Source organism: Periplaneta americana, chromosome 15 (assembly GCF_040183065.1).
Source record: "Periplaneta americana isolate PAMFEO1 chromosome 15, P.americana_PAMFEO1_priV1, whole genome shotgun sequence".
NCBI classification, from domain to species: Eukaryota; Metazoa; Arthropoda; class Insecta; order Blattodea; family Blattidae; genus Periplaneta; species Periplaneta americana.
The window spans coordinates 12,173,512-12,245,600 of NC_091131.1; the positions used below are offsets into that span (position 1 = coordinate 12,173,512).

Consider the following 72,089-nt stretch of genomic DNA (forward strand, 5'->3'; position numbering starts at 1 on the left):
CTGTTACAGTAGCCATAATTCATCGAGTACAGAGAGTTGATAAATGAAAGTTGCATTGACTACTATTGAATAATGATAATTATTATAAGTATGGTTATATTTTATAATGCTAAATATGAATTTCTGTTTAGAAAAATCTCAGCATTATGACCACCAGGTGACAATAATTACACGAATGTGTGTGTAGTCAACTGTACACAAAACCCCGAGGAGAATTCCGTATCATATAAAATTCCCTAATTCAGGTCCATGCATAAATTATATGTAATTTCGTCCTAAAGAAGCAATTGCTGCTGAAACATTTTATTATTGACTCACTGCGTATTTTGAAGTACTATTGACATCGGCTATAGTTGAAGAGCCAGTAACATAGAATCTAGAATTAATAGTAGCTGGTGAATTGGAACAAGTGGCCTATTTCTGTTTGTAGGATATTCAAATCTGACTTCAATTTCTTGCCACGTTGAGATCGCACAATTCCTCAATATTAAATGGATAATAGCTCACATCGAAATAAGCGTCAGTATGATAATCAGTTGACTTATAAAGATTATCTTCCCTATATTAATATTCCAAAATATCTTTTAAATTAAATATTACCAGTCTTATGGCCGGTTTCACAAAGCTTCATTAAGGTTTTAATGATTCATTAATTTATTTATTGGTTCATTAAATCATTTTTATATCTCACCAAGCATCTTTAGCCTAACGAACCAGTAAAACTATCATTAAATTTAGTGATAGAAATTTCCGTCTTTAAATTTTTAATTACTCATTAGTTGCAATATAAAATGGCGGAACGTTTCGACGCAGAATTGTTATATCTGGAACTGCTCGAAAATTAAGAGTCAAATGGAGATAATGTTAACCATTTAAAAACCGATCATTTTGAAAATTTGAATGAAACAAAAATTCACAAAAGATACCGCGTCACGAAGATCGTGGTACCGGTACTCAAAATTTTAGAAGAAACTGATCATAGGTTAGAATATCATAAAAACGGCTGAGACAAAGCTGAAACTAGTCAACTACGTAATATAGAACTGAGTTTTACTTGAAGACATAAAAGTGATTATTATAACTACATACCGGTACCTAAGAAATATTAGTAAATTAATTCATAATGTGCATTCAAACATAACAAAACTTAATTGGTATATTAACTTTCATTTATCAGAATTATATTATAGCTAGAGATAAGATATGTTTGCACTGGCTTTAAAACAGAAGCGAAAGAGCTGGATTCTTGGAATTTATAATCGTTTTCTTTCCGATGGAAATTTAATTATCCAGCAGGATAATCACCCCGCGCACACCACCATAAACGTTCAAAGACTGTTCACGGAAAAGCATGAAAAAGAGGAGGATTGACAAATATCGAGACATCCCACCTCAAAATCCAGATCAGTTCTGGGATCAAGTTCTGGCTACTTGGAAAGATTTCGCTAAGGACCAGAACTATTTCCGCGATCTGGTGGACTCAATGCCCCGAAAATGCCAGGCAGTGATAGACGCCGGTGGCATGTGGATGAAGTATTAGATCCACATGTGTATTTATTTTATTTTTCTTTAATTTGTTTGTTTATCTTTGTTTTATTTCGGGAAGAAAATTGATCTCCCAAGAGTTTTTTTAAATTCTCCTAGTGGAGCCAGAGTTGCGAAATAATTCGTTCCACTACACAAAATTATAAAAACGAAGAAAGGTAACATGTATAAAAATTAGTTACGTTAATAAAAAAAAACTACCGCCGGGAATCGAACACGGGCCCCTGAGATTGCAAGCCAACTCGCTACTGACTGCTCCATCGAATAGCCATGCCGTAACTAGCGCTACGATGCATATATAGCTGCTCGGCTTGAACTCTACGGAGACAGCGCACATATAAACGTACTCGTGTAATTATTTTAATGTTCAGTACTAGTTAATGTTTCATTTGGACTGATTTACTGAAGCTTGGTGAAACCGACCCTTACTTTAAACATTCCTCAAAGAGAAACATAACATGTTATTTTCACAACTTTTGTCTGAACAGCTGTGGTGTTATCCGCCATGTTTAACTGTTTGTTAAATGAGTTAACGGCCTGAAATCCTACATTTAAAGTTAACAAACGGTTAAGAATCTGTTAAGCCAAGCTGGTGTTGAACAAATGGAAGAAAAGTATTTAACAAACTGTTGAAGTTTTGCAATTCATTTTGCGTAATTTTCAGAAAAGTCTGTGAATATGTTAGAAATTTAATTTTTCAGTCGTTGACTTTACTACATTATATATTTTGTTAGGTGTTAACCTTTACATAATAAATTGTGTGATGTATGAACGTTTTCGTTGACCATGTCAACATCATCAGATACACTCTGTCATTTTACAATATCAATACTCTCAATGTTATCTACACAATTCACATACAATACATGTTTACTGTCATATGAAGGTAAAACCTATTAAAAAATTATATGAATTAGTTTTATAATGTTGAATTGTGGATACCCCAACTGTCAACAATTAAAATATACTTATATTATCATGGGTATATTCTTTGCAAATCATCACATGTGAACGATAATATAAACGATGTAATGATATGAAGCTAAAAGTGAGATAAAATATAAAAATGATGAGCTAAGTCTATTTAATGCTTTACTATGCATGTGAGGATTTGCAAATTACAATATTTTGTTACAAGGTATTCACTTTTCCATATCATAGTATAAAATTCTGGCCTGTTATAACTGCCTATATTTTGTAGATCTTGGTGTTATTGTTTATGCCAATATGTTGGGTTTAAACTGTTTGTAATTAATCAGATGATGGGCGTATGTTCTGTTGTTGTTCATGTTACAGGATAATTATTCAATGTAGTAGTGATGTTGTAGAAGTTTATTTAACATGGTGTGAATCGAAAGTCTGAAATCGTAGTTGTGGAAGTGTTTTCTGTGGATATTGAAGGTTTAACAGTCGTTAAGTGTTCTAACAATACTTGGACAAACCGACCATAAGTTTTTTATATCGCCATACATAACAATTAAGCTTTCAAAGCTGTGGATATTCTGACATATAATTATTTTTTTCATGACAATTCTGTATCTCATTATAATAATAATAAGTCCATAAAATCCCTTCAGGGGTGGCTCACATGAGGAACCATTTCGTGAGAGTTTGAGTGATTTTCCTGATGCCTTAAGGCCTTGTTACCTAAGCACTTCCTGAGCTAATTTTCATGGAATCTAATACTATTTATAATAATAATCTTATACTATTTGTGTCTCTAGTTTTTAGTATTGGTGACTTCAGTTTTTGATGTGCGTGTTTGCCTGCTAATCTATATTTCCGTCACACTATCTTGCCAATTTGTGTCTGAAGCACTTCACCAGTGGCGGCCGGTGAGGCATTCTGGTAGTGGTGCCAAAAATGGAAAAAAAAAAAAAAAAATGATTGCACGCAAATCACCAAGTAAAAGATGATAATCACAGGTTACGTTTGCATTATGTTATATAAAACACATTAATTAAACCAGCTATTTTACCAGGTGTGCAGTTAATAATGCTTCTAGTAACAGTTACTATAACATTTACGAAACTAGTAACGAAATTTACAGATACAGATAATGCAAAACTTTCTCAGTATTGTTAAGTCAAATACAAATAACTTTTATAACTAGTAAAATTACTGGCAAAAACACACGAGATGACCAATGATATAGATAATAAACGAACACGTTTGCACTTTATTTAAACAGGCCGATGAATCCAAGGCATCAGCCTGAATAACACATGTTCTTGTCCTGCACAGATCTCATGTATTGTTAAGAAAAGCATCAATACTAGCAACAGTGTAGCGATATTTAGTTGCCGCGAAATAAAACAAATATTACACAAAATTAACAAATAGTGTTACACAATATGAAAAAAAAAAAAAAAAAAAAAAAACATTAATTGTGAAGCTTGGGCACGCCAAGATGGAGTATATTACTGGCCACCGAACGAATATTGCAGACTGTTCTGCTTCCTGGCAGTACGATCTACTTCCACTAGATGGCTCCCCGACACGAGTAGCTGGGTTGCCAATACATGCAAACGAAATGATACTAAACGTGAAGAATGTTGCTACAGGTGGAAGGTTAGGATAGGTTTTTATTAGGTGTGTAGTATTATTACTATGTTGGCGACACTGAAACCGACTATGAAATTAACGAAATATGGCTGCATTCTTCATTCACAGACGACGATTTTCGTATATAAGTAAAGTACCTATTTAGGGCGGGTTGGGTGGGCCCACAGCTTTCCAAGTGATCACATCTGTTTGTACCAATGAATACTTTCATTTTATAGTTTATTTCAGCGATTTTGAAAAAGGTAAAAAGTGGCGTCCCTGTAATTCACAATTACCAAAAAAACATCTTTCTAAAAAGAACCATGACTGACTATCTCTGCATTCAATATAATTAAATTGAAAATACTTTACACATTCAAATCCAAGTTGTGTGCATTAGTTTTGAATTGGCAACATTACATTAAGATTTGGCGCGGAACTTTAACTTGTGTTTTCGTGCAAGTCTGCGGTTGATGGTTCTCTGAAAACGTCTCCAACAACCCTGCCATCTAGCGAAATTTCTGCATTACTGTGCTCTAGCGGGCGGAATGTTAACTACTGAGTCAAATTGAATTCGGCTCAATGTCTGCCATAAGGAACGCATATAAACTAGAATCAGTAGCCTTTTGTACAGTGTTATATGGAGGCAGATAGTGCCACACCGAACTGGCTCCAAGGTTCAGAGAAACGCTGCAAGAGTGCGTCCCGATCTGTGCGCGCGCTCATTCAGATGAAATACGAATAAAATGTGTAGAAATAAACAACTACAACTCCTTTTTAGGATATTATTTTTTTGTTTCTTTCATTGGTGGTGCCATGTCACACTGGCACTGGTCCAAAAGCCGCCCCTGCACTTCACTACACTGCGATATACCTTGCTGTCTCCCTCCCTAGGGTTTCCACTGCATTCTGTCCCTGGCGATCCTTGTCCAGCTGCTGTCTGGAAGTCATCCGCCCATCTACATTTAGGACGGCCTCTTCTCCTCTTCCCAGTCCGGACGTCCCACATGTTATAGTGTAAGCCCATCTATCCTGTTGCAGTCTAGTAGCATGACCTCCCCATTTCCACTTCAGCTCTTTTGCCTGGTTCCCCACGTCTTTCATCTTGGATCTTGTTCTTAGTTCCCGATTGGGTATCTTGTCGGTTATTTTGACGTTCAAAACTCGTCTTTCAATTTTTCGCTGACATATTCTCTGTCATTCCATTTGTTTTTGCGTACAAGCAAGTCTGACATCCATGCAATAATAGTGGGCTGACACAGTTTTTCAACATTTCGAATTTTAGCTTTTCTGTCTTGAAGAATAAAATTCAGATTGTGGAATTTTGTCTATGCTTCTGCAATCCGTCTACGTATCTCTTTTCCTCCATTCACAACTTACGGCAAAAAGGGGCAAAGTTAAGGCTTACAAGCAAACATTCTGATGGGCGGGAGATAAAAGAGTTAATTTTTTTCTTCCACCATGTTAATAATGTCAAAACAAGTGCTTATACAAATTTTGGCCACTCGACCGCAATTACAAGGGCCATAAAAAATAAGTTCGCTAGGGGCCGTTAACAGAAAGAAAACACAATTTCATTGGAAAAGTTTATTGGAACAGACATAACAATTCTTGAGCTGTTTTTCAACATATTCCCCACCGGAATTGAGATATTTGTCGTTTCATGGGATCGACAGAGAGGCGTAGATAGCTATCAAACGCTGGTTCCGATCCCAGGCGGCTGACTTCTACAACAGAAGGATACAAAAATTGATCCCATGGTATGACAAATGTCTCAATTGCAGTGGGGGATATTTAGACAAATAGCGCAACAATCGCCTTGTCTGTTTCAATAAATTTTTCCATGCAATTTCGTTTTTTTTCTTTAAACGGGCCCAGGGAAAATCACGTTCTGGACGGCTTCGTAATTGCGGTCGAGTGGCCGAAATTTGTATAAGCACTTCTTTTGACATTATTAACATGGTGAAAAAAAATAACTCTTTTATCTGCCCCCATCAGAATGTTTGCTTGTAAGTGACCTGTCTTGAAGAATAAAATTCAGACTGTGGAATTTGCTCCATGCCTGTGCAATCCGTCTACGTATCTCTTTTTCTCCAACCAACTGCTGCCAACTGGTCCAGGTATGTATATTCCTCTACTTGTTCTATTGTTGTGCCTTCTATTGTTATTGGCCTTACATTATCAGCGGACTGACTTTAGACTGACTTCTTTGCTTTTAAGATTCAGCCCATTTAGCATAAGTATCAATTCTTCCGCAAACAAGACTATACCGTCCGCGAAGCGGACACAATGAGGTAATCATTCTTGCAATCCTATAAGGAAATATAATTACACCAGTACATAAGGAGAACCGTGAATAATGTCATTAATTTCTGGGTTTATTCTTTGAGATGTTTCAAACAAAATAGTTTAATAGAATTTTGCTCGTTTTTGCTTCCTTTTCGAGATAAAAATTGTTTATTTTTATTGAAAATATCTACAGAAATACGATAATTATCATTAATATTGGACACGACAAATACAGGAAGGATATTCCAATTAATCAAGGTGTAAGACAAGGCTGTAGTGTTGCACCAAGTTTGTTTTCAATATGTGGACGATATTCTTTGTTAATAATGGAACAATAGATCACCTAATGGTATTAAATTTAGTATAAAGACGATGCTATTTGCGAATGACCAAGTTTTAATGAATAAAAGTGAAGATGATCTACAGAAATCAATATATCACTTACAAAGATTAAGTCAGATGTATGATCTTAAAATTTCAGCACATAAAACAAAGACAATGGCTTTTAATGGAAAATACGGTGTCAGAAATGAAATTATTTTAAATGATACACCTATAGAACAAGTCACTAGTTTCAAATGCTTAGGATGTGAAGTTACTTACAAACATACAAGTGAAGGTAATAATAAATTCCCAATGTTTCAGCAGAACAATGAAGGGTAAATCAAGAAAAGACACTCGAAGTTTTATAAAGGTAACAGCAGTACCAGTTCTGTTATATGGATCAGAGACCTGGATTCTCACAAGCAATGACGGAAAGAAATTTCAACTATCTGAAATGAAGTTTCTAAGATCAGTCAAGAGTTGCACTAAGCTAGATAAAATTAAGAATGACGACATAAGAAGCGAATTATACGTGGTTTCACTGGAAGAAAAGATTCGTAATTTTAGAGAGCAATTGATTGAACATCTAGAGAGAATGGACAGCAAACGAATTCCAAGACGAATATTAACATATAGACCAAAAGGAAAAAGAAACCAAGGAAGACCAAGGAAACGTTGAAAGGAGTCACTGTCAAGCAGGAAAGCCTACTTCTTGAAGTGAAGAAGAAGAAGAAGAAGATGATGAAGATGATGATGGTGATGATGTTGATGTTGATGATGATGATGATGATGATGATGAAACATTTCATAGCGTCTTTTGGGAAATTTATTTATTTAATTAGTAATATGCTCAGTCAGTTTAAGAGAGCAGAGTATTATGATAATAAATGATTGAAAGAATTTTAGTTTTGTCTTTAAAATATGAAGACATTTGATCCAAATTAATGTGACTTTTTAAAATTTATTTTCAGAACGAAAAGTTGCATTTCTTTATTTCAAATTCTTGAATATATAAAGACCAAACTATGATCACACAATTAACTCAGTAGCTTCCCTAAAATTTCGCTTTTGAAATGTTTCGTATAAAATAATTTTTGTTCACTGAAAGGAAGCAAAAACGAGCAAAATTGTATTGTATGTTTTGTTTGAAATATCGCAAAGAATAATCATCACAAAATAATGACATTACTTAATGTTCACCCTGTGTATATCTCAGAATTCAGTAATCAAATAAAAAAAAGGAAATTGGTTAATAGATTTGAGATTTTTTTGCAGGAAATTACAGTATTCGGTAGCAAAATAAATTACCATATTGGAAAGGAATTGAACATTTTAAAATTAATATAAAATATTGTTTATAAAAGCAGGATATATTTTTGTCACAAATCTCTCATGAGTAGACTTCGTGGAATTGCCACGAGAATCGCAAGGTTTACTGCGCACGCGGTATAGACTGTATGAGAAACGGACGTGCAACGGATGGAGTATGCCTCTGATGTAAACACTGAAAACCTGTATCCTGCATTCAAGAAATATAATGGGTGATCATTGAAGTAAGAAATCTCTAAACATGTAAATACACTATTATTTTATAGTGAGATATATTAACACTTAAAATATAATATAAGATACATTATCCTTGAAAATGTGCATTGCAGTGAAGAGTTACGTACATTTTGAGCGACTGCAAAGTAATCTCCTCCGATGGTCACTTAAACAGTTTTTATATTGGGAAAATGTACGTTAAACATCACACGATGTAATACGTACATATTTGAAGAACGGAAAGTCACTACTTTTTAGTACACCAACTTCAGATGTCTTGTCGTGACCTGATGGTACATCATTTATAATACGAAGTTGTGAATAGGCAGAATTTTTAGCAATAATGTTTCTCAACTTACATTTCACTTTTTCTGAAATTAGTGAATTGTTATTTTGGATAACGGTTTGTGATACTTTATTTACTATATTAAGAGCTTCTGAGAGTTGTAGTTTAGACGACTCTAACAGGATGATGCTTTTGGACACGATTTTAAGTTCAGAATCAATGAACAGAATATCTTGTAATAGCTGTTCAGAAGGCAATGATATTATAGCTGCAACAGCGGAGCTGTGTGTGCTATCCAATGCATCAATTACGTCCATTATTTTTCCGTAATGTCCTGCATAATAATTAACAGAAATCAACCACGTTCCCCAACGGGTCAAGACTGGCTGCGGGGGTAAGGGTATTCCAGGGGCAATTGTTTAGAACAGCAACACTCTCATTGTAGTATGTTTCATTGAATTATTTCTGCACTGAACAACACAGTAATGCAAAAACAAGTGCTTACATAGATAAAACTGATCTATCTATTTGGACCGGTCATAACTCTTAACATGAACTGCTTATACTACGAGACCGGGCGGTCGCTCACCTCCTCTATACTACCGAACATCGGCAACCTGATAGCATGCTGCGTGTGGCAATTCAACGAAGTCTACTCATGAGTATTAAATGAATATGGATCACAGTTAAATCAATGACATAAAAGACAATTCGGCACGTTTAAAACAGGTACATGAATCGGCGCGTTAGTCCTCGAGGAAGATGTCCCTCTCCGGCACCTTGTGGAAGATGACGTTGCACAGTTTCTTGAACAAGCCGCCGAACGTGTCGTGCAGAGTAGGCCTCAGTTCTTCGAAGAATTCCTTCCAGTTCTCGTTCAGAACTCTGTTCGTGTTGTCACCTGAGGAGAAGCATCCAAGCAAGTTCAAAGTTATACGTCCATAGTTTGAAGTTGAAGATTTGCGACATAATCGCTTCTGTTTAAGATTTCAGAATGTTTATCGCCAAATTTTATGCATACATACATACAGGGACATCATTTTATTTTTACTAACATTTCTAATATTATCCTGGCTATACCTTTGGATCAACGATTAAGAACCAGAAACACCTTTTGCTACCTTCTTCCACGACTGGAGTTCGATGATACTGGCGTAAAATACAAACAAATACATCTAATCCGCCATGACGTGAACAAAGATTGATGAAATAAATAAATAAATAAATACAAACAAATCACTTTACTAGGCATAGGAGGAAAGAAAATTTGTTCATCCATTTACGTAAACTAGGAAATATCGCGATTATGAGTTTGATAATTTTCATTAGATTTTTGTTTAATCAAAATACAGTAGGCCTACTGTATTAACAATGAGTGTTTTTACTCACGAACTGAGCTATCCATTCAGACGTATTCATTATGCAGTGTATATTATACTGTCTACAGCACATTAGCTTACAATATAAAAAATGAAGTTGAATTGAAAAATAATCATAATATGGATATTTAAACACATTTTTGAAAATGGTGACCGTTCATTTCGATACAGGCTTCAGTTCTTTTGTGCATATTATCGCACTACAGATTATTGTACCTAATTCCAATTGCCAGTTTTGTCCTTCGTACTAGTAACTGATGTTGAAATAATTCTGTACCTACTCTATAAAAGAGTACCTTACGTACTGTAAATTCAATCTTCATTTCTGCCCGATCCGAAAAGATAAAATTACTTAGACATGCTATCTACTGTCCGTCGAAGTGGTTTTGTAACAGGATCGTAGAAAGAGGAGAAATCACGTGACAGTTAACTACTTAACGAGACCCTTTTATTTAAGTGATTTGAAACAGTTGTATAATATTACGTAGACGTCCAATTCCTAACAGAAATTAATGTTTTCAGAGACAGTCCAGCCACCAGCCTTTATAGAGGGGCGAGCAGAAGCAGGTGAGGGAAATCGGGATGCGACGTAGGCATACGGACGACAATACCTTTGTGAAAATATGATTCAATATCGAAAGCTCTTTCGTTACTGGAAAACGCGAACATATTTCTGGAACGTACTATTCTCACTAACTCATTACTGTTTACTATATGCTGCCTTGGTTCTGTGTGGAGGACAGTTGGAACTTCATTAGTAGAAGGGGTGGGAGTGCAGTACACTCAAAAACTCAGGTACAATAAAAATTGAAGTAAAAATAAAATTATGTCCCTGTACATATATGTATGCATGCATGCATGCATACATACATACATACATATACATACATACACACATACATACATACATACATACATACATACATACATACATACATACATACATACATACATACATACATACATACATACATACATAGGGCTATTCCATATGAAATCGATCAGTAAAAAACCTCGCATTTTTTGTACTCTAATTTTTTCCCTATTTATACAAGGTGCTGAGGGTAGTGCATTTTCAAAAATATACTATCGAAAGTCAAACGGTTTTCGTACTATTGAGCGACAAATTTAGCGTATTTTATATAAAGAAGCCTCTTTCAGCGCTCAGAACTCTGGAACCGTTTACTGCAGAACATTGAATGAGAGCTTATTTAGAAGCTGACATTTGGTTGATCATGTTAAGAAGTAATCCTTGTTTTTATTATATACAGAGAGACAGATAATCTGATTTTACTTACTTTTAGGCTTTTTGCCAATTTGTAAAAATGTAAAAAAATATTGAGAAAAAACCTTGCATTATTAAGAGGGATTCGGCATTGTTTGCTTAGTGGTTCGGCAATAAGTTTCGAGGGTATTAAATAAATTATATTCACACGCCTAGACTTGAACGGCGCAGTACCGCACGAACTGGCCGAGAGATGAAGATAAGCGAGCGTTGTGCATCATTTTACTCCTGTTTTTATGAAAACTTGTAATAAAGCTAGTCCAGCTATGCTCTACTAGACGAAACATCACGTGTTTATGTCTCCTGGCCTTGCTTGCCTAGGCTAGCTCCCGCCTCACAGTCAGCTGGTTAGTTCACGCGCGTACTATTTATTTTCTTTATTTGATATTATCAATACTTTCTTATCAACGGTGCACCAGTAAAAAAAATATGTGTTTATTTGTACTTTCAATGCGGAATCTAACCATATATTTTAAAAATATTTTTTCGTGGGCAAAGGAGTCTTAATGAAGAAAAATCTAAATTTCTCCATTTCCATAAAAAGTAAGAAAAACTGTTTACATGTCAATATAAACTTTAACTTCTCAGCATCAAAGTAAACCATGATTTTGATCATTGGGTGAAAGGGTTTCGGATCCACAACAGTTTAAAGTTGATAATTTTATGAAAATACGATAAATTAAAATATTTTTAATTTAAACACTATGAAGTTCTGATGCCTCAAACTTTGCACAAAGCATTGTATCACAGTTGTCAACGGACAGAAAAAGTTTCATTGTATTTAGAAATTGCAAGGTCAGCTCGTTCGTTCATGCATACATACATACATACATACATACATACATACATACATACATACATGAACGAATGAACGAATGAATGAAATTTCCTATTGAAGAATGAATTAGAAGAAATCGTGAACGGGAAAAGAGTCGGAGCAGAAGAAGAGATCAGATGATAGAAAATGATACATGGATCCTATGGGAAGTCTAAGAGAAAGGCAGAAAATAGGAAAGATTGGAAATTGCTGAGTTTGGAAGGAAGGACTTGCCCTGGGGCATAAAATGAATGAATGAATGAACGAATGGATGGATGAATGGATGAATGGATGAATGAATGAATGAATGAGTGAATGAATGAATGAATGAATGAATGAATGGATGAATGAATGAATGAATGAATGAATGAATGAATGAATGAATGAAGGAATTGAATGAATGAAAGAACGAATGAACGAATGAATGAATGGATGGATGGAATTTCCTATTGAAGAATGAATTAGAAGAAATCGTGAACGGGAAAAGAGTCGTAGCAGAAGAAGAGATGAGATGATAGAAAATGATACATGGATCCTATGGGAAGTATAAGAGAAAGGCACAAAATAGGAAAGATTGGAATATGCTGGGTTTGGAATGGACTTGCCCTTGGGCATAAAACGATGAATGAATGAATGAATGAATGAATAAATGAATGAATTAATGAATGAATTAATGAATGAATGAATGAATGAACTAATGAACGAACGAATGAATGAATGAATGAAATTTCCTATTGAAGAATGAATTAGAAGAAATCATTAACAGGAAAAGAGTCGGAGCAGAAGAAGAGATCAGATGATAGAAAATGATACATGGATCCTATGGGAAGTCTAAGAGAAAGGCAGAACACAGGAAAGATTGGAAAATGCTGGGTTAGGAATGAAGGACTTGCCCTTGGGCAGAAAATGGATGGATGGATGGATGGATGAATGGATGAATGAATGAACGAATGATTGAATGAATGAATGATTGAATGAATGAATGAATGAACGAATGATTAAATGAATGAATGAATGAACGAATGAGATGTACACCGAGGGAAAAGTAGAAGTAAGGAATCGGAACTCAAGAATGGGACTGGCATAAGCTGCGACTTGCCCAGCGTCTTGTTCCCGTTGAAGAGGTTCTCGAAGCGGACTTGGAAGAGCTGCAAGGACTCCACATGCACGTCGAACTCCGTCACATCCCAGTACACCTCGTCGTCCTTCGTCAGCGGCTCCGCGTGAAGTTTGACGGTCGTGTTGTACTGCGCTGTAACAAAACAAAGTCTTAATTACAGGGTTCAGGGGAAATTTGGAACCAAACTACTCGTACGATGTAGTCGAAAAATTTGCGAGTTCAGTGTTTTGGTCTTCCGTTAATACGACATTTTGCAATTATGTACTGACGTAATATTGTACACCACAGGGATCGGTACTCGGACCATTGTTGTTCACAATATATGTCAATGATATTACATCTCTTGTAAGGCATTGTAACTATCACTTGTATGCTAAGACTTTCAATGCTACATCTCTTCCTGCTTAGACCGAGTAAACGACGCTATAGACAAACTGAAAAAAGACATTGACTCGATGGACAAAGAAATTCCATCTTAATATCAATCCTGGAAAGACACAAGCAATTATATTAGGACATAACGGCAAACCGACGCTGTAAAACACCTTGACATTTCCCCCGTTAAAGTAAGTACAGTGCATATCCCTTTCAGTTCTTCGGTAAAAAAATCTTGGCATTCACATGGATAATAATCTCAACTGGGACATGCAAATTACAGAAACGTGCAGAAAAGTATATTCTATTATCCATGTGCTAAAATAGTAATATGCGTTACAAGTGCGGTATGTTGAAGTCTTCATGTTCGAGGAAAAGTTTGAAAAAGCGTAACGTAGTTGAGCTTTTTTAATTTCCGAGAATTGAAAGAAAACATATCCCTCGTGTATCGTACATTACTTTGTGCGAAGATCGTTTATTACATACCTGAAAGAGGAATTTCTAATTAGTTGCAATGGAATCTCCATCTTGGTTTCTGTTCAATGACGGCATATTTGCAAAACAAAAGTATCTATCTTCAACATTGTTGCTTTAAAATGTTTTCTGTGTTTACTATACTCCCCTCAGTCTATGATGAGTCTGGAATCTTGTTGATTTTTTCACGGCTTCCTCAATGTTACTTGCATCACGAATGCAGTAAGTTTAGTGGAGTTGTAGAGTTTACTTAATTTTTGCAAATATTTAAAAACAATAATTAACAGTGCAATTTAGGTGAAATTGCAGTGGTAAGTTTCCAATTTATAATTATTACTATATTGAACGTCTCTAAAAATAATATGTTAAAAGCCTAAAGCAGTAAAATCAATGTCACTTAAGCGGTAAGAATAGGGAAATTGTTATGTGTGTTAGATTTGGAATACTGAATGTGGAATTTTAGACTTTCCGCGGATTGGTTTTGTGCGGAAACCAAGCAAATACGCACGATCTCGCACAAAGGATAAATGTTCATCTTCCCTCTTGCTTAAAAAAAATTCCTTATGCAAACGCTTGTATTTCCCAATTTTGACTATGTTGACTTTTTACTGACTGACCTTTCCAGCGACAACAAAATGAAACTTCAACGTGCTCATAATTTGTGTGTACGTTTTGTAAGCAATGTTCGTAAATATGATCATATTACCCCATCCCTGGAAGCAATAACTTGGCTTAAACTATATAAGAAAAGAAATTTACATTCACTTCTCCTTCTCTTCGAAATCTTGAACTCTTCTATTCCTTCGTACCTGTCGTCTCGCTTCACTTACCTTTCTTCCCACCACAATCTGAACACACGCTCTCGCCATGAAACAATACTAACAATACCATCCCATCACACCTCCTCATACTCATCCTCTTTCACAATAGCCCTGCCAAGACTCTGGAATTCGTTACCTGCTAGCATCAGGGACTGTCGAAATAAAATTAAATTCAAACGCAAACTTACTAGGCACTTGGTCAGTAATTGAGACTCTTTCAGACATGGTTTCTTGTAAATAGTTCTTTTAATCTACCACAAAACATCTCAATATCCGGTAATTTCATCACTATAGAATTTTGTTATTCTAGGTTTAATTTGTAATTCAATAAATACAAAAATATTATTTGTTCTTAACTCCTATGATAAATTGTCTAGCTTTCATTAATCAGGTAATCTTGTCGTACTTTAATTTTTATTGTAATTGTAATTGTACATTTAATATTAATTGTAATTTTATTCTTCATATTATATTGTAATCCCCTGGTAGAGGGGCAGAGAAGGCCTGACGGCCTTATCTCTACCAGGTTAAATAAATAAATATACATAAATAGTAATATTATACCAGTGATGTTTTGTACGAGAAATAAGGGAGAACTTGAGAGGCAACAGTTTCTTATCTACCTTGCCGAAATATATTGTATTTGGAGATATATACACACAATCCTGCATCCTCTTATATTTACCAGGGCTTTCGAAAACTAATGGCAACATAGTTAGGCCTACTGTTTCACACTAAATTTATTTACGTTACTTTTGACATTACATACTTCAAAATACAGTCGCCTGTCATGTCAACAATACGTTGCCAAATTCTTAGAAGACGGTGGACTCCATCTGCAGCAGCATTTCTGGATATCTCTCTCACTGATCAATCTAAAGTTCATCGGATATCAACTCTTGATTGAAAGTAAATGCCTCGCTTCTACCCAACAGGCACTAGTTCAGTATGGTAGGACTCCTCTCCTACAGGCTTCTTGTAATGCCCTAAAGCAGCCGTGGCGAAAATGTGATCGTGCGCCGGGTGCCGAGCCAACTATGGAGGGAGGCGGACACCCGAAGGGGAAGTGAAGCAACTGTCTGACTTATTAACGGATTTTCATTTTCCTTACGTCAAGCACTTGAATGTAATTTTATACAGTACAAGGCTACAAATTAATGTTTAGTACGTGCAACGAAGAAAGAAACGAATAAGAAAACATAGGACACATTATCACAACTTAAAATTAACTGTCTTCAGAATGTCTCTGCGACAGAGTTTCAAAATCAGGAATTATGTCACTTACTGCCAGTAGTAGTTGATCACGAAGCTATTTGTCTGTCAGTCGTGATCTAAATTTGGTTTTTACTATTTCCATTGATGAAAATAATTTTTAACAAACGTAAGTTGTAGCGAACATGGCTTCAACAGGGCAAGCGAAAGAACGAAGCTTCGGATATTTATTTTTTGGCAACGATTTGAAAAGTTCAACATTTATCAAGTCCTTACGTCTAGCTTTCATTTAACATCACATTGTAAATCTGTGTGTTAAATTGAAGATCTAACCGCATTATTCGTACATCTGCTGAAAAATGGATCGACGTACAGAGATGATAATGATGATGATTATGATGATGATATTAATAATGACCTTTTAATGTTTCATGAGTGACATATAGTATAATGCCGTTTTATGTTACACAACCGTTTTCCTCGTAATACTTGTGAACAAGTCATGCATTTAATATTCTCATCATATTGACAGCAAAAAAATGCGTTCTTCCATCCTACTTGAAAATTTCATTTTTGTAGAGGTACATGGTTTCGAGAGAGACATTGCGACGATACGCCACTCACAGATCAGAGACAAATACAAATGGAACGGAGTTTGACTCCATTGAGTGAGAGGGTGGGGGTTGTGGGAGGTAGGAAGTAAGAGAAATGCTTAGCTATCATTGCGAGCCACAATGTGCTTGCGAATCACATTTTCGCCACGGCTGCCCTAAAGCACTGAATTGCATGTTTTTTCTCTTGCAACTTAGAGTTTTATGAATCACCTTTGTTCGTCGTACCTTTAGGGCTGTGTTGTTTACTACAAATGAAAAATAGCCACTGTATTTACAAAATATGGCTACTTCGAGACTTTCAATATTGCAGATTTGTGAAACAGTCGCTACTCTGTTACGTAGTGCAAGATTTCGATGGTCACGCTAGCAGCACTAATTTACAGCAATGCTGTCATTATTTATCGAATGTGACAGTAATTATGTTAATGAAACGTTTTACTTGGAATAGTTACATGCATACTCAAGGACAGTGGTTTCCAAAGTGTGGGTCGTGTAAAAAACTGAGGAGGGGATCGCGAGGTGATTATAAAATAAAACTAGTGGCTTGTGCAGCAAATACTGCTGCAAACTAAGTTCGTTAGACGTTCAAATAAAAATTTTTCAGATTTATTTTCAATGAAGAATACTTGTCTTTTTGATAGTTATTTGCTTCCATAATAATGAAACATACTCCCTCTGAATGGATTTTTTTAGGCCAGATACTTTTTCTTGAACCTATCCAACTTCAGTTTTTGAGTTTCAACGCGAAAACTCAAGTATCAATGTCAGGACGATAGCAGTAGCTATTTCAGGTCATTGTGGATTGTAGGCAAAAGTTAAAAAAATGTAAGGTTTGCTAAGCTTTCGAACAATAGCATTTTCGTATAGCTGCTGCATGGAGAACTTGAAATGTAGAGCGTAAAATCATTTTATCCTACTGAGAAATCTTGCTGAAATGATCTCTTATTTTACCAGTAAGTAATACCTTTTGATCTTTCCTTAGGAACTGTAATTTTTGCTCTCTCTCGAGCCAATACTGAAGACAATGACACATATCAATATCTACACTACACCGCTATTAAGTATATGAAAAAGACCCAACCTCACTGGGTTAATAAGTATAAAAATATTTGATTTTTAATAACAATATTTTTTATCTTACTTACGTTTTGTAGTTATATATAGCAGCCACTCAGTAAATTATAGAAATGAAGATATAAATTAAGATATTCTGTACATTTACTTACATAATCACAAAATGTTTCACTTTCATGTCATCAATATAGCATTAATATTATATACAATTAATGAAAAATAGACGCATCATGATATTAACTATAATAATGTTTAATTTCTAATGGTAATAATGTCATCAAACCACCTCAAGTTTCGTAGATTTGAATATGCAATACACAGCTATATTCAGAAAATTATACACTGCAGAATCAATTTTTAATAACAAATTGAATTGAGCTCTAAATATGTCGGCAATCCTACAGATCATGGCCTTCGTGTAATAGCCTATTGTTTATTGTAGTGTGTGTTTTGTTCTGAAATTCAATCAAGTCGGCCGTGATTCAATAAAATTATTTCTCAAAACTGACAACAGATGGATTTTGGAAAATAGGAAAAGTATGTAGGAAAATCGACATTTCACTGAAAACTACTACTTTTCTGAAAAACTTTGGATGTCAGGCATGAAAATGAGGGGTCAATCATCAAAATCCGTTCAGCCGTTTTCCCGTAATTTCCATTACCAGTTCAAATTATATATATATATATATATATATATATATATATATATATATATATATATATAGACATGGACGTCTTATCAACATACATTAATCATTCAGAAACATAAACACGAACAGTGCTGAGAATAAAATTAAAATATGTACAGTATATCTATATACACTGGTAGCCATAATTCTGGAAACTTTTTGTTTTTGTACAGAATTATTATAACATCTGCATTGATTCACACATTTATACAATTGAAAATGTTACTCATGACTGTTTCGTTAATTATGGGGTTATAATAAAGGTATTATATTAAATGCTGAATATTTTAACAATAAATCATTTCTATGTGGGAAATTATGTTCTTGTCGTTTAGAAGAGTTTCTTTGCTCTTTCAATGCTAATCGACAAATCTGCCTCACATCTCTTGGACTTACTTTAGGATTTCTACCAGTCCTAAGTGTTCCAGAAAGAACTCAAAACAATTGGGACAAAATTACATATTTGTACTGAATCCGCTGGAGTTAAACTGGCTGAAATTACAAAAAAATATTAAGGAAAAAGTAACTGAAGTATGTACTGCTGAGAAGGAATGTTCAAACTAGATCTATTTCCCCAAAACATAGACCAATTTCAGAGCAAGAGAATAACTCGAGTTTGAAAAAACAGCTCTTAAATATCGTGTAACATTTGCAACCTTATATTTATGAAAAATAGACAGCAAAGGAATAAGGTTATGATATTTGGTATTTGGAATGTCTAGAGTATTCCATTAGGAAAGTTCTGGATAACAAAGAATTGAACGGGTTACATCAGCTGCTTTTGATGCGGATATGTTAGGAGAAAATCCACAAACTATTAGAGAAAACACGGGAATTATACTTGAAGCAAATAAATAGATAAGTTTGGAAATAAATCTCGAAAATACGAAGTACAGTATGTGATTACGTCTCGTGACAAGAATACTGTACGAAATGGAATTTATGAAAATTGTAAATTTATCCCTTGAACACGTGGAAAAGTTCAAATATCTTGGAGCAACAGTAACCAAAATAAATGATACTGGAGAGAAAATTTTTTTTAGTAAGTTATTTTATGACGCTTTATCAACAGCTTAGGTTATTTAGCGTCTGAATGAGATGAAGGTGATAATGCCGGTGAAATGAGTCAGGGGTCCAGCACCGAAACTTACCCAGCATTTGCTCATATTGGGTTGAGGGAAAACCCGGGAAAAAACCTCAACCAGGTAACTTGCCCCGACCGGTAATCGAACCCGGGCCACCTGGTTTCGCGGCCAGACGCGCTGACCGTTACTTCACAGGTGTGGATGGGAGGAAATTAAACACAGAATAAATATGGGAAATGCCTGTTATTATTCGATTGAGAAGTTTTTGTCATCCAGTCTGCTGTCAAAAAATCTGAAAGTTAGAATTTATAAAACAGTTATATTACCGGTTGTTCTATATAGCTGTGAAACTTAGACTCTTACTTTGAGAGAGGAACATAGGTTAAGGGTGTTTGAGAATAAGGTACTTAGGAAAATATTTGGAGCTGAGAGGGATGAAGTTACAGGAGAATGGACTTAAGTCACACAGAATTTGTGTGCACTCAAAGTTGAGCTCTGGCGTCTAGTCAGCCCATTTGAGTTGTGTGGATAGAAAGGAAAAATTGTGTCGGTGTCGTGTATAGTTCCTGGGGTAGCTCAGTCGGGAAAGCATTCGTGCGCTAAGCGAAGGGTCCCGGGATCGATACCCGGCTCCGGAACAGTTTTTCCTTGAAATTATTCAAAATTAACATTGTAAAATTTCTTTGCAGTTGGGAGAGCGTTGGTACGTTTAACCAAAGGTCCCGGGTTCGATACCCGGCCCCAGAACATTTTTTCCCTCGAAATTATTCAAATTAACTTTACATGGAGTTATTCTTGAAAGCTTAATTTGCATAATACACTTCACTGTACGTAACAGAAAACCACAATTTAGAGTCACACAGAGTTAGTGTGCACTCAAATGTTGGTTGCTTGACGGTTGTCAGCCCACTTTGAGATCTGTGGATATAGAGGGGGATCGTTGTCGGGTAGAGTTCCCGGGTAGCTCAGTTGGGAGAGCGTTGGTACGTTTAACCAAAGGTCCCGGGTTCGATACCTGGCCCCGGAACAATTTTTCCCTCGAAATTATTCAAATTAACCTTACAGGGAGTTATTCCTGAAAGCTTAATTTGCAGAAAAGTTACATTTGTTCAGCTATCGATTATTAGGAGTAAGGTATCCTTGAACGCCAATGTACGCTTTCTCTTATATTAATCAATTTAACATCTGAAAGGCGAGTTGGAGTACTTACTGAGGTTCAAACTGCACTTCCCCTCCCCGTTCATGGGCAGCACGAGGAAGCGCCCGTTCATGGTGTAGTCCGCGTCGATGTGCGTCTCTGGAACACTAGCCTCGAACTCCAGCTTCCTGTTGTCCAGGTCTGCCCTGTTGGTGCGCAAGACATCTCCAGATAAGCTTAACGGCTTTAAATCTAAAATCTAATTACGCGTTTAACATTTAAGTATGTATGTAATGTAAATGAGAAAGTTTGACCACACTGTACACGGTAGTGGCTAGAAACATTTTTGTTTTATAAATGTAATTTGTAGTCACTAGCTAGCTAGTTAAATAAATAAATAAATAAATGAATAAATTTAAATAAATCAATGAATGAATAAATTCAAATAAATAATTAATGAATAAATTTAAATAAATGAACGAATGAATGAATAAATTTAAATAAATAAATGAATGAACGAATGAATGAATAAATTTAAATAAATAAATAAATTTAAATAAATAAATGTAAATAAATAAATAAATAAATTTAAATAAATAAATAAATAAATAAATTTAAATAAATAAATGAATAAATTTAAATAAATAAATGAATAAATTTAAATAAATGAATGAATGAATAAATTTAAATAAATAAATGAATGAATGAATGAATAAACTTAAATAAATAAATTTAAATAAATAAATGAATAAATTTAAATAAATAAATAAATAAATAAATAAATTTAAATAAATAAATGAATGAATAAATTTAAATACATAAATGAATGAATGGATAAATTTAAATAAATAAATGAATGAATGAATGAATGAATAAATTTAAACAAATAAATGAATGAATGAATAAATTTAAATAAATAAATAAATTTAAATAAATAAATAAATAAATTTAAATAAATAAATAAATAAATTTAAATAAATAAATAAATTTAAATACATTTAAATAAATAAATAAATAAATTTAAATAAATTTAACTAAATAAATAAATTTAAATAAATAAATACATAAATTTAAATAAATAAATAAACTCCCAAAAAAAAACAAAGTAATATGATTATGCCTCTTGACCAGAAAATAGTACGAAATGGGAGTATAAAAATTGGAAATTTATCCTTTGAAAAGATGTGAAAATTCAAATATCTTAGAGCAACAGTAACAAATATAAATGATACTCTAGAGGACATTAAACGCAGTATAAATAGGAGAAATGCCTGCTATTATTCGGTTGAAAAGCTTTTGTCATCTGGGCTGTTTTCAAAAAGCTGAAAGTTAGAATTTATAAAACAGTTATATTATCGGTTGTTCTGTATAGTTGTGAAACTTGGACTCTCACTTTGAGAGAGGAAGAGAAGTTAAGGGTGTTTGAGAATAAGGTGTTTATGAAAATATTTGGTGCTAAGAGGGATGAAGTTATAGGGGAATGGAGAAAGTTACACAACGCAGAAATGCACGCATTGTATTCTTCACCTGACATAATTAGGAACATTAAATCCAGACGTCTGAGATGGGCAGGGCATGTAGCACGTATGGGCGAATCCTGAAATGCATATAGAGTGTTAGTTGGGAGGCCGGAGGGAAAAAGATCTTTGGGAAGGCCGAGACTTGGATAGGAGGATAATATTAAAATGGATTTGAGGGAGGTGGGATATGATGGTAGAGAATAGATTAATCTTGCTCAGGATAGGGACCGATGGCGGGCTTATGTGAGGGCGGCAATGAACCTCCGGGTAAGTAAGTTAGTAAACGAAAATTCTTGCCTGATTGATGACTTGTACACTAAACAAACAGGGATGCCTCATCAGCAATTGGGATTATGAAGTCTGAAGATGCTTTGGAAGTGAAATAATGTAAATGTGATGTAGAATAACACGTTAACTTTGAACATTGACATTGTTAGTACTTTCTTTATAATTTGTTAAGCATTATTGTAATATATTAAGTCCTTATCCTTTCCACATAACTTATAATGAAACTCCATTAGGGCACTGCCTTCTTGATTCAGTGCTGAACCTTGAAGTCATGGTTTTAAGAAAAATAGTCTATGAAGGCCGTGTTTGAAGCACACTTTACCCAAACTTCCGAGTGTGCAGTTTACAAATCATCTACAGTAGTTTCGTTACTACTTACGTGGAAAATATAAGCGCCTAAAATATTACAATACTTAAAAAATGAGTACTAACAATGTAATGTTGAAAGTTAACATATTATTCTACATTATACGTACTTCGAAACATCTTCAGATTTGACAACTCTAATTGCTGATGATAAGGCATCCATGTTTATTTTGTATACAAGTCACCATTCATGCAAGAATTTTCGTTTACTAGTTACTGCGGACTTGATTGTTATGCACTGTGGATAGTGACGATCACGTAAGAGGAGTTCCTAAAAGGCTAATTTGGCTATCTTTTCAATGTTGCCAACTAATACCAGATATCACCAAAGAGGATAAAATCACAACGTCATTTAGGCCTGCTGAAATACTGTAATAATAATAATAATAATAATAATAATAATAATAATAATACTTACTTACAAATGGCTTTTAAGGAACCCGAAGGTTCATTGCCGCCCTCACATAAGCCCGCCAGCGGTCCCTATCCTGTGCAAGATTAATCCAGTCTCTATCATCATACCCCACCTCCCTCAAATCCATTTTAATATTATCCTCCCATCTACGTCTCGGCCTCCCTAAAGGTCTTTTTCCCTCCGGTCTCCCAACTAACACTCTATATGCATTTCTGGATTCGCCCATACGTGCTACATGCCCTGCCCATCTCAAACGTCTGGATTTAATGTTCCTAATTATGTCAGGTGAAGAACACAATGCGTTCAGTTCTGTGTTGTGTAACTTTCTCCATTCTCCTATAACTTCATCCCGCTTAGCCCCAAATATTTTCCTTAGCACCTTATTCTCAAACACCCTGAACCTATGTTCCTCTCTCAGAGTGAGAGTCCAAGTTTCACAACCATACAGAAGAACCGGTAATATAACTGTTTTATAAATTCTAACTTTCAGATTTTTGGACAGCAGACTGGATGATAAGAGCTTCTCAACCGAATAATAACACGCATGTCCCATATTTATTCTGCGTTTAATTTCCTCCCGAGTGTCATTTATATTTGTTACTGTTGCTCCAAGATATTTGAATTTTTCCACCTCTTCGAAGGATAAATCTCCAATTTTTATATTTCCATTTCGTACAATATTCTGGTCATTATAGGGATACGTAACAAGCTGTTTTTTACTTATTTTACCACATCTCATCTTTATGTTGGGAGGTATTTTCTAAATGGTTCAATATTTGTGAAAGAGTGTATTTTCCTCCTGAACCTCTCAGACATTATGTTTGTAATTAGTAGATTAATATGAACTAATATTAAAATCTATTTTGTCTGACAACATGAAATTCATTGCTTTGGCTAACAGTTTATGATTCACGAGACCTAACCTAAAAATGTATTTTGTTTGAACACGTAAATGATTAGTACGAATTCCGAAAACAGAATATTACCTTGAGTATACTGTAGAGTTGAATTAGAATCAGAACACAACACAACTGAATTATGTACTGGTATTAATATTATTACTGATATTACTAATTAATTATTAATTATTTTTATTTGGTTATTTTACGACGCTGTATCAACATCTAAGGTTATTTAGCGTCTGAATGAAATGAAGGTGGTAATGCCGGTGAAATGAGTCCGGGGTCCAGCACCGAAAGTTACCCAGCATTTGCTCGTATTGGGTTGAGGGAAAGCCCCGGAAAAAACCTCAACCAGATAACTTGCCCCGACCGGGATTCGAACCCGGGCCACCTGGTTTCGCTGCCAGACGCGCTGACCGTTACTCCACAAGTGTGAACTTACTTACTTACAAATGGCTTTTAAGAAACCCGAAGGTTCAATGCCGCCCTCACATAAGCCCGCCATCGGTCCTTATCCTGTGCAAGATTAATCCAGTCTCTATCATCATACCCCACCTCCCTCAAATCCATTTTAATATTATCCTCCTATCTACGTCTCGGCCTCCTTAAAGGCCTTTTTCCCTCCGGTCTCCCAACTAACACTCTATATGCATTTCTGGATTCGCGCATACGTGCTACATGCCCTGCCCATCTCAAACGTCTGGATTTTAAGTTCCTAATTATGTCAGGTGAAGAATACAATGCTTGCAGTTCTGCCACAGGTGTGATTAATTATTATTAATACGTTCAGATTTCACAAGCTTAGTTAGGCACTTCCATTTCATCAGATTACTACTACTGCAAACCAAAATTATTGCTGCCAACATAACAGTTACAAATAACTGCCAGTTGTATTTGTTAGTACTCCAAACGAAGTTGGTAAAAGAAAATTCAACATCACATCTAGAAAATCACTATAATTCACTGGCAGTATTAGGGGAAAAATGGTTAGGTTTCACCATTGGGGTAATAAGTAAGCTGATCCGGACTATAGCTTTTTATCAAGACCTTGTTGCGTCATATCGGGCTGTTTAGTGAACTATCTAGTTCACTTCAGTAGAAAATGGCCTAAGGTTCTTACTATTAGTTACGGCGCACGCATTTTGTTTCACGACATAACGAATGCCCTATATCTGACGTAACATCGCTCTGTGTGTATGTACTGAGCGTTAAACTACAATTTATTTCTTCTGTGTTTCAAAGCAGTTAAAAAAAGTTAGAAATTCTTAGAGTTGCGTCAACCAAAACCAACTATTCTTATCGCTACATCAGCAATTATTTCATCGTTATTATCTTGTTTTCTCAATTAGACATTTATTTCAGTGTCGTTTCCAGCTCTGTACAGCATTAATTTGCACAACCATGCCCAAGGCGGAACTCGAACCGGCAGCCTACAGTTAACAACGCATTACTTTAAATTTAGGCCTTAACTGTTGAGAACTACAGCCGTCCGACACAGCAAGATACGTACTGTACTGCTCGCGCCATCTATGGTAGGAAAACAGAAGTTCGAAATTGGATTCACAACCTTTGGATTATGACGTAAACCTACTGTCCGACCGAGTGATCTTGTCGCATATCGGTTTCTCCTACCCGTTTCTGCTGGCCTCTCTGTACTGTTATTGCAAGTTATCTTGAACTTCCTGAGCTGGGACAGAGGGGCAGAGGGAAGGACGTGAGTGGAGCCAACTGAGTTGTTTGCGCATGCTCCGCATCATAATCTCTTGTCAAGAAACATAGAACTATTCCTTCACTGCGTACCAGTAATGTTAACATGGAGCAGCAACCACTGGGTAGTAATTATGGTGAAATCACACCACCGCGGAGAAAAAGTAACGCTGTTATCCACAGCGGAGAAAGAGAAATTATCGCAAATATAATCAAGTGTTGCGAGGAGGAAAAATTAAGCAAATGTTTGCTGGAACCTCTTGATAAGGAATATGAGAGAGCGGCTAAATACTCTGGCAAAAGTATTAGTTCCGTGAAGAGAGCTAAGAATAATATTGAATTACAACCGAATGAACCTCACACTACTCCGGGAAAGAATAAGTATGTAATAATAAGAAATTATTGCTATAATAGTTATGTACAATAGTGTGTGTACTGTGAGCGACATAATGAATTACTGTTGTAAGTTATTATTTTGTTATAGTTTGCAAAACACATTACTTCATTTCAGAATTAGGACTTGTGTAAAGTTGAATTGGACCAATTCGATCAAGATGTCATTCGGGATACAATCGAAGAATTCTATCTTGTTCAGAAAGTAGTACCTACGATTAAGAAGATAATTCCGAATGGATGATGCCATTGACGAAATAATAATTAATTTTGGACCACGCGATGAAGACGATGACGATGATGGCAGCAATGATAGGGATATGGATTTTGTATAATTCAAAAACGGGCTCTTAAGTGTTGTCGGAAAAATTCACCATTAAAATGGGACACACTCACGGACAGGAGAACGCGAATTCGATTATGCGCTCTGTTCAAAACATACAGAGGTGAGCCTGCCTGGAGAGAAATAAAAAATAGGTTGCAGCCGCCAAATCACTCTTCAAGGAACGACCACTCATATAAATTAAGGGAAAGAAGGCAGAGGACGGACACTGGAAAGTTTTCTTTTCTCAATCGTACTATCAGGGACTGGAATGCTTTACCTGCAGACTTACTAAAGGCTTTACCAACAACCAAAAATGTATTTAAAAATAGGCTTAAGGACCTTACTAATAGACGGTAATAATACACAGTATTTAAAGGGTGTAATTGATATGTTGTTATTGAAGTGTTGTATCAGTGAAGAATTATGTTGCGTCAGTGAAGTGTGTTGTATCAGTGAAGAAGTATGTCGTGTCAGTGAAGTGTGCTGTGTAAGTGAAACGTGTTCCTTTCAGTGAAGCTTTATACAGGGACATCACTTTATTTTTACCAACATTTTTAACATTAACCTGGCTATACTCGGAAACACTGTTGCCCCCTTCCATTACAGGAGTTTGATGTTACTAGTGCAATATGTAAACAAATCATTTTACTAGGTATAGGAGGAGAGAAAAGTAGTATATCCATTTATGTTGTAGGGAATTACGATATTACGATTTTCAGTTTGATTATCACTTTTACGGAATTTATCAAAATACAGTAGAGTAGTAACATTTTTTTTCAAAAACTCAACTTTTCAGGCGACTATGTTCGTTATGTAATGTCTACTTTATTTAGCATATTAATTATTGATGTTAACATACAATATAGAGAGTGCATTTAAATTGAGGGGGTCATAAGTAAAGGGCTGTAAGTGCACTTAAGTTACTTTTGAGAAAATGGGGTTTAAATATTTAAGCTTTCGTAAAATCGATGAAATTTTTTATTTAAATTTTAATGTGTGATGCGATTAAAATATCCCTTTGCCACTAAAATTTTAGATACTTTTGCTTACACTGGATGCACTTAACTCATGTTATTACAAAGGTCACTAGCATTCCTTTGCTTGTAGCCACCTCAATTCAAAAAAAGCTAATCTGAATTTTTAAACAAGCTGTTGAAAATGGTTGCCGTTCATTACAATGCAGGCTTCAATTCAGTACGCATATTATTAAAAGCATTTTGAAGCATATTCTCTGAAATGGAATTTATCGTTTCTTGAATATAATTTTTAGTACGATATTATTAATATAGGTTCTTTCTTCTATAGAAAACGCAATCATATTTCTGAAACACACTATACACTGCAGTGTTTACTTCACTGCTTGAAGACTTCGAATGCAACAGCGGCCGTAAGTTTGTGTGTCTGACGGGAGCAAGGACATTAGTGAAGGGGTGAGAGTGAAGTACATTCAGAAATGCAGGTACAATAAAAATGCAAGTAAAATTAAATGATGTCCCTGTAGTTTATAGTGGCAGTGCATAGTATTTGAACAGTGAAATGTTTTTGAAGTGTTAGTGAAATCAGGATAGAATCAGTGAAATGTGTCGTAGTTCCATTGCAGTGAGTGAGTTGACAGCGAAATGAGTGTAATTTGAAAGATACTTGTGCAGATATGAACATATCATACTCGTGGGTTTTAGTTCGATCTTAGTTTTAAGATACAAATTATATTTATTTCAAATGTTATTTTAAGTGATAGTTTCATTTAATTTAGTATATTCCCTGTTGTTGTTGTTGTTATTATTATTATTATTATTATTATTAATTATTGTTAGCATTAATTATTAGTATTATTATTAATTGTATTTTAATTAATAAGTTTATTATTGTCATTATTGAGTGTAATTAGTTACCACTGCCACCGGGTATATACCCACTGCAGTGTGAATAAATACATACATACATAATTGTAAATTAATGTAAATTCAAATAATAAAACTGTAAAATATTGTTATAAGAATATGTGCAGTACATATCAGCTGTAGATGTAAGTCATGTAGGCCTATATAATATATAGACATAGCTGTAGTAACTCCGCCATTGCCGGTCCCCAGCCCGGATGAGAGAGGAGGAGTGTACACACGATTATATTTAAATACTTACTCATTAAAGGTTAATTAAAACCTGCTACGAAACCATGTTCTCCTCCCAAAACCGAAGTGTCGTGAGATGATGATGTCCGTATTGAACCAAGTTATTTTACAGTAGAGAGCCGTGAAGTGAAAGAACCAACGTTTTCTGAAAAGAGTCACGTTACCCGAGGGAGGGGCATCCTTGCCGTGCCGTTACGTTGATGAGTACACGCAGTACCGAGCAGTTCGAAAGACAGACTTAGGGGATGTAAGGTTCAAGATGACTTGCAATAACAGTAAAAGCTAGTATCTGGGATGTTAGCCTCTTTCCTGAAAATATTTGCTATTGCGTACGTAATACAGTGTGATCCGTTTGGGAAGATATAAAATAAAAAAGTTATAAAAAGAGAACTGCTACTATTTATTGTTAAATAATTTGTACATGCATTCTAGAAGAATGGGGGTTTTGAATAATTTCGAGGGAAAAATTGTTCCGGAGCCGGGTATCGAACCCGGGACCTTTGGTTTAACGTACCAACGCTCTACCACTGAGCTACTCGGGAACTCTAACCGACACCGATCCAATTTTTCCCTCTATATCCACAGACCTCAAAGTGGGCTGACAACCGTCAAGCAACCAACTTCGAGTGCACACTAACTCCGTGTGACTTAAATTGTGGTTTTCTGTTAACGAACAGTGACGTGTATTATGCAAATCAAGATTTCAGGTATAACTCCCTGTAAAGTTGATTTGAATAATTTCGAGGGAAAAATTGTTCCGGAGCCGGGTATCGAACCCGGGACCTTTGGTTTAACGTACCAACGCTCTACCACTGAGCTACTCGGGAACTCTAACCGACACCGATCCAATTTTTCCCTCTATATCCACAGACCTCAAAGTGGGCTGACAACCGTCAAGCAACCAACTTCGAGTGCACACTAACTCCGTGTGACTTAAATTGTGGTTTTCTGTTAACGAACAGTGACGTGTATTATGCAAATCAAGATTTCAGGTATAACTCCCTGTAAAGTTGATTTGAATAATTTCGAGGGAAAAATTGTTCCGGAGCCGGGTATCGAACCCGGGACACACACGGAGTTAGTGTGCACTCGAAGTTGGTTGCTTGACGGTTGTCAGCCCACTTTGAGGTCTGTAGATATAGAGGAAAAAATTGGATCGGTGTCGGTTAGAGTTCCCGAGTAGCTCAGTGGTAGAGCGTTGGTACGTTAAACCAAAGGTCCCGGGTTCGATACCCGGCTCCGGAACAATTTTTCCCTCGAAATTATTCAAATCAACTTTACAGGGAGTTATACCTGAAATCTTGATTTGCATAATGGGGGTTTTGTCCAAATTAGACGTTAACTTGCCCACTATTGCGAACACGACACAATTCATATATTGAGGCTAATTCCTACCATGTGTGGTCTAACATCTCAGAGGTAACTTTCTTAAAAACTGAGAGAATCTTTGCTCTGAGATCATGACTATCCCTGGGTCGCTGTGAATACACATCATTCTTCACGAAACCCCAGAGAAAGAAATTGGATGATATCAAGTCTGGGGAATTTGGAGGCCACATAATTGGCCTCCTCGACCACACCAGTTGTTACCAAATGTGTCATCCAGATAATCACGGACGTCTGTTACCCAATCAGGTGATGCACCATCCTGTATATAATAGTTCCCTAACGTATATTTTTAATGTAAATAAATAAATTGTTCTTATTAAAAAAAAGAGTAACTAAATAATCAGTTAAAACGGAGGTACCTGACTGCGCTGAGGTCAATGTTGCCCAAACCGTGCAGCGTTGCATTCTTCAGGTTGAGGCTCATGGTGACTGGTCTGCCCACTCCTTCTTCTACTTTGATGTTGCTGATCACGAGGGGGTCCAGGGGCATGAGGCCTAACTCGGGAATTCCTGGATCAACCAACAAAAATCAGCTGCAAACAGGATTTGTTTTGGTCGCTCTATGTTGCCCAAACCCAAAAACCCTTTCTCGTGAAACACAAGTGAAACTATGTAAAACCCAAAAACTGACGCTGTGATCAAGAGTTGAAAATATTCTAAGATTCATTTGGTGTAATGATAATACCATATTTTCGTGCGTAATTTTCGCATTATTTTTCTTCTTTTTGGAAAATAAAAAATTGGGGTGCGTAAAATATGTGGATTTCTTTTAGTGAAGGGTTAACCTGAGTTTATTTTAATACGTCTTATGATTGAAGATATTTAAGTTGTGTCAGTATTCTATTTAAATGTTGTGATTGTTTAAAGTTTTCATTATCCTGATTAATCAATAATTAAATTTATTGTAATCGATCATAATGAACGCGTTGTATATGCTTATATCATACTTAGTCATTAGTTTCTAACTGAGGAAGTTATAGAAAGTAATTAATTGATAGTTGATCCATGCATACTTGATGCAAATGTTGTGAAACCACTGTCCAGATACCTGTTAAGAACAGTAAAATAAATATTTATGAAAAGAAAACTCATGCCATACTTAACGCTGTTGCATAAAATACGCGAGAGTCTATTCAAGTAAGCTTAAATATTAGGGTCCGCAAAATACACTGGGGCACACATTACGAGAGCAAAACGAATACCTCTCTGCGTGTCTGTCAGTCTTATGTATGATTTTAATTGGTTATTTTACGACGCTATATCTACTGCTATGGTTATCTAGCGTCTGAGTGAGATGAAGGTGATAATACCAGAAAAATGAGTCCGGGGTCGAGCGTCGAAAGTTACCCAGCATTTGCTCTTAATGGGTTGAGGGAAAACCCCGGAAAAATCTCAACCAAGTAAATTGTTCCAACCACGATATTTATGTATGTATGTATGTATGTATGTAGTCCACACCTGTGGAGTAACGGTCAGCGCGTCTGGCTGCGAAACTAGGTGGCCGGGGTTCGAATCCCGGTCGGGGCAAGTTACCTGGTTGAGGTTTTTTCCGGGGTTTTCCCTCAACCCAATACGAGCAAATGCTGGGTAATTTTCGGTGCTGGACCCTGGATTCATTTCACCGGCATTATCACCTTCATATCATTCAGACGCTAAATAACCTAGATGTTGATACAGCGTCGTAAAATAACCCAATAAAATAAAAATAAATGTATGTATGTATTGTTATTTTAGTATGTTATTTTACGACGCTTTATCAACATCTTAGGTTATTTAGCGTCTGAATGAGATGAAGGTGATAATGCCGGTGAAATGAGTCCGGGGTCCAGCACCGAAAGTTACCCAGCATTTGCTCATATTGGGTTGAGGGAAAACCCCGGAATAAACCTCAACCAGGTAACTTGCCCCGACCGGGATTCGAACCCGGGCCACCTAGTTTCGCGGCCAGACGCTCTGACGTTATTCCACAGGTGTGGACTGTATGTATGTATGTATGTATGTAAATTTTTTTAAATATTATGTTTTATTTAACGACGCTGGAGGTTATAGCAGCGCCACTGGTGTGCTGGAATTTTGCCTCGCAGGAGTTCTTTTACATGCCAGTAAATCTACTGACATGAGCCTGTCGCATTTAAGCACACTTAAATGCCATCGACCTGGCCCGGGATCGAACACGCAACCTCGGACATAGAAGGGCAGCGCTATACCAACTGCGCCAACCAGGCCGACTGTATGTATGTGTGCATTTGTTATACAGGGTGGAAGTGAAATAAATCCAGCAGATTGAAAGAAACCATAGGGTACACTTAAACTAATAGAAAATCTATATTACGTTTTTTTTTTTTGGGGGGGGGAGTGTTGGTAACTCTATAGCATCTATTAGATGCTTTATGGTTGTGCTAACAGATGGAGTTACTTGTCAACAATGTGACGCTGAAACGTGTGTTCAGGTTACTGCCCAACGACAGTCCTGATGTATTTTTATATTTTTGGTTAATTAATATTAACCCGGCACACTCACAATCACACTCACACACATTCATACAAATTTCCAAACTCTAGACACCCAGGGAATTCTTCTTCAAGAAAAATTCACCGACAGCCCAGCCCGGGAATCGAATCCGGGACCTCCAGATCTGTAAGCCAGCATGCTGACCAACAGACCGCGGAAGCAGTCAAAATATTACGTTTTGTGATTAAAAGCACTGTTGATTAGAAAATTAAGTTTGAAGTGTCAGCAGTCTGGCAACATCGCCGCTAACACACTCTGCTCGTGATACAGATGTAAGAGGTCAACGAACTCAGTGAGTCTCGGTAGGAGAGCTGCTCTTTATCTCGACTTTGCCATTGTTCGCTTCGTGCAATGGCTTGGAATTAGAGATTTTTAAAATCAAATTTACACGAAAAGCGTCCACGCTATTGAAATACGCCAAAGAGATAAATTATTCTTTATTAGATTTTCTATCGATATGGACAAAAAATCACGATCCTACTCTCAATAGTTACCGAATAAGAGGTTGTTAAACGTTTGGGTAAATAGTACATTATGCAACGAGCCTATAATGAAGGTAATTAAGAAGTGAGTATGGATATTTATGAAACGAGCGCAAGCTCGTTTCATAATTTTCATACGAGCTTCTTAATTACCATTATAGGCGAGTTTCATACGACTTTTTATGCTCGACCATATTTCTAACTTGATATTATTAATTTTATTTGTATCTGACCTTGACCAATGTCCCTATGTTGTGAGATGTGCGCAGACGCGAAAGTATTGATTTTTTCCGAGGAACAGATGTGCACATTGACCTTGCTAGGCCATAAGAACCTACAGAGATAACATTGACATTAAATTAGACATTGAAAAACGAGATGACAAATTGAATTTATTTGAATATTATTTACAATTAACGCTAATTATTATAGTAACAGAACGTACCCTTCTGCGACAGTATTGGATTTCCAGCCTCCGTGACTTTTCGCTAATTCTCTCTCGATTGCATATCCGAGAATAATCGATACTTGCGGTTTTATAACGGTAGAAAGCTGACCTGTCATTGGCTGAACAGTTGTAACCTGAGTCGTCATTGGCTGAAAGACCTGACCTTTAATGAGTAGGTGTACTTTAATGAAATGCATTAAAGGTCTGCTACCAGGTGTATAATTACTACATTTCGGCATGGTCGAGCATAAACATTTTTATTAAACTATGAACTTTCCACCAATATGATATTATAGTTTTTGTTACATACAACATGAACTATTGCTCTGAAAATCTGCAAGGCTGTTTCACTTCCACCCTGTAAGTAGACTACACTATTCTTATGAGGAAAAAAAATGCAGCAGTTGTTTCGAGTTGAAATAAGAGTTGATACTGACCCTCCTTCATCTGGGTTATTGCATCTCGGATGGCTTCATACAGGCACGTGTTGAGGTCGGGATCATTTCGCCTGCAGCGCTTGAAGGTCTCCGCTGTGAACATGAAAGAAAAAGTATCAGCACGTCTGCATTTTGATGTCTAATCAAAGGTTGGAACGTACCGCATGCTGTAAAAAACATCGGTGAATAACCGCTAGGTCATTGGTCACGTGACGATGAGGATTTCGACTAGTTTTTCTGGATGCACTTTTGAACGCATTAAAGCAGCGGTGGCGAAAATGTAATCGTACGCCGAGCCACTCTGTAACCTGCAACATGCATAACACCTATGGAGGGAGGCGGACACCCGAAGGGGAAGTGAAGCAACTGTCTGACTTATTAACGGATTTTCACTTTCCTTACGTCAAGCACTTAAATATAATTTTATACAGTATAAGGCTACAAACTAATGTTTAGTACGTGTAACGAAGAAAGAAATGAACATTATCACAACCTGAAATTAACTGTCTTCAGAATGTCTCTGCGACAAAGTTTCAAAATCAGGAATTACGTCACTTACTGCCAGTCGTAGTTGATCACGAAGGTATTTGTCTGTCAGTCGTGATCTAAATTTGGTTTTTACTATTTTCATTGTTGAAAATAATTTTTAACAAACGTAAGTTGTAGCGAACATGGCTTCAACAGAGCAAGCGAAAGAACGAAGCTTCGGATATTTATTTTTTGGCAAAGATTTGAAAGTTCAACATTTGTCAAGTCCTTACATCTAGCTTTCATTTGACATCACATTGTAAATCAGTGAGTTCAAATTGAAGAGCTAACCACATTATTCGTACATCTGCTGAAAAAGGTCGACGTACAGAGATGATGATGATGATGATGATGATGATGATGATGATGATGGATGATGATGATGGTGATGATGATAACAACAATAACACTTAACCTTTTAATGTTTCATCAGTAACATGTAGTATAATGCCGTTTTATGTTATACAACCGTTTTCCTCGTAATACTTGTGAACATATCATACATTTAATATTCTCATCAGATTGACAGCAAAAAAATGCGTCCTCCCATCCTACTTGGAACTTTCGTACATGGTTTCGAGAGAGACATATGCCACTCGCAGGTCAGAGACAAATACAAATGGAACGGAGTTTGACTCCAGTGAGTGAGAGGGTGAGGGTTGGCGGAGGTTAGAAGCAAGCGAAATGCACAGCTATACTGCGAGCCACAATGTCTCGCGAGTCACGTTCTCGCCACGGCTGCATTAAAGGCATGAAGTTGGCGCAAGTTTTGAGGTTAAATCATATTAGAAGACACTTTAATGAACAAAGGTAATACTTATTGGTATAAACATTACCAATTAATTATTTTACTTGCCATTTCAAGATTTGTCACGGTTTTTTTTTTGTTTTTTTTTGTTTTTTTGTTTTCAATGTCGTTATGTTTCGTTTTATTAAGTTTATATTCAATTTTACAAAATTCAGCCACAAACCGGATGTAAACTAATTACAAATTCATGATTAAAAATCAAACCTCAAACGAGATTCACAACATGGCGTCCGATTCTTCATCAAAACATTCCTCACCTCAGATTTTTCGCGTGTTCAGCAGACGCTAGGTCATTGATTAGTAATCGATATGTTCTGTTGAGTGCGGTCATTGGCACATTCAATGACGTGATTATGGGTGACAGACGCAATAAATTATCCGTCAATTAAATCATGAGGTATTCCTTTTTTTTTTTTTTTTCCTTTGTAAGGAGGAGGGACTCAAAATCCAGTACCCAGCCTTAAATGGATTTATTGTGCCTTATCAGTCTTTCACCTCGGAATGTTTGTTGAACCCCGAACGGCTGGTTTCTTTGTAGGTAACGTGACTCAGGTACATTTTATTTAATTGTTTATTTAATTATACTTAGTAATTATTTGCTTAATTATTTACTTATTTAATTATATATTTACTTAATTAGTTATTTATTTATTTACTTGTGTGTTTATTTATTAAATTGTTTATTTAATTATTTATTTACTTATTTATTTGTTTAGTTAATATTTACTTATTTATTTACTTATGTATTTATTTGCTTAATTAATTATTTACTAACTTAATTAATTATTTATTTACTTATTTAATTACATATTCAATTATTTCATTATTTACTTATTTATATAATTATTTACTTATTCATTTACTTTATGCAGGTATTTATTTGTTTGTTTAATTATTTAGTAACATATTTAGTTAATTATTTAATATTGATTTATTTATTTATTTACTTCTTTATTTATTTACTTAATTATATACTTGGTTATTTATTTATTTATATATTTACTTAATTATTTTCTTACTCAATTATTTACTTCATTATTTATTTACTTATTTATTTACTTACTTATTTATTTATATGTTTACTTATTTACGTATTTATTTATTTATTTCGTTATTTACTTACTTCCTTATTTACTTGCTTATTTACTTGCTTGTTTATTTTGTTATTTAAATATTTACTTACTTATTCAATTATTTAATTATTTACTTGGTTATTTATTAATTTACATATTTACTTAATTATTTCCTTACTTAATTATTTCGTTAATTATTTATTTACTTATATACTTAATTATTTACTTAGTTATTTAGATGTTATTTATTTACGTATTTATTTATTTATTTATTTATTTATTTATTTATTTATTTATTTACTTATTTGTCTTTTGTTTGTTTACTTATTTATCCATTTACTTCTTTATTTATTCACTCGTCAGCCTATGTTAACGATATATTTGTTTATAGTGAGATACCTAGAGTTGGATAACCTTTCCATTCTTTGTCTATAGGTCATTAAAGGATAGACATTACAAGTGTCATATTGAAAACTATTAATTTTTTATTACACACAGAACCACAGGAAGCTAGAGACGTTATTATCTAGTTTGTAGTGATGCTGTTTATTACACAGTTGAGAGCCGGCCTTGGAGATCTGTTGTTTGCCATGACTTGCCCTGAACCCAAGGTACGTGAGCTCATTCCTGGCCGAGGAGACAATACGCCTCTTCCATCGGTTGAAGAAGTAAGTCCCATGTAATAGATCTGCTGCATGTAAAAAGTTTATTTGCTTATGGATGGATGTGAAGACAACATTATATATGAGTCCACCATTACTTCCTTTCCAACTCAGATGTAATCACGATAACAATAATAAATGTGTCGGTTTGAAGAAGACGCAATCATGTCAAAATACTGTACTCACTATTCGCTAGACGCTTATATTCAAAAGGAATATCAATGAAGTCGAGGTCTACCAGCATGGTTGGTACTAACATCGTCATCTTAGAAAAAACTAGGCTACCATACGCCAAATACCTTTCGGAAGATTTCAGTTGGTTTCCTGAGAGCTTAGGTTTACATATGAACGAATTTCTTATGCAACACCCCGCTCTGTTTTTCCTTTGTTTTGTTTGTTTGTTGCTTTTTTACATGTTTGTAAGTCAAATTATTACTAATCTACAACAAAAAAAACCTGAAGATTAGTATTTATAAAACAGTTATAGTAACGGTTTTTTGAGAGCGGAACAGAGGTTAAGGGTGTTTGAGAATAAGGTGCTTAGGAAAATATTTGGGGCTAAGAGGGATGAAGTTACAGGAGAATGGAGAAAGTTACACAACACAGAACTGCACGCATTGTATTCTTCACCTGACATAATTAGGAACATTAAATCCAGACGTTTGAGATGGGCAGTGCATGTAGAACGTATGGGTCAATCCAAAAACGCGTATAGTGTTAGTTGGAAAACCTGAAGGTAAAAGATCTTCGTGGAGGCGAAGATGTAGATGGGAGGATAATATTGAAATGGATTTGAGGGAGATGGGATATGATGGTAGGGACTGGATTAATCTTGCTCAGGACAGGGACCGATGGTGGGCTTATGTGAGGGCGGCAATGAACCTCCGGGGTTTTAAAAGCTATTTTTAACAAATATAACAAACATATATACAAGTATATGATTATGTCTCCTCACAAGAATATTCTACGAAATGGAAACATAAAAATTGGAAATTTATATTTTGTAGAGGTGGAAGAATTCAAATATCTTGGAGCAACAGTAACATATATAAATGATACTCAGAGGATATTAAACACAGAATAAATATAGGAAATGCCTGTTACTATTCGGTTGAGAAGCTTTTATCATCCAGTCTGTTGTCAAAAAATGTGAAAGTTAAAATTTATAAAACAGTTATATTACCGGTTGTTCTATATGGTTGTGAAACTTGACCTCTCACTTTGAGAGAGGAACATAGGTTAAGAGTGTTTGAGAATTAGGTGCTTAGGAAAATATTTGGGGCTAAGAGGGATGAAGTTACAGGAGAATGGAGAAAGTTACACAACGCAGAACTGCACGCATTGTATTCTTCACTTGACATAATTAGGAACATTAAATCCAGATGTTTGAGATGGGCAGAGCATGTAGCACGTTTGAGCAAATCCAGAAATGGATATAGAGTGTTAGTTGGGAGGCCGGAGGGGAAAAAGACCTTTGGGGAGGCCGAGACGTAGATGGGAGGATAATATAAAAATGGATTTGAGGGAGATGGGGTATGATGATAGAGACTGGATTAATCGTGCTCAGGATAGGGACCAATGGCGGGCTTATGTGAGGGCGACAATGAACCTCCGGGTTCCTTAAAAGCCAGTAAGTAAGTAAGTAAGTATAACAAACATATATTCGACGGTTAAATTAGGTGCGAAAAAACATAATTTCCCTAGTATGTGAACCAGGCCGAAGTTGAACTTAAGATAATTCACGCTACAGGAGGTCGGTTATTTTGTATGTGTAAGCTGTATATAACAGCCGGAAAGCAACTAACAAGAAAGTAGAGACGAAAAATGCACAATCACACTCATTTCAACAATATTCTTTACAGCCGACGCATCACATGAAATCGTCTCATAAGTAAGGAGCAGATTCCTATTTAATTAAATATTATTTTTGCGTGTGATAAAACACAATTAACAAAGTTAAAAATTCCGAACATGAAGTTTCAAGTTTAAAACCCGAATTTTATTTCACATAAAATACCTATTTTCACAAAAAAATTATGTAAATACATATTTCCAGGAAATCTGTTATAAACACATAAATCTTGGAGTTTTTTTACTTAAATAATTTTTTACAAGAACTTTTAAACATTTTAAAACTAAATCAGTTATGTCACTCAGAAGTACGTTATCTTTTTAAGAATTATTGGTTGCTTCGTGTTTCTAAGCGCTGTGTGGTGTATCCATGATACATTTTTATAATAGTATCGCCTCAAGTTCTGAGAACTGCTAGGCAGCATATCAATGTTATTAGAGAATAAATTAACATGGACAAGGAGGAGAGATCTTGCAACACATAATTAGGAATGTTTATTGTTGCTGAAAATGATTTCATTCCACGCTTTGTTTGTGAAACACAACAGATAAGAGCTCGAGTATGAAAATTATTTAATTTAAACAAATCCCTCGCTCTTGTTTATCAAGTAAGGCAATATATCTTGTTGTGATTCCCTGTTATCGGGTTTCATTAATCGATATCCTTCAAGATATACTGAAAGATAGCTGTTTAAAAAACGATTTGGCTTTCCTATTAGCAAACCTAAACTTTTTGTGTGACACCATAAAAAAACTCGAAACATCCAAAAACCACATGTCTGAAACAGGGAGGTGCGTGCCGTGGAAATTAAACTATACTCGCTACCAGGTTCAGAAGTACAATTACTGAGGAACAAATTCCAGAATGTGTTTGGGAAAAACAGTGGATATAAAAAAATGTGTAAAGTTGCTCAAGTATTGGAGGGTGAGCCTGTAGGTGAGATTGAAGGTGTTTGTGTTGTGACATTTCTGTCTTTAAATATGCACGTCTGACGTCCTGTGATGTGGAAAGATCGTTTTCACAGTATAAGTCGTTGTTCAGAGATATTCGGCATGCATTTGTGATGGAGAATTTGGAGATGACCTTTGTTCTTCACTGCAATTCTCGGCCAACTACTAGCACTCAAGTGTGCCTGGTGAGTACCTAGTAACATTTTTTTCTAAGCTAAGTAAGGTATTTTTGTCATATTTAAATATATATATATATATTTAGCAAATATTTTTGTACTTTTAGCACATAAAAAATAAATTTATTAAAATTTTTAGCACATAAAAATCCGCTCCCTACTCATAAGAAGTAAAGAATATTAGATTTGGCCAAAAGTCACAGTTAAGAATCTCCTGCCCGAAACTCCACTGCCTTCGCCCGGGATTGAACCCGGTACTTTGGTCCCGATACAAGTATGATAGGCCACCATGAACGACATAGTCATTACTTTTTAAATGCAACAATACTCACGTAGTTTATACCTCGTCTTCTCGCCTACAGCGTCGTGCCATACCCCAGCTATGAGGAGCAATAGTGTGGCTACAGCTGCGGCACCCATCGTTGTCACTGTACAGTTCACCACCGCCAGACTGACCCAAGAGTGTATTGACTCTGGGATTTATAACCAGGAAACTTCCTGGCAGAGAACCCAAAACAAGAAAAACGAAAATGTACGACGTCCATACTCGTAGGGGAAGACCGGGTAGAGTGACTTACTTGTGAAACCAAGCATTACAGTTCAATGATAATGTTCGTTATGCCACCAAAGCAGTGTCTATGATCCAATGCCAGCGCTGGTCTTCCATCCAGGTGTCCCTGGTTCGATCCCCGGCAAGATCATGATGGAATTTGTGGTCGACAAAGCAGACGATGAAGAGGGGTTTTCTTGAGATACTCCCGTTTCCCTCTTATTCCACAAGCACACTCTACCTGTCCCTTATCAGACTACTTGTGTGTGGATGGGATCTGGCTCTTATCACGGGCTGAGGCAGGATGGCCTATCTGTCAGCGTCGGTTGATTAGGGAGGGCTTGGGGTCGGTATGGCATAGTTGCGCCCCGCGATCAATTGGGAGGCCTAGGCATGGCATAATTGCGCCCCGAAGAAATCAGGTAGCAGATGGGTCATGGCATAGTTGCGCCCCGAAGAAATCAGGTAGCAGGATGGACATGGCATAGTTGCGCCCCGAAGAAATCAGGTAGCAGAATGAACATGGCATAGTTGCGCCCCGAAGAAATCAGGTATCAGGATGGACATGGCATAGTTGCGCCCCGAAGAAATCAGGTATCAGGATGGACATGGCATAGATGCGCCCCGAAGAAATCAGGTAGCAGGATGGACATGGCATAGTTGCGCCCCGAATAAATCAGGTATTAGGATGGACATGGCATAGTTGCGCCCCGAAGAAATCAGGTAGCAGAAGGGACATGGCATAGTTGCGCCCCGAAGAAATCAGGTAGCAGAATGGACATGGCATAGTTGCGCCCCGAAGAAATCAGGTAGCAGGATGGACATGGCATAGTTGCGCCCCGAAGAAATCAGGTAGCAGGATGGACATGGCATAGTTGCGCCCCGAAGAAATCAGGCAGCAGGATGGACATGGCATAGTTGCGCCCCGAAGAAATCAGGTAGCAGGATGGACATGGCATAGTTGCGCCCCGAAGAAATCAGGTAGCAGAAGGGACATGGCATAGTTGCGCCCCGAAGAAATCAGGTAGCAGAATGGACATGGCATAGTTGCGCCCCGAAGAAATCAGGTAGCAGGATGGACATGGCATAGTTGCGCCCCGAAGAAATCAGGTAGCAGGATGGACATGGCATAGTTGCGCCCCGAAGAAATCAGGCAGCAGGATGGACATGGCATAGTTGCGCCCCGAAGAAATCAGGTAGCAGGATGGACATGGCATAGTTGCGCCCCGATGAGCATAGTACACACGAAAGTGATTGTCATAAAATAAATAAGTTACTTAAAAATATTACAGTGATAACTGCATTGAAATCAGGTAGGCCTAGCATGTGATGAATTTTGCTATTTAAAATAACACTTTTTATTGATCACACACAATAAATGAACTGCATTTTTTTGTTTCTACATCGATATCTTAACCCTACGGTACAGGGTTTCGAAATTTGAAACTTAGAACCATTATCAATTATTAACTCTTCACCCTTTTCACTAAACCTAACATTCATTTTAAATTAACCTCACTATACGCCACAGACGGTGTGAAAATCACTAATAAAATGTCAAGACTGCTAAGGCCCCATATTCCAACGGCTCACTCATTTGAGTATGTCAGTTAATAAAGTACTGCCAACTCCATGGTGTTCATTTTAACGGTAGGCTATTGATAATCACTGCATAAACAGTAGAAAAACAGTTAATAAAGTACTGCCAACTTCATGGTGTTCATTTTAACGGTAGGCTATCGATAATCACTGCATAAACAGTAGAAAAACAGTTAATAAAATACTGCCAACTTCATGGTGTTCATTTTAACGGTAGGCTATTGATAATCACTGCATAAACAGTAGAAAAACAGTTAATAAAGTACTGCCAACTTCATGGTGTTCATTTTAACGGTAGGCTATCGATAATCACTGCATAAACAGTAGAAAAACAGTTAATAAAATACTGCCAACTTCATGGTGTTCATTTTAACGGTAGGCTATCGATAATCACTTCATAAACAGTAGAAAAACAGTTAATAAAGTACTGCCAACTTCATGGTGTTCATTTTAACGGTAGGCTATCGATAATCACTGCATAAACAGTAGAAAAACAGTTAATAAAATACTGCCAACTTCATGGTGTTCATTTTAACGGTATCGATAATGAATATAAATCGCATAAGAAATCAATAAGGTTGGTTATTTACGAGGCTCGAGGTTCCGTAGTGTCTTTTTCTCTACCTATTTCATCGGGGCGCAACTATGCCATGACCTTTTCTCTACCTGAAGGGAATGGGGCGCAACTATACCATACCTTTTTCTCTACCTGATGGGAACGGGGCGCAACTATGCCCACAAAACAGGGACCCTTTTTTATATGCTGCATTTTATCTGACCGGTGTGGCGCAACTATGCCCTGCCCCTTGGGGTTCCGGTCCCCTGGGGTTTATCAGTCTACTCTTCTACGAAATGGGACCTGATGCTGAGGCAGGATGTCCCATCTGTCGGCGTCGGATTTACGAATGACACTCAGGCCACCTGTCGAATTTGGACAATCATCGCATATGTAGGGCGCTCAAAGGGCCAAAGCGTGCCTAGGTGTAAGGATCTGTCTCGAGTCCAGCCCTAGGAAAGCCAACGAAGCCAAAACACTGAGAAAACAGTGAATGACAGGGTTGCGAAGTACTAAACCGTATACTATCCACTTGCAAAACATCGTCACTAGAATCAAAGAAATAATAATAAATTTGAATTCATTACTCAGTATTGGCATGAAGAAACACAAACCCTTTTGTTTGAATTAGCTGTAGCTATTTTGGAATAAGGGAACTTACATTTTGACAATTCTCTGTCATTTTATATTAATACCTACATACATAAGTGTTCTGCCCATTGGCAGGTATTTCACTGCAAACCCAGCATTCTTCAAACTTTCCTATTTCTGCCTTCCTCTTAGTCTCCATATATGATCCATATATCTTAATATCGTCTATCATTTGATATCTTCTTCTGCCCCGAACTCTTCTCCCGTTCACCATTCCTTCCAGTGCATCCTTCAGTAGGCAGTTTCTTCTCAGCAGCGACCCAACCAATTCCTTTTCTCTTCCTGGTCAGTTTCAGCATCACTCTTTCTTCAAGCACTCTTTCCAACGCAGCTTCGTTTCTTATTCTGCCTGTCCACTTCACACGTTCCATCATTCCCCAGATCCACATTTCAAATGCTTCTATTCGCTTCTCTTCACTTTGTCGTAATGTCCATGTTTCTGCCCCCATACAATGCCACACTCCACACAAATCACTTATGATTGTTAATTTGTAAGTCTTTTTTTTTTTCAGTATTTTAGGTCATTTTCTTGCATTTTTGGGTCATTTTATAGGGAATTTTTAGGTCATCAAAATCCGCGCCCTGCTACTCATGTTATAAGGACCATAAAAATAAATCTGAAAGTTAGAATTTATCAAACAGTTATATTACCGGTTGTTCTGTATGGTTATGAAACTTGGACTCTCACTCTGAGAGAGGAACATAGGTTAAGGGTGTTTAAGAATGAGGTGCTTAGGAAATTATTTGGGGCTAAGCGGGATGAAGTTACAGGAGAATGGAGAAAGTTACACAACGCAGAACTGCACGCATTGTATTCTTCACCTGACATAATTAGGAACATTAAATTCAGACGTTTGAGATGGGTAGGGCATGTAGCACGTATGGGCGAATCCAGAAATGCATATAGAGTGTTAGTTGGGAGACCGGAGGGAAAATGACCTTTGGAGAGGCCGAGACGTAGATGGAAGGATAATATTAAAATGGATTTGAGGGAGGTGGGATATGATGATAGAGACTGGATTAATCTTGTTCAGGATAGGGACCAATGGCGGGCTTGTGTGAGGGCGGCAATGAACCTTCGGGTTCCTTAAAAGCCATTTGTAAGTAAGTAAGTAAGGACCATAAAAATAATATTTTAGGCACGGTGAACAGCGTGAAATGTATTACTGAAAAGTATAAATTACTTAGGCCCTACATGAAAGTTGATAAAGCGTCCATTTGTGCAACCTTGCCATGCCTGAAATGGCCGCTCATTTCTGCAGTAAGATCATGATTATTATCAGAAGAAAAATAAAGACGGTAAACGTGCGAAATCGAAATGAGGCAATGGAACAAGTGGACAGCTTCAAATATTATAAGCAGTAACATGAGCTGCTGCCAGGAAGTCAAAAGGAGGATAGCAATATCAAAGAAAACTTTTAATAGAAAAAGGAGCATATTCTGCGGACATCTGGAAAAAGAGCTAAGGAAGAGACTAGTGAAATGCTTCTTTGCGGAGTGTGGCATTTTATGGAGCAGAAATATGGACATTACTACGAAGTAAAGAGAAATGGCTAAAAGCATTTGAAATGTAGATATGGAGGAGAATGGAACGTGTGAAGTGGACAGACAGAATAAGAAATGAAGCTGTGTTGGAAAGAGTGGATGAAGAAAGAAAGATACTGAAGCTGATAAAAAAAATATGCTACGTCATTAGTTACGAATAAACTGCCTACTGAAGGATGCACAGGAAGGAATGATGAACGGGAGAAGAGTTCGGGGCAGAAGAAGATATCAGATGATAGACGACATTAAGATATATGGATCATATGAGGAGACAAAGAGGAAGGCATATAATAGGAAAGATTGGAGAATGTTGGCTTTGCAGTGAAACACCCGTCCTTGGGCAGAACATTATGAATGAATGAACTGAGTTGAGGGGCGATCCCATATATGAAATTCTTAGGAGGTCTAGCCCCATCGACCCCATATTCAGCGCCTATAGTTAGGTCACTGGTTTTGCCCGTTATACTATCTCCAAATTTTGACATGGCAGAGAAGTGAGCAAGAAATATTTCTTGGAGCTCTCTCACTAGGGAAAGAATTCTTTAGCTTGTCATAAATCTACGAGACGGGATATCCAGCTTTAATTCCTCAATGAAGGAAGTCGCGCTAGAAATCTTTATTGCCCTCAAAAGCCCATTGGGTTTTGAACTCGTGAATCTCGGGTTTTACGACACTAGACTCTCAGGACCAGACATATATCTCTTTGTGATTCTCTGGAGAGATATATGCATTCTACTGAATTGAAATTGACGTTCTACAGCAAAAACAGTGTCCAGAAATTTTCATATGTTACAATTTCTGATCTGGATAATCATGTCCGTGTCGGAATTCTGCAGGAAACTGCTAGAATTGAGTCTTTAGTTGTAATAAGACTCCGACACGCAAAGACAGTTTTTGTTCTAAAACAAGTGGAAGGTCACTTGAGATCTCTCTGCAATAGTCTATTTCTACTGGGTGTTCATTTCAAAGTGTGTCATGACGTCACTGTTGTTGGGTAACCGATTTGAAGCGAGTTTCAGCTTATATGTTAGAGAAGTAGCCTATTATTTAAGGCGTTCTTCAATCTGAACTTGAGAACGTGTACGGTACGGTATAACTTGAACGTCGTCTGTACGGTCTGTACGGTCTGTACGGTCTGTGTGCTACCATAACCTCTTTCGAACTGTGTTTTGCGCCGGCAAGTCGTAAGCAGGGTATTTGTTATCATCGGTTGTGTACGGTAACATTCCACAACACAAATCAAATGCTCCGTGTCCATGTTGACCGTCGAAGTTAATGTCAACAAATACGTAAGTAATCGTCTTAATCCTCTCCCCATATCCCGAAGTTCGTATTTCCAAACAGTTCACATTCCTGCCAGTACCGGCGTTACCGTACATATCGGTACGTACTCTTCAGAATGAACGCCGTACTTCCTAGGCAACTTCTCTGCCTCATAGGTTATACACTTCTGCGGAAGTGTAGGAAGATTGAATTTTCTAGGCTCATCGGCTAGCCACATGACGGCACACAGCGAGCCATGACACACTTTGAACTGAACACCCAGTAGTCTATTTCTACTGGGTGTTCATTTCAAAGTGTGTCATTACGTCACTGTTGTTGGGTCACCGATTTGAAGCGAGTTTCAGCTTATATGTTAGAGAAGTAGCCTATTATTTAAGGCGTTCTTCAATCTGAACTTGAGAACGTGTACGGTACGGTATAACTTGAACGTCGTAGCAACAGATGGCGGTCTGTACGGTCTGTGTGCTACCATAACCTCTTTCGAACTGTGTTTTGCGCCGGCAAGTCGTACGCAGGGTATTTGTTATCATCGGTTGCGTATGGTAACATTCCACAACACAAATCAAATGCTCCGTGTCTATGTTGACCGTCGAAGTTAATGTCGACAAATACGTAAGTAATCGTCTTAACCCTCTCCCCATATCCCGAAGTACGTATTTCCAAACAGTTCACATTCCTGCCACTACCGGCGTTACCGTACGTATCGGTACGTACTCTTCAGAATGAACGCCGTACTTCCTAGGCAACTTCTCTGCCTCATAGGTTATACACCTCTGCGGAAGTGTAGGAAGATTGAATTCTCTAGGCTCATCGGCTAGCCACATGACGGCACACAGCGAGCCATGACACACTTTGAACTGAACACCCAGTAGTCTATTTCTACTGGGTGTTCATTTCAAAGTGTGTCATTACGTCACTGTTGTTGGGTCACCGATTTGAAGCGAGTTTCAGCTTATATGTCAGAGAAGTTGCCTATTATTTAAGGCGTTCTTCAATCTGAACTTGAGAACGTGTACGGTACGGTATAACTTGAACGTCGTAGCAACAGATGGCGGTCTGTACGGTCTGTGTGCTACCATAACCTCTTTCGAACTGTGTTTTGCGCCGGCAAGTCGTACGCAGGGTATTTTTTATCATCGGTTGCGTATGGTAACATTCCATAACACAAATCAAATGCTCCGTGTCTATGTTGACCGTCGAAGTTAATGTCGACAAATACGTAAGTAATCGTCTTAACCCTCTCCCCATATCCCGAAGTACGTATTTCCAAACAGTTCACATTCCTGCCACTACCGGCGTTACCGTACGTATCGGTACGTACTCTTCAGAATGAACGCCGTACTTCCTAGGCAACTTCTCTGCCTCATAGGTTATACACCTCTGCGGAAGTGTAGGAAGATTGAATTCTCTAGGCTCATCGGCTAGCCACATGACGGCACACAGCGAGCCATGACACACTTTGAACTGAACACCCAGTAGTCTATTTCTACTGGGTGTTCATTTCAAAGTGTGTCATTACGTCACTGTTGTTGGGTCACCGATTTGAAGCGAGTTTCAGCTTATATGTCAGAGAAGTTGCCTATTATTTAAGGCGTTCTTCAATCTGAACTTGAGAACGTGTACGGTATAACTTGAACGTCGTAGCAACAGATGGCGGTCTGTACGGTCTGTGTGCTACCATAACCTCTTTCGAACTGTGTTTTGCGCCGGCAAGTCGTACGCAGGGTATTTGTTATCATCGGTTGCGTACGGTAACATTCCACAACACAAATCAAATGCTCCGTGTCCATGTTGACCGTCGAAGTTAATGTCGACAAATACGTAAGTAATCGTCTTAACCCTCTCCCCATATCCCGAAGTACGTATTTCCAAACAGTTCACATTCCTGCCACTACCGGCGTTACCGTACGTATCGGTACGTACTCTTCAGAATGAACGCCGTACTTGCTAGGTAACTTCTCTGCCTCATAGGTTATACACCTCTGCGGAAGTGTAGGAAGATTGAATTCTCTAGGCTCATCGGCTAGCCACATGACGGCATACAGCGAGCCATGACACACTTTGAACTGAACACCCAGTAGTCTATTTCTACTGGGTGTTCATTTCAAAGTGTGTCATGACGTCACTGTTGTTGGGTAACCGATTTGAAGCGAGTTTCAGCTTATATGTTAGAGAAGTTGCCTATTATTTAAGGCGTTCTTCAATCTGAACTTGAGAACGTGTACGGTATAACTTGAACGTCGTAGCAACAGATGGCGGTCTGTACGGTCTGTGTGCTACCATAACCTCTTTCGAACTGTGTTTTGCGCCGGCAAGTCGTACGCAGGGTATTTGTTATCATCGGTTGTGTACGGTAACATTCCACAACACAAATCAAATGCTCCGTGTCCATGTTGACCGTCGAAGTTAATGTCAACAAATACGTAAGTAATCGTCTTAACCCTCTCCCCATATCCCGACAGTACGTATTTCCAAACAGTTCACATTCCTGCCAGTACCGGCGTTACCGTACATATCGGTACGTACTCTTCAGAATGAACGCCGTACTTCCTAGGCAACTTCTCTGCCTCATAGGTTATACACTTCTGCGGAAGTGTAGGAAGATTGAATTTTCTAGGCTCATCGGCTAGCCACATGACGGCACACAGCGAGCCATGACACACTTTGAACTGAACACCCAGTAGTCTATTTCTACTGGGTGTTCATTTCAAAGTGTGTCATGACGTCACTGTTGTTGGGTCACCGATTTGAAGCGAGTTTCAGCTTATATGTCAGAGAAGTTGCCTATTATTTAAGGCGTTCTTCAATCTGAACTTGAGAACGTGTACGGTATAACTTGAACGTCGTAGCAACAGATGGCGGTCTGTACGGTCTGTGTGCTACCATAACCTCTTTCGAACTGTGTTTTGCGCCGGCAAGTCGTAAGCAGGGTATTTGTTATCATCGGTTGCGTACGGTAACATTCCACAACACAAATCAAATGCTCTGTCTCCATGTTGACCGTGGAAGTTAATGTCAACAAATGCGTAAGTAATCGTCTTAATCCTCTCCCTATATCACGACAGTACGTATTTCCAAACAGTTCACATTCCTGCCACTACCGGCGTTACCGTACATATCGGTACGTACTCTTCAGAATGAACGCCGTACTTGCTAGGCAACTTCTCTGCCTCATAGGTTATACACCTCTGCGGAAGTGTAGGAAGATTGAATTCTCTAGGCTCATCGGCTAGCCACATGACGGCATACAGCGAGCCATGACACACTTTGAACTGAACACCCTGTATATCTTTATAAGCCACATGAAATTTACGCACTCGATTATTTCGCCTTGACAAAGTTTATATTGGTTTCTCCAATCGCCGTAAGCATGCTGTTATTAGCTTGTTTTAAGGGAAGTAAATGGATTTGACCATGATATTGCTGGTTGCTATTGACGACAGAATGTAGACCTAAGTCAAGGCTTCTAAACTTATGATAGGTTGCATTATTATCGAGCTTGTTGGCGAGGGATCGACGGGGAAAGGAGAGCGATTCTGACGTCACAAGATAGCTAAGAGCGCCAAAGCTCAATTGCTTCAAAGCAGTATCTCGTGTTTTTTTTCTTGTTTATGTTGTTTTGAATGCATTATGCCATGTCAAAGGTTGCTGTTGCGGTATTCAACAATTCTAACGATAAAAATAAAGAATTGTCTCTCTTTACCATTCCTAAACATTTAGAAATTAGAAAAAAAAGTGGGTAATTGCGTGCAAAAGACAGGATAAATTCAATCCTGATGCAAGCAGATTATGCTCTGATCATTTTAAAGATGACGATTTTGTTCCTGATTTTCGAGCAGCTTTAATGAAAATCAAGCCGAAACGACCGACAATGTTAAAGCCTATAGGTAAATTTAAATAAATCACGTAGGTCTATATAAGTAGTCTATGTTAATACCAGCTTTATATAATTAGATTAGGTTCATCTATGTTAACCTACAAATTATTTTCTTTCTTTTGTAATCATGCTACTTATATAAAAAAAATACTAATTACTAATACTACTATTAATACTAACAGTTGCATACCAAAGGGGTGGAGGGTTAACGACTGATACCAGTGATGTTTTTTTCACTATAATTCTCATTATATTGATTTTATATTAACGATTTATGACATGTATTTAATTAGCCTTTATGTATTTAATTAGCCTTTATGTATTTAATTAGCCTGACGAGTTACTTCCTTGGTTTGAATTGTAAATTATTTAAAAATAGCGTGTAAGAGGGCCTTAGACTAGAAATGTTTAGTTTAAATGTAGTTCTGCTTATAAGTACAGTATGCATAAGGGTGTAATTATTTGACTTATTTGAACTGTTGTATCAGTGAAGCGAGGTGAGTCAGTGAAGTTATGGTTTTACAGTGCAGTGAACAGTTCCGATCAGTGATAATTTATAGCGTCAATGAAATGTGTTCTATAGTGTCAGTGAAATGTGTTCTATAGTGTCAGTGAAATGTGTGCTAAAGTGTCAGTGAAATGCGTCATAGTGCCACTACAGTGAGTGAGATGAGAATAAAGTGAAAGACTATTGAAACTTATGTAGGGCCTGTACATAATAATGTAGGTTGTAATGTAAAATTAGGTATTTTATTTATGTTTTATTATTATTGTGTTAAATTATATTGTGTATTCTTATTGTATTGTATATAAAATTGTAGGCCTATTGTGTATTGTATAATTGTATTGTGTATTGTAAATATTGCTTATCATTTCTTTATTGTGTATTGTTTATATTGTGTATACCACTGCCACCGGGTGCTTGCCCACTTGCAGTGTAAATAAATACATACATACATACATTTTGTCATTATGGCATAATCAGTGGGTTAATCATAATAGCCTCCAGTGACAGTTCATTGTTGAGTTATAATGATTTTTGTAAATGAACGTGTTGTTGACATTTCATTACCAGTACATGCCCCTTTTTCCAAACTTTAGAATGAGATATTAAAATCAATCAATGTTAGATTTTTTATAAACATCCATTTAAAACAAAAACACCACCATCTTGGCCCTCTTTAAATTTTAGTACATTATTCTATCTTTTGAAGGTTTAACCATGCCATCACCAGCATGCCTAAGTACTTTCAACAATACTGAAAAATTCTACAATGAGTTTCATGGCAAGAACACGATTAAAAAGGGGCGGAATATTATAAAAAGAACCAAAGAATATGTGGCAATGTTCGTACATAACGTTCAACGTGAAATTTTATTGTTGACTAGCCGTACCCGTGCGCTCCGCTGCACCCATTAGAAATAAATATAAAGTAATTATATAATTAAAATAGGACATTTGATCCAGGGAACATTCGTGTTTGATAGAAGGATAAATCGTTTATTACGTTACTTAATTTAAATTGAATTAGAAAATTAAAATGCGATCACTTTGATCCAGAGACCACTCATTTTGTCATAAAAATTGGTTTAGGAAATACAGGAAACGAATATACAGAATAGCCTATCAAGTTTTCTGTGCATAAGAATGTATTTTAATCTTACCTGTCCTCGATTCACTCAGAAGTTACTGTGATAACATTATAGCATTATGTCCATCTAGAGAAACTACACTTTCCAATGGTGAATTAATAATTAATTATACAAATCGGTTAATTAAGCTTCCGATATTACTTCATAGAAACGCAGAAAAATTATCTGTAGGCTATCTTTCATAGCTTTCGATTGTTGCTGTCCAAGGCCCCTTATAGACGAAGTCATTTGTTTTTTAATTCATTACACGGCCTTAGATGGCAGTTATTTTAATTTTAAAACTCATTTATCTCATTAAATATCAGTCCTATCAAACTTTTTCAAGAAATAAAAGTTATCGAAAATTATTTTTAAAGACACTTTTGTTATGTAACATTTTTCATGAAAATCAATAATAAGCGAGATATTTCGATTTATTTAATCCAGGCCTCCTTATAACCCCTCTTTTAAATAATGTATTTTGAATGCCATATAGCCTAAAATCTAAGTTACAACGAACTTAATTTATATTCCAATTTTCAACGAAATCTGTTCAGCCATTATGGCGTGAAAAGGTAACAAACATACAGACAGATAGACAGACAGACAGACATACAAACAAAAATTTCAAAAAAGCGATTTTCGGTTTCAGGGTAGTTAATTATACATGATAGGACCAATTATTTTTGGAAAATCGAAAATTACCAGAAAAATTTCGGCTACAGATTTATTATTAGTATAGATTGTACGGTCAAAACTAGGTTCTTTATAAGACTCTAGTATGTGAACACAAGACTGGAAACTAGCAGACGAAAACGGACGTCAGACACTGAGAGCAGACGAATTGTTAAGAAATACAGAAAAATAATGCAGTGACAAGTACAGCTTTTATATACAAGGTATAAACATTTTCAACGTATTTATTTTATTCCATGATACGTACACACTTGGTTTATATTCCTTGTAATGCTTTTATTTGAGGCGATTATGTTTATAACGCACGCTTATCATTGAAAATAAAGGACCAATCAGCATGGACCCGTCATCAGCCAACTAGCTATTTGATTGGCTATTGAAAAACGAGATAACCTATTGAGAGTATAGAATCCTTGGACCTAAGTCACATTGTTTCTCTAGAGAAATAAGTAGAGTTCAACAGTTGCATAGCAACAAATCTATACTAATAATAAATCTGCAGGCGAAATTTTTCTGGTAATTTTCGATTTTCCAAAAATAATTGGTCCTAACATATATAATTAACCACCCTGAAACCGAAAATCGCTTTTTTGAAATTTTTGTTTGTATGTCTGTCTGTCTGTCTGTATGTTTGTTACCTTTTCACGCGATAATGGCTGAACGGATTTCGATGAAAATTGGAATATAAATTAAGTTCGTTGTAACTTAGATTTTAGGCTATATGGCATTCATAATACATGATTAAAAAGGGGTATTATAAGGGGGCCTGAATTAAATAAATTGAAATATCTCGCTTATTATTGATTTTTGTGAAAAATGTTACATAACAAAAGTTTCTTTAAAACTAATTTGCGATACGTTTCATTCATAAAAAAAATTTTGATAGGACTGATATTTAATTAGATAAATGAGTTTTAAAATTAAATTAACTGCCATCTAAGGCCGTGTAATGAATTAAAAAACAAATGACTTCGTCTATAAGGGGCCTTGGACAGCAACAATCGAAAGCTATGAAAGCCTACAGAGAATGTTTCTGTGTTGTATGAAGTAATATCGGAAGCTAAATTAACCGATTTGTACAATTAATTATTATTTCATCATTGGAAAGTGTAGTTTCTCTGGATGGACATAATGCTATAATGTTATTACAGTAACTTGTGAGTGAATTGAGGACAGGTAAGATTAAAATAGCTTCTAATGCACAGAAAACTTGATAGGTTATTCTGTATATTCATTTCCTGTATTTCTTATAATAATGTTTATGAACATATTCATTTTTATCTCAGAGAATTAACGAACAACGAGAGTGTATTGATTTAGTATGCAGTAATAGTACTTTAGCTTAGCAATCCATTATTTTATAATTCAAATTTTAACTATGCACAATTGAATCGTGTTAAAATACATAAAATACATATGCAATAAATGTAATGCAAAAAATTGGGTAATGAGCCAAGCAGATTATGTTGCGCTGTTGTAAAAGTTGTTCCTCCTGAGATTCAAGAGCCCCCACAACAAATTAAAAACTTTCTAATTCGAGTACATCCGTTATCAACACACTTTTTATATAATATAATATAATATAATATAATATAATATAATATAATATAATATAATATAGGCCTAATATAAATCTGTAGCCAAAATTTTTCTGTTAATTTTCGCTTTTCCAAAAATAATTGGTAATAACAATTAAGATACATGTTAAAGGAATTGTCATTGCACCAAATGACTGGACTCTGGATCAAAATGATCGCATTTTAATATTTTAAATACAATTTAAATTAAGTAACATATTAAACGATTTATCCTTCTATCAAACATGAATGTTCCCTGGATCAAATGTCCTATTTAAATTATGTAATTACTTTATATTTATTTCTAACGGGTGCAGCGGAGCGCACGGGTACGGCTAGTACAATAATAATACTCAAAAGTCAACGATCCACGCAACAGTTCTGATATTGAATCATGTCCCTTAATACATAAACACTGTATTTAAATATGATTTTTCAAACGTTTCTTTTCCATTTACCCGAATTTAGTTTTCTCCTAGGTCCGACAGAAATATAGAGCGATTTTCTTGGGCCACGTTGGCATGGAAACCTAAACACAAAAATAATAATTTAACATAAGCAATAACATGTGAACAGGGTTGGAACTTTATATTACAGTAAAATACGCGTAAATAATGCGTAATTAACGTAATAAATGTAAAATACTTAAAAAAACCTCCAAGAAAGTTTATTTTTAATCTCTCTTTGTTCAGTTTGTGATGAAAATTTACCGTTTGAACTGCCAACAAACCTGGCATATAACTCGAGGCTACCAATTAATGTTAAAAAATTGGAGACCTTAAGAAGATTAAGTGAAAGGTTTCTACACAGAACTGTATCCATGCCCTACGACCAACAAAGATAGGAATGCCACTGAAAGCGAAGAATGAAAAAAATAAGTTTATTAAAGTTCTGACATACAAAACTCTATTCAGGCGTGGTTCTCAACTCTTTGATGATTAGTCATTTACCACACAAAATTTGGAAAATTACTACCTTTAATGAATTATTATGTTCATATCATAATATGTATCTTAAACTGTTATACTATAAAAAAGGCCTTTATCGTAAACTGATATACTATAAAAAAGGCCTTTATGACTAGAATCGCTTATTTTTAAAACTCCACAAGTGACAGAAACAAAACTTTCGGGAAATAAATAAAAACTATTAACTTTAATTATTTTTATTTATGAATAATTTCAAGGGAAAAATTGTTCCGGGGCCGGGTATCGATCCCGGGACCCCTGGTTGAACGTACCAGCGCTCTACCACTGAGCTACCCGGGAACTCCACCCGACACCGTCTCAACTTTTCCCTTTATATCAACACAACTCGCGTGGGCTGACGAAACGCCAGAGACCCACAACGAGTGCACACAATCTCTGTGTGACTTGGAATTGTGGTTTTCTGTTAACGTACACAGTAACGTATATATTATGCAAATCTAGTCTTTCAGGTGAAGCTCCCTGTAAAGCAGATTTGAATAATTTCAAGGGAAAAATTGTTCCGAGGCCGGGTATCGATCCCGGGACCTCTGGTTGAATGTACCAGCGCTCTACCACTGAGCTACCCGGGAACTCCACCCGACACCGTCTCAACTTTTCCCTTTATATCCACACAACTCGCGTGGGCTGGCGAAATGCCAGAGACCCACAACGAGTGCACACATTCTCTGTGTGACTTGGAATTGTGGTTTTCTGTTAACGTACACAGTAACGTATATGTTATGCAAATCTAGTCTTTCAGGTGAAGCTCCCTGTAAAGCAGATTTGAATAATTTCAAGGGAAAAATTGTTTCGGGGCCGGGTATCGATCCCGGGACCCCTGGTTGAACGTACCAGCGCTCTACCACTGAGCTACCCGGGAACTCCACCCGACACCGTCTCAACTTTTCCCTTTATATCCACACAACTCGCGTGGGCTGACGAAACGCCAGAGACCCACCTCGAGTGCACACAATCTCTGTGTGACTTGGAATTGTGGTTTTCTGTTAACGTACACAGTGACGTATATATTATGCAAATCTAGTCTTTCAGGTGAAGCTCCCTATAAAGCAGATTTATATTGTCAAAATGTATTTAACAAGTAATATTAGTTGCTAAGTATTAGGTTTATTCATTATTAGTTCTGTTTCACATATATATATATATATATATATATATATATATATATATATATATATACACATATACATGCTAATACCAAATGAGGCAGTAGAGCAAGTGGACAGCTTCAAATACTTGTTGTGTACCATAAGCAGTAACTTGAGCTGCTGCCAGGAAGTCGAGAGAAGGATAGCAATGGCAAAGGAAGCTTTTATTAGTTGGATAATAATATGATCTAATATTAAAATGTATTTTTCTGACAACATGAAATGCATTGTTTTGACTAAACAGATTACGATTCACGAGACCTAACCTAAAAATGTATTTTGTTTGATCACTTGAAATGATTAGTACAAACTCCGAAAACCGAATTCCACTTTGAAATGTATGTTTAACAATACTTACTGCTAATAATTTTGCTATTCTAATTATATTTGCTGTGTCCGTGCGCATAATTCCTTCTTCATTATCATCTTTCTTCAATTCATTATACATTTGAACTATAGTTTTCTGAAGCGTAGCCTACTCTGAATGGCACATGCTTTCTTTATTGATATTTCCTCTCTTTGACATTATTCTAATAAAATTGTAAACACGAGAGATATTAATTAAAAAGTGAAATGCTATTTCTATCGATTACCCAAGTGCGTATATCACACTGTATGTTATATTTATTTACATTTATCTAAATATAATCTTGAATTGTAACCACAACGCAACACAAAAAATAAAAATTATGCATTAATGTTAATACAGATATTAGTTAATTATTAGCATATTCACATTTCACTAGCTTCCAGAAATCGGCTCAAAAATCTAGAAAAATGTGAATTTTTAGAATTTGCACTACCGACAACTGCTGTCACTGCTGCCAACAGTTAGAATATCACTATCAGTTGTAGTATTTTTCAGTATCGAAACTCTAAACGAAGTTGACAAAAGAAAATTCAACCTGCAAATTAGAAAATCACTATAATTCACTAGCATATGTGTTAAAAAAAGGTTAGGTTTCACCAGCGAATAGGGATTATAAAGAATGGACACTGAGCGAATTTTCCTGTCTTTTGTTTCTGTGTGCGCCGGGGTTTAGTTCCACTTTCAAGCGCTAGAGGTTAGTGTAATCGAGCATACGCTAAGATAATAATTGAGTATAGAGTTGAGACACAGGTTCCAAACATCGCCTACCTTATTGCATAATCCAGCAACGCTTTGCTTCAAATAAATTCTAGTTAACAGCTTTTCCTTATTTCTCAGTGGCAAACTAGTTGTAATAATGATTTTTTATATTTCAGATATCATAAATTATATTATAAAATAATATAATACATTATAAAATTAAGTATCGAATTCGTTTAATATCTGTATATAATATAATATAGGTATATGGTTTTACTTCTCGTAAGAGTTCTGTTTTTCCATTTTCAGTGCTATCAAATCATTACATATTTTAATTGTTGTTGGGGTCAACGTCTGAACTCTCATTATAAAGGAACTCTAGAGTCTTGACATTACAGTTAATGATGGATTTATTATTTTATGGATCCAATTTATTTTATTTGAGTACATAATGTACCTAGATGTATTAATTGTATGTGTTATATTTCCGCTGTGTCGACTGCTAGCTGGTGTGATGTCAGCGCCAACTCTAGGGAGAAAGCAGAATCTCACGCTCTAACTGGCTTGAAGGTCATTGAAATCAGTCCGGCTACATCAAAGGTACCGACGCGAAGTATGTTTATGTTATGTTATGTTTTATTTAACGACGCTCGCAACTGCAGAGGTTATATCAGCGTCGCCGTATGTGCCGGAATTTTGTCCCGCAGGAGTTCTTTTACATGCCAGTAAATCTGCTGACATGAGCCTGTCGCATTTAAGCACACTTAAATGCCATCGACCTAACCCGGGATCGAACCCGGAACCTTGGGCATAGAAGGCCAGCACTATACCAACTCGCCAACTAGGTCGACACCAGAAGTATCCATACTTAATTACCTATACGCTGGTTTCACCCTTAGGGTATTAAGTAAGCTGATTTGGACTATACATACCGGACACATAAAATGTAAGACTATTTTTTGTTACACCAGGCCGGGGCCATTGTTAAATTGAGAGAAATGCTAGCATCAGAAGATAATTAAATTCTATAATAAGGGAAAAGAAAATCTTTTCCGAAAGGGTTCGCCTTCACTGGAGGGTTCCTTAAATTCTGAAATCGGAATTTACATGCTGTAAGGTGCATATTGGGTTATTTTACGACGCTGTATCAACATCTAGGTTATTTAGCGTCTGAATGAAATGAAGGTGATAATGCCGGTGAAATGAGTCCGGGGTCCAGCACCGAAAGTTACCCAGCATTTGTTCGTATTGGGTTGAGGGAAAATCCCGGAAAAAACCTCAACCAGGTAACTTGCCCCGACCGGGATTCGAACCCGGGCCACCTGGTTTCGCGGCCAGACGCGCTGACCGTTACTCCACAGGTGTGGACGTAAGGTGCATACGACACCGCTTTCCCCTAAGAGAGTATTTGCTCCTCCGGGCGCGGATGACGGTTCCGAGAAGAGATGCAGCCTCAGTGAGAAGAGCTCGGCCCACAAGGTCAATAACTTCGCAGCCGCTCAAGGGTCAAGTTCATCCTAACTACGCGGATTTCTCCCACTTGAAGTGCAGTGCTAAGATCATGTGGCAAAATGAGTGGGGAGTGAAATGCGATTCAGATCATCATCATCATCATCATCATCATCATCATCATCATCATCATCAATTCACGGCTGTCTTGAATTGACTATTCCGGTTTCACAAGGTCTAGGTTAGTTTGAAACTGGTCCATCAGCGTCTTGTCGGAGTGCCTCATTCCCTTTCTCTTTTACTTTGTAATTGAATCGGTATTTGCATAAACAACATCTGTCCAAAAAAGTAAAAGAATCGGTATTTGAGAAACCTTATAAGTAGGGACCGGAATTTTATGTAATATCAAGGTTTGAAATATGTATATATTTACTTACTTACTTACTTACTTACTTACTTACTTACTTACTTACTTACTTACTTACTTACTTACTTACTTACTTACTTACTTACTTACTCGCTTTTAAGGAACCCGGAGGTTCATTGCCGCCCTCACATAAGCCCGCCATTGGTCCCTATCCTGAGCAAAATTAATCCATTCTCTATCTACATATCCCACCTCCCTCAAATCCATTTTAATATTATCTCTCCATCTACGTCTCGGCCTCCCTAAAGGTCTTTTTCCCTCCGTCCTCCCAACTAACACTCTATATACATTTCAGGATTCGCCCATACGTGCTACATGCCCTGCCCATCTCAAACGTCTGGATTTAATGTTCCTAATTATGTCAGGTGAAGAATACAATGCGTGCAGTTCTGCGTTGTGTAACTTTCTCCATTCTCCTGTAACTTCATCCCTCTTAGTCCCAAATATTTTCCTAAGAATCTTATTCTCAAACACCCGTAGTCTCTATTCCTCTCTCAAAGTGAGAGTCCAAGTTTCACAACCATACAGAATAACCGGTAATATAACTGTTTTATAAATTCTTACTTTCAGATTTTTGGACAGCAGACTGGATGATAAGAGCTTCTCAACGAATAATAACAGGCATTTCCCATATTTATTCTGTGTTTAATTTCCTCCCGAGTATCATTTATATTTGTTACTGTTCATCCCAGATATTTGAACTTCTCCACCTCTTCAAAAGATAAATTTCCAATTTTTATATTTCCATTTCGTACAATATTCTCGTCACGAGACATAATCATATACTTTGTCTTTTCGGGATTTACTTCCAAACCTATCTCTTTACTTGCTTCCAGTAAAATTCCCCTGTTTTCCCTAATCGTTTGTGGATTTTCTCCTAACATATTCACGTCATCCGCATAGACAAGCAGCTGATGTAACCCGTTCAATTCCAAACCCTCTCTGTTATCCTGGACTTTCCTAATGGCATACTCTAGATCAAAGTTAAAAAGTAGAAGAATATGTAAGCAAAATAAGCTGAATATGTACCAAAATATGTAAAATCATTAAAATATTTAATATCAATATGTGGCAGGTATAGGATAGGTAAGACTCTCCAGTTGTGATTTCATAGAGCACCCGACTTTTTTACCGCACACTTGACACATTACTATTTTTCCATCTGTAGTGAAACCTTCGTCCATCGCAAACCATGATTTTATTTTTGTCGTTAGGAGTGAAGATACAGGGGCCATTTTAGTTAGTTAAAAGCAGTAGATAAACTCACTTGCACTTTATACTGTAAGTACTAAAACTAGAGAACTGAGTGAAATGAATGACACAACACTACTGCAAGCACTGTTTCGCTTTACTGGATTAGGAGAAAATAAGAGGAGATGTGGGACACATGCATTTTAGCTGCTCCCTGTAAGAAACAAAGTACCTACTAAAACCTCAAACTATAGGCATTTAATAACTGTTGTTTGCCTGGAACTAAGGACGTTGTGTTTCATACCGAAATATATCTTTTCTTGGGTAAGTAAAACGGTTTTTTAAATCTGTGTATTTCAAATTGTAAACTTCCCTAACAGAAGTTTTTTTTTTTTTTTCCTTTTAGAGAAGTAAAAATGAATAAACCCCCTAAATATGTAGATTGATGTAATATCAAACCGTAATATGTAATGTGGGGTAAATATGTAAAATATGTAGCATCAAATTTGATTATATTAATGGTAATTACAAGATTCGCAAAGATTTGTTATTTATATAAGGTTAAGTTGAAAGGAATAAGTTATAATATGTAATTACATAAAAATCGGTCCCTACTTATAAGTCAATAAAAAAAATAGCCTATTGCTAATTCTTGTTCTATAAGTATAGATATATCGTTTTGTGGGAAAATATCACAAATCAAATGGTATTTCTATTGTGACTTGTGCGTTTGAAAATTAGGTTTCGTGGAGAAGGCCCATAAGTCAATAACAAGGCTGACAGAGAAGGAACAAAACTATAGCCTAAGATGTTATGTTTGGAAAATTAATTATTTTATATCCGAATTTTGGATTTCTTAGAGTAATGTTATTGTCTTTTGTGTAGGCCTAATATATTATTGTATTAAACGCAGAATAAAAATGGGAAATGCCTGTTATTATTCAGTTGAGAAGCTTTTGTCATCGAGTCTGCTGTCAAAAAATCTGAAAGTCAGAATTTATAAAATAATTGAGGACCGTTTTTGCAAAACTTGCTAACTGAAAAAACTAAATTTTACAGGAGAGACAAAACACTATAGTAAGAAAGTTTTGCTGTATCTCTCACCTATAGCAGAAAGCAAGTTTTGAAAAAACGATCACACTTTGACACACTACAATGAAGAGAAATAACTCAATTTTACTAAGACGAGTTGAACATCATGTAGAGGCCTGCCTTATGTTAACGTATCCATCAAAATCTCAATTTTACAAATTTTGCAGTTAGCAAACATTTTGCAAAAACGGTCCTGAATTATATTTCCGGTTGTTCTGTATGGTTGTGAAACTTGGACTCTCACTTTGAGGGAGAAACAGAGGCTAAGAGTGTTCAAGAATAAGGTGCTTACGAAAATATTTGAGTCTAAGAGGAATGAAGTTACAGAAAAATGGAGAAAGTTACACAACGCAGAACTGCATGTATTGTATTCTTCATCTGACATAATTAGGAACATTAAATCCAGACGTTTGAGATGGACAAGGCATGTAGCACGTATGGGCGAATCCAGAAATGCGTATAGGATCTTAGTTGGAAGACCAGAAGGAAAAATACCTTTAGGGGCCGAGACGTAGATGGGAGGATAATATTAAAATGGATTTGAAGGAGACAAGATATGATGATAGAGACTGGATTAATCTTGCATAGGATAAGGACCGATGGCGGGCTTTTATGAGGGCGGCAATGAACCTCCTGGTTTCTTAAAAGCCATAAGTAAGTAAAAATTATTGTATTTGATTATTTCATGCAGAACTTTATTATTTATGTCCTTAGTGACATTTCATACAGATTAGTGTAACATTTGTTCATATGAAGCAAAAATTATGAAGTCAGCTCTTAAATATTGGTTCTGAAAATCAAATTCGTATTTTTTTAACCAAATTTTCAATTATTTCCCGAAATAAAGAGGCTATGATGTGTGATCCTTTTTTTTTTTTTAGAATACAATATTTATTACAGCATTCTTATTTCTGTAAGACAGGTCTGTTACAAGAAGATCTCCCCGGAATAAGCGTGTAATCAACGAATCTATAATACACGTTTTAGAAGGAAGGGAAATAATTTTTGGGGCATATTTCGTTAGGCTAAGAAAGAGACTAGTGAAGAGATTTGTGTGGAGTGTGACTTTTGTACGGAGGCAGAAACATTGGCATTAGGACGAAGTGAGTCCAAATCTGTGGAGTAACGGTTAGCGCGTCTGGCCGCGAAACCAGGTGGCCCGGGTTCGATTCCCGGTCGGGGCAAGTTACCTGGTTGAGGTTTTTTTCCGGGGTTTTGCCTCAACCCAATATAAGCAAATGCTTGGTAACTTTCGGTGCTGGACCCCGGACTCATTTCACCGGCATTATCACCTTCATCTCATTCAGACGCTAAATAACCTTAGATGTTGATAAAGCGTCCTAAAATAACCTACAAAAATAAAAACGACGAAGTGAAGAGAAGCAAATAGAAGCATTTGAAATGTGGATACGTGTTACATGCCCTGCCCATCTCAAACGTCTGGATTTAATGTTCCTAATTATGTCAGGTGAAGAATACAATGCGTGCAGTTCTGTGTTGTGTAACTTTCTCCATTCTCCTGTAACTTCATCCCTCTTAGTCCCAAATATTTTCCTAAGCACCTTATTCTCAAACACCTTTAACCTATGTTCCTCTCTCAAAGTGAGAGTCCAAGTTTCACAACCATACAGAACAACCGGTAATATAACTGTTTTATAAATTCTAACTTTCAGATTTTTCGACAGCAGACTGGATGATAAAAGTTTGAAATGTGCAGACAGAATAAGAAAATGAAGTTGTGATGAAAAGAGTGGGTGAAGAAAGAATGGTGCTGAAACTGATCAGAAAGAGGAAAAGAAATTGGTTGGGTCACTGGTTGAGAAGAAGCTGTCTACTGAAGGATGCACTGAAAGGAATGGTGAACGGGAGAAGAAGACTACGGGGCAGGAGAAGATATCAGATGACAGACAACATTAAGATATAGGAAAGATTGAGGAATGCTGGATTTGAAGTGAAAGACCTGCCCTTGAGCAGAAAACTATGAATGACTGAATTTCGTTAGCCTCTATTTACTAGCGGATCCATTTGACTAATCAAGGATGCAAGTTTATTGAGCTATTAGATGCAATAATTTGTTATAAATGAATGCTTCAAAATTAGTTTTCCAGCTAACAAGCAAACGTTCTGATGGGGGCAGATAAAAAAGTTAAATTTTTTTCTTCCACCAAGTTAATAATGTCAAAAGAAGTCCTTGTACAAATTTTGGCCACTCGACCGCAATTACGAGACCGTCCAGAAAGTGATTTTCCCTGGGATCGTTTAGGCCTATGGAAAAAAAGGACAATTTCGTCCAAATATTTATTGAAACAGATACAGCAATTTTTGCTCTATTTGTCAACATATCCCCTACTGGAATTGAGACATTTGTCATACCATGGGATCAATTTTTGTGTCGTAGAAGTCAGCCGCCTCAGATCGGAACCAGCGTTTGACTGCGTCTGCACCTCTCTCTGACGATCCCATGATATGAGAAATGTCTCAGTTCCGATGGAAAATATGTTGGAAAATAGCTCAAGTTGTGTCCGTTCTAATAAATTTGTCCATTGAAATTGTGTTTTTTTTCTGTTAACGGCCCCTGGCGAATCAATTTTTTACGGCCCTCGTAATTGCGGTCGAGTGGCCAAAATTTGTATAAGCACTTCTTTTGACATTATTAACATGATAGAAGAAAAAAATTTAACTTTTTTATCTGCCCCCAACAGAACGTTTGCTTGTAAGTCACATATTTAATTAATTTGATGTTTCATTCTCTTTGTGGGGAGGTCTTCATTTATACATCTTTATACATAAATCAGATCTTCATCTACCCTCTGTTAGTCTAAGCTGTTTTAAAAAAGGAGTTCGCTATTCATGTATAACAGTCTTCAATGCACTGCCTAACTATCTCAAAGATTTGAAGAACCACGAGAAAATGTTCAGAAATAATTAACCAGGTTTCTACATACTCATACCTTCTACACAACTGATGAATTGTTTATGCTTGTGAATTGAATTATTCTACTCAAATGACATGTACAATTTTATATAGCTCAACTGAAATATGTTTTTATATTGACTTAATCTGTTTACTATGCATTGTATTTTTTGTTTAGCATAACTGATGAATTGTATGTACTGTAAATTGAATAGTATACTGTATAGGTCAACTGATGAATTGTTTAAGCTTATAAATTGAATTAATCTACTTCATATGAATTGTATAGCTTAACGAAAATAAGTTTGTAAATTGAACTAATTTGATTGTATATGTTTGTATAGTTTGGCTGATGAATTGTATATGTTCTTAAAATGATTACTAGTCTGTGTAGCTCTACTGATGAATTGTTTATGATTATAAATTGAATTAATCTACTTGATATTAATTGCAAAAATTTGAATAGCTTAATGAAAGTATGCTACTTTGTATTGTATATATTTCTATAGTTTTGGCCGATGAATTGTATATGCTTTAAATTGAATAGTAATCTATATAGCTCTATTGATAAATTGTTTGTGTTTGTAATTTGAAGTAGTTTGCATGATATGTATTATCAATTTCTGTATATCACAACTGGTTGAATTGTTTATGCCTTAAATTTAATTAACTTGTTTTGTATTATACATATAGCTCAACTGATGAATGATCGTTTGCGTTTGTAAATTTAATAATCTGATTGGCTATGTATTGTATACTTTTAGTAGAGCCATCGATGTAGCTCAGTCGGTAGACTCGCTGGGCTGCTGATCCGGAGCTGCGTTCGGGCTTGGATTGGATTCCACCTTTGGTCTTCGGTTTCTTCCGAGGTTTTCCACAGCCGTGGGACTGAAACCGGATGGTCTATGGCGAGTCCTTGGCATCAACCTCTTTGATTTGATTACCCCCCTTTTGATTTGATTACCTGGTTGGGGTTTTTCCGAGGTTTTCCCCAACCAAAAGGCAAATGCCGGGTAATATTTTGTCGAATCCTCGGACCTCACCTCATCTCACTACATCTCGCCAAAATGTAAAAAACTGCACAAAATTGTAAAAATTGTAGAAAATTACTAAATTGTAAAACTATAAAAATTTGTAAAAATTGTAATTGTAATATTGTAAAATTTTGACTTGTTCCACATCTTAAAGCTTCATTGCTCATGTAAGATTTATGGAATAAAATAAATGAATGAAATGAATGAATGTATACATAATATATATTTTCCCCAGTTCCGTTACTGTGCAATATTTCAGTGAAGTCGTACGTCTCCCAGCTATCCCCTTCGCGGTTGACTGGTCAGACCTACTGCTCCGTATCTGTTGCTCTGGCTAAACGTGAATCATGATACGCAGTAAATCTGTTTACAACTCATTTCTGACATCGACTCAACCCCTACCACCGCTAGCTTGCAAGTGTCTCTCTGTACATGTTCCAGTTGCTTATTAGCTGGTATGCGTGACGGATTAGAACGTCGCCTTCAAAACTGTGTACCTCAAAAAAGCAAAAATCTCGTGAAGAGTAGGATCAAGAGTTTTTGTTCTGTGTATGGTGAAAACATAGAGTGATCAAGTTGCTCTCAAAAGTGCTATTTGGAGCATTATGGAAACGCCATTACAAGTGTGAGAAATTACGAGGTAAGTTGTTATATTAATTAGATCTATTATTATTATTACTATTATTATTATCATTATTTATTTATTTATTTATTTATTTATTTATTTATTTATTTATTTTGGTGTAGTTAAGGCCATCAGGCCTTCTCTTCTATAACACCAGGAATACAAATACAATAATAGAAATAAACAGAAAAAAATACACTATATACAAAGTAAAGCTACATAAGAAATAAAGAGAGAGAGAAAAAAACACTATAAACAAAGTAAAGCCACACAAAAATATACACAGGTTGCAGTCACACAAACTGAGGACAAGTAAGTATGTAAAATCATGTTGAGTAGGCTATAAAACTAAACAAAACACCATCACTAACCAAACTTTACAACAGATGCTCAAAATGGGGACCATTCACAGCGAAACGAACTTCCAGTCCATCACGAAAACAGCCCATTATTTTCTATCTCACCGTTACATGACTCAGCTGTTCCATCTCATATCTACAATCATATATAACCATGTAGAGTAGGCCATGAAAATAAACAAAACACTAACATTAAACAATAATGAACAGTTTTCATTACAAAGTTCGGTTAACGATAGTGTTTTATTTAATTTTATGGCATGTTCAACATTATTTTACATACTTATTGTCTCAAGTTGGAAGTCTATGAATTAATTTAATAAACTGTTAAAAGACACGAACTGGTGAATAGGTAAAATTCCTCCGCATTCATACGAGATTTGTGACGAATCAAAACAATCCGTCTTGATGCACCTTTTATAAATAAGGTGGGTGCCCCTGTTATGGCCATGTTCCTGATATGGCCACCCCCCCTATTGTGAGTCAGTTAACCAAAAATCCTCTAAATTGCAGCAGCATCCAGTGAAAGGACATCCTGGTATGTCACGTGATCGTTTCCATCCAGTCAGGTTGAGCAATATGGCGTCAGTTGCCTGTTTTGCGGCTTTCATGTGACCTCTTCTTATTTTTCTCTGGTAAGTTTCCTTTGCTTTATGCATGTTTTTCAATAACTTCTTTCATGAAAACCATCGTACTCCATTCAGTTTTTAATGTTCTGTTGATTGGTGTTGTAGTTGATGGCGTATCTTTTACGAGTTATTCATAATCAAACGATTTTCGTAAAAGCTTACCTGCCCCTGATATGGCCATATCAAATGCACCATGGCCATATCAAGTTCATTTCACTTTTATTTTTTCACCTGACAAATTTACATGCCGTATAGCTGGGATTACGCAAATATTTTGTATTTTAAGAAAAAAACTTAATTTTTTAGGGAAAAACCTGTTTTGACTACACTTTTGAATTATAAAAAAGATTATTAAGTGTAATTTTTATTCATTTTAATTTAATTTTAACACAACTGCGCTATCAAACTGAAAACAATCACGATTTGTAGAACATGGAACAAGGGTGGCCATATCATGTGCACATGTTCCTGATATGGCCACTAGGTAGACCTTTGGAATTTGAGACTTTTTGGACAATTAAAGCTATTTTTTATGGGGAAAGGAAATTGTTTTGAGAAAGTCCATTAGACTGAGAACGAGTAAGAAAAAGTGGTTTACATTTTTTTCAAAATGGCGGCTAGAAAAATTCTCAAACCTTAGCATGGCCATATCAGGGACACTTACCTTATAAACATTTGACTGCTTAGGACATTGAGGAAATAGACATTTAGATCACTTAAATAAATATTCATTAAAACAATTCTTTATTCCTTAAAAACTCGCATGAAATAACTGAACATAGTCTGACGTCACAGCCTCGTTCTTTCTGTAGTGGAAGCCACTCTCAGATAACTGTCCAAAAAGTCTGTATTTACAACATTGGAGTGATCACTTCATAGACTATATTACACTTTAAACATACCTAATGCAAGTCATGTTCTTCAGTCTCTTCTTTCCTTTACATACTGTACACTCACGAACACATTATGTATATAATTATATAGCTGCAAAAATCATAAATAATATAATAGAAGTGTCGACAATCTATTGACTGCGACTCCATTTCATTTCGCCTCGTCTGCATAGAAGTACAAACGAAGTGCTATCGGAAAGTTACCCGAGTTAGAATTGTTCAACTTAATTATATGTGACTTCCATCCCCTTCGAAATGGATCCCTTTTGACTTCACATACAGTTCCAGGTGTTTTGCAATGCCTCGAATGCTTCATTGAAGTCCTTATCTTGAAGCTCGTCAAGGAACGCCCTCGATTCCACCTGAATCTCTCCCATTGATTCAAATTGTCACCCATTCATCTTAAATTTCATTTTAGGAAGATGCTAAAAATCACACCGGGTTAAGAGGCAGGAAGCTCAAAATTTTATTTCCGTTTCTGTACACAGAACGGCACCATTTGGTAGACTGATTCACTTTCATTAGTCCTGTAGTCATGTCCGCATGCTTCTCAAAATCACATAGAAATGAATACATTTCGGTAACTTTCCCATAGAATTTCGTAAAAAAACTAATAAAAATACATGATATACAGTATGGTAAATGCTCTTTTTCTTCTTTAGTACGTTTTGAAATGTTTTGAAGCTATTTACTTCGCCCATTACGTTTCCCATCTACGGGGATTGAACAGGAAACCCAGGGACAATCAAATATTTGGTGGGTTAAAAGTCGCTTTCCCTCAAACACTTCCTTACATTTAAATACATTCAATTTACATTTGACTGAACATTTCTGTTATTGCATAGAGCTGCATCCCAATACAATAAAACAAAACAACAACAAGACATTACATCGGAAAAACAGTTGACGCACGAACATGGTTGTCAACCCACCACATATCACACCAGCTATTCGTTTATTCAAGTTATGATATCTGTATATGTGTACAAGTATGAAACCTAAAAACGAATATTGGGGAAAGCTACTTTTGACCCACCTTGTACTTGAATATGTTACCTATATAGACTAGCCCTCTTAACAATCCGCCGCTCACGAGAAAGTCTTTGGAAGGAATTCGCTTTGAAGCAGGTGCAAAGAACAATAATTTTATTGGAGACCTATTTTTCTAAAGAAGTGCCAATTTTTCGAATTTCATTTTATTCTATCTCAGAGAGATACATCCATATGAGTATATCACACTAAAGCCCAATTGTACAAAGCTCCCTGACTAAAGATCAATTTTGATCGAAGATCGGAAAGTGAACCGAGTTCAGACACTTCTTCTGTTGTATAAAACTTTTCTGCGATCAAATTACCTTGGCTCAAATGTAATCTAAGTTCACGTGAAAAGGACTTGGCAACATCGCATAAACAGGTGAAGTATGTGATGCGCGTGTCATGTTGTACAGGTTTGTTCAGTGTTGCCAATCTAGCGAATTTAACTCTTTTTCGACAACAATTTCTTTTAACTTTTATATTGCTTAAATAGGGATTTAGCGACCTTTTTAGCACCTCATAGTGACAAAATTTAATCTTTCTTTGTTGATAATGAGAAATCTAGCGACTTTACAACTACTTTCTGGCGACTTTCCGCACACTCTGTTGGAGACACTGGTTTGCTTTGTGCGTTGTAAATAATGGCGGACAATAAGAAGATTGACCGTTCTCCAAATTATGTTATGGTGTTTGATACTGCTAAACATAATAAAGCTTTATAAAACGACAATTTTCGTTTAGTAATACAGTTAATTGAACATTTATGAATGTACCTATCATATCCATGAATAATTAATGGTTGTTATAAACATAATATGATTATAGGTTATGTTATTTGATACTGCTGAACACGATAAAGCCTTATAAAATATAAGAATGTGTATATTAAGACAAGAAATTGACAAAAAAAAATGTATTTACCATATACATATTAATAATAATGGTTAGATTTTTTTTTTGCAGAATCTGCCACTCGTATACTTCAAACAGAAAAGAAATAACTGAACTTGGATCATCTAACTTAATCGGAGAAATATCTTCAGTCAAAGTTGACTTTAGTTTAAGACAAATTAATCTCAGATTAGACTTTATACAACACAAAATTCCAAGTTCAGCTAGAACGAAGATCAATTTAACCTCTGATCTAAGATTAAATGGCCCAAAATGGACTTTGTCGCAGTTCAACTGTAACTCAATCATGCGACGAAAGATGGTGTTGGAGGTATCTCAACATACATTTGGCAATGTGTTTTTCATCAGTATCTCAAAGACTTGTTTTTGGGGGTTAGTCTCTTTAGAAAGATGGGTCTTTAAAATTTCAGGTTTGCTTTTAGACGCTATAAAAATGTGTACTTACAGATAGATCATTATCCTAAAAATAATATTTATCTGAATTAAAACCATAAAAATTACGAAAGTAAAGTGGATGATTTATTCAGTTGAATTTATTAATTAAATAGCATGAGATTTTTTATCAATGTTGTCCGGTGCCTTCTTGAAACATTCTGGTATGTATTTCATGCATTAGTTCAAGTCCTTTTCGTTGTTTTTTAATTTCAATAAATGACAGACGATAGGCTATATTTTACAACATTTCTATTGCTAGAGCCACAGGAAATATAATTTCTTTTAACTTGACTTCTTTTCGGCTATTCCGATATTATTAACTCCAATTTATTGTCTTTTGCTTTGAATAGTATTCCCAAATTTCAGTTCTTCTTAAAACTTACTGTGTTCCGTTACTATTGGTTTATTTTATAACGCTTTATCAGCAGCGATGATTATCTAGCGTCTGAGTGAAATGAAGGGCCAGCGAAATAAGTCCAAGGTCTAGCGCCTACAGTTATCCAGCATTTGCTCTTAATTGGTTGAAGGAAAACCCTAGAAAAAAACCACAAGCACTTATCTTGTTCCAACTAGAATTTGAACCCGTGCCCGCTCGTACCACGGTCATACATGCTAACCGTTGCCCCACAGCTGTGGACACTGATTGTGTTATCAATTTTATAATCTACTAGCAACTACAAAATTTATGTTTAGTGTTTTCAACAACAGTGTAATGATATGCTGAAATTAAAGCTTCCCTGGGTCAACCAATAGCAATATAAGATTATGCACCACTGACATTTACTCTTAAGAAAATCCTTCCTGTACGCCATAAATTGACTGAACCCTTGCAAGGACTTTCTCGTGAGCAGCGATCAGAAAATCCTGAGAATGCAGAGAGCATCTAAAGCGTATTCACGTCCGATTGCAAATAATTCAGGTCATTGTACTGGATGTCTGAGAAAGTTTCTTCTTTCTCACATCTCCGACAGTATCTTGTCTTCTTCAGACAACAGTATACAGCACAACTGTAGTGTGCTTCTTCTGTGTGTAGTAGTAGAAAATATTTACTGAAGTGTACAGTTATCAGTAGACTTCGAGACTTGGGACCCGATACAATAAGTTTACTGTGTATGTACTATAGGTTGTTGACTCGCTGCAGGTAGTGAAAGGTAGAAATGTGTTCAGGTAACGACGTTGCTATTTAGAGTAGAGTACGGTAGTATGGGGAAACGAGACACATATGTACGTACATTCTGGAAGTAAATATACGTTACACAATGGCAATGTCAAAAGAATGTAATGTGAAAAGCATTTATTCTCCTGTCTTTTATGAGCATTTGTTTTTAATTATACACAGTGTCAATGGTGGAAATAAACATGTAGCAATTTTAATTTCTTCATTTATCCTATTGGTCGTCTTTAGGAAGTGCAGTTACAGTACCTAATTGCAATGTACTACAAGATACATTCTCAGTGTCTCAAAAGTAAATCTTTTTCGGTTATCTGCCAAAGTTTGTACTGTGAAAAGCTGCACTCTACGTCGCATAACGTGATAGGAGCAAAACGAAAAAACCTAACATCATTGCAGTCTCTAAGAGACTGTCCTTTATTCTCGGGTGACTCTATGTCCACTAATTTCCTCTTTACGTTACACAATGTTCCATATCCGTTATTTTTACATAAAATTGATTTCCACTTCTGTTTCACACGTTCAGTAACCGGTGTACTTGGTGTCTCATTAATTCTCTGTGTCATTTCATCAACTAATTCCGGCATCTCTTGCTCTGACTTTTCTAACCGTGTAATAGTTTCAGACACAGTTTGAAAATGAGTTTGTATGAAAACCTTTTTGTATGAGAACCTTCAAATCCAGAACTTCAATTATTCTGATTGCAGAACAGTCGTCACTCAATGTGTTGATTATCTGCACAATTGTACCGGAGTATCTAGCATAATAAATA

At 36.3% G+C, this 72,089-nt stretch overlaps 1 protein-coding gene and 1 non-coding gene across 2 annotated transcripts; both read right to left on the reverse strand.

Moving 5' to 3' along the window:
- Window positions 1-8,053: 8,053 nt before the first annotated feature.
- On the reverse strand, window positions 8,054-40,433 carry LOC138714642 (protein takeout-like). The gene is made up of 6 exons (XM_069846691.1): window positions 40,314-40,433; window positions 33,933-34,025; window positions 30,413-30,563; window positions 20,689-20,822; window positions 13,114-13,266; window positions 8,054-9,434 (listed from the first exon to the last, which is right to left on the reverse strand). Exons 1-6 carry the CDS (start codon window positions 40,399-40,401, stop codon window positions 9,280-9,282), a joined length of 774 nt encoding a protein of 257 aa, XP_069702792.1. The 5' UTR covers window positions 40,402-40,433; the 3' UTR covers window positions 8,054-9,279.
- A 15,001-nt stretch (window positions 40,434-55,434) lies between these two features.
- On the reverse strand, window positions 55,435-55,506 carry TRNAN-AUU (transfer RNA asparagine (anticodon AUU)). Its single transcript has one exon. It is a non-coding gene; the product is annotated as a tRNA-Asn (tRNA).
- Between the last annotated feature and the right edge of the window lie 16,583 nt (window positions 55,507-72,089).

Bases quoted from the DNA above. Each gene is read 5' to 3' on its own strand.
- LOC138714642 (XM_069846691.1), bottom strand. From the start codon at position 40,401: ATGGGTGCCGCAGCTGTAGCCACACTATTGCTCCTCATAGCTGGGGTA. The intron at 13,267-20,688 runs GTAAGTACTCCA...GTTTTGTTACAG, and splicing joins GAAGTGCAGTTTGAACCTCA to CGCAGTACAACACGACCGTC. The intron at 9,435-13,113 runs GCAAGTCGCAGC...GCTTCTCCTCAG, and splicing joins CAACGGGAACAAGACGCTGG to GTGACAACACGAACAGAGTT.